Source organism: Protopterus annectens, chromosome 2.part1 (assembly GCF_019279795.1).
Source record: "Protopterus annectens isolate FY-2018-M chromosome 2.part1, PAN1.0, whole genome shotgun sequence".
In the NCBI taxonomy this organism is placed as follows: Eukaryota; Metazoa; Chordata; order Ceratodontiformes; family Protopteridae; genus Protopterus; species Protopterus annectens.
Genome location: NC_056729.1, coordinates 131447901 through 131519989, shown reverse-complemented (window position 1 = coordinate 131519989; position 72089 = coordinate 131447901).

Here is a 72089-nt window from a genome sequence, read left to right as displayed (position 1 = left end):
GAATTTGTAGAATAATAGGTTTACATAGCCTTCATTTTCTAAAGTATAGAAAAAGTCAGAAACTCAAATGTCTGCCTTTACTAATTGACTACCATCATCTACAATTGCCCAGTAAACCACACATTTTTTATTGAGCAAACCGGGGACATTAATAAATCATAGAGTATCTGTTAAGAGTCAGATACAAGATCAAAAATAATGTGGAGATGAAAGGTCCAAAAATCAGGGACAATTTTAACTAGTACTCTAATTTACTTAAACAATGAATAAAATAACAGATGTTGCATTAACATGCATTTTCTGAACAATAATCATATGAAACTCTAATATCTAGCACCTGACTGACTATTAATACTCAGCAACGTACCAGAAAAAGATAAACAAATATGAAAGACTGTGTCAATTTTCTACCATTTATTTATTTATTTAGATAATTAGTTATTTGTAATTAAATAAATGGGCTGATTTCTTGGTTGGGGTGTTGTGTTAACTGTTTGTCACCACCTTTCTCGATTCAATGCCACACTCCTGCCTTCTTTGACACTCATGCCTGTCTGTCACAGATCTTCCATCACAAAATCCATTCACCTCTTTGCTGGATGTCCTTGTTTCCTCTTGCCTTCTACCTGTCTATCTCAAATCTTCTTCATCAGATTTTCTTCTTCTTTTTTGCATATATGCCTGAACCACTGTAATCTGTTCTCTTTGAATTGTTCTGCAATTAGAGCTACTTTGGCTTCTGCTTTTATATCCTCATTTCTTCATCTATCAGACAATGTGCATCCTGCCACCCACCCCAGGCACTGCATTTCCATCACCTCTAGCTTCCTCATTTGCTCTACCTTTACTGCCAGGTTTCTGTACCGTACAGTAGTACTGGTCACACCACTGTTTTGTACTCCTTACTTTTCAGCTTTTTCGGCATTCTTCGGTCATACACTACACCTGACACTCTATGCCAGTTGGCTGCAGCCCCTTTGATTATAGCTTTGACCTCTTCATTCAGACTTCCTTTCTCCTCAACCACCTCAACATACTTGAAGCTGTTACCCTGTAACACTATCTTCTCTTCTATCTCAGTTCCCAGCTTCTTCTGATTTCCCCAGTTTGCTGCCATTACTCCTGTCTTATCTGTACTCAGTTTCATCCCATGTGCTTTCAGTTTTGCATTCCATTCTCCTATCATGTCTGTAATACCACATCATCTGCATACAGCAAATTTGCTGATCTGTCCCTTCTGACTTGTTTGCTAATGTACTCCATCACCTGTATGAACAGAAGTGGGCTCAGAGCTGAACCCTGATGCACTCCCACTGGTAACCTAACTGTGAGACCGAACTCTGTTCATACTTGAGTCATTGGGTCATTGTACATAGCCTACTCTAATGCTGCCAGTATATCTGGGACTTCAAATAACTGCAGGGCTGCCCAAATCATCTTTCTTGGGGCCTAGTTATATACTTTCACTAAGTCTAGGAATACCTATGTGGTCTCTTTCCTCATCTCCAGCTTCTTCTCAAGTATCTGTCTCACTGCAAACATTGGGTCAGTTGTGCTGCATCCTGATCTGAATCAAAACTGCTCATCTCCCATCTCACTTTTTACTACTCTGCATGTCCGTTATTGTGACAGTTCTGGATGTCCTCTTAATTCTTGGCATCTGGGTCAGCATAATGGTTAAGGTCTTCACCTCTCATGCACACTGTACAAGGTTCAATCCTGACCTTCAGCCAATGCCATTTGGGAGTTTTCTTGTTCTCCATATGACTGTATGGGGTTCATCCCACCTGTGAAAAAAATGCTGAGTGTTTCCATCTAAAACTCGCCAATGAATGGAGCTATGGGCAGCAGCACAGACTCTATATAGTGCCTTATAGGGGGAAGAGTTGTATAGACCAGCTGCTTTGCTCATCTACTGTGGTGTGCAGTATCCTCGAGACAGGAAAACACAGATCACCTATTGAGTGCTGTGGCAGTATCCTCAAGAGAAGAAAACATGGATTGCCTATTAAGTGCTGTGGCAGGTCTAGCCACTCAGCGGTGTAAAATATGGCTCTAGGTGATTCGGTCATGTTGATTCAGTCAATTACCTAAAAACACTACAAATCCAATGACTGTGCTTATGTCAGTGTAGTCTCCACATGTATATTGTCATGGTTATATTGTATATACCCTGCTACAACATACAGTATGGGTTTATACATGAATACAGCTATAATTAAGTGTGTATGTGTGTAGGTGTCAGATTGCATCTAAACTCATGCGACTGCACCACTGTTTTTATTGCTAGCTATACTTCTAAACATACACAGAATATACAGTAGAGAGGCCTTTTATGAATACTCTTTCCATACTGTGTACTATATAGTTTCAGTAATTAGCACAGGAGTATGGGGTAGCCAGCCACCCCTGAATCAAGTTAGCATGTACAGCTGCATGTGTTATCTGGGTAGGTACTGTGTACCAGCTGTCATATTGGTAGGAATCTATGTGTTATTTCTGCAGTAGTGTTATACATTTCTGTCTGAATTCTACCTCTTGCCCTGTATTTTTACTTCTCATTTACAATATACTGGCATTACCAATGTCTCTGAATTATGTCATTACTCATTGTTAGAGATCCATTCATTTCTCAGTTTATAGAATTATTTATTTTTATGTAGAAAATAATTACCATATTTTTAAATACTATTTTTAAAGCTCTTCAGGATTCCAGTAATATAGATAATGTTGAATAATATTTTTGTAATACTTTTGAAACAGAATATGTCAGCTGGTACCTGTTAAATCTGCTCTACCCATATAAATAAAAAAATAATTATATTTCAATTCTACCCAGTGCAACATAAGTCATTGATGCTTGCTTGCCTTCCCGAAGGATACTGTTATGCATTTTGTGGAATAAAACAAAATGCCAAGAAATGCATAACAGTATCCTTCCAGAAGTCATTCACCCCTGGTAACTATCATATTGACAAAACACCTTTAAGAGCTGACCTAGTAGTTAGGGAATTGAGGATACACGCAGACACTAATCTAGCCTTAGACCATCATTTGTCTACAGTAGTGAGTAAATTCTGCGTTGTACAACGTATACAGAAAGGCATGACATCAAGGTCCAAGAAAGTCGTTGTTCCACTGTATTTGGCATTTATCAGACCTATCATTAAGTACAATGCCCCTTTGGTATGTACCTAACCAGTTATATCCAACAATTGGACTGTACACAGAGGTTTCTCACTAAAAGAATGTAGGTTGTAAATAGCATGCTCTCTGCAGACCACCTGAAGGCCCTATCCCTGTATTCTGTCTCCTAAGGCTCTTGAGGGGAGATCTATGCCTGGAGTACAAGGCATTGTCAGACTCCACTCTTGTGGACCTCCTGCATATCCACAAAACAAACAGCAGCAGAATTGCCCATTCTAAAGACTTAAACCTTGCCTGTGATATAAATAGGACCTGTTGGAGAGACGGGTGAGTATCCCAGAGACTACTCCTTCTCTGGAGCAAGAGCCCCATCCATGTGAAGCAGAGCTCCTCCCTAACCTAATTCAAGTGTGACAATTGGACTGGGAGCAGGAAATTCATTCCTGGTTTGGTACATATTTCTCTAATGGACACAGGCACCCTGTAAATGTTTCATCTCCCAGGCCCCTGCTTGTAAATGTTTCATCTCCCAAGACCTGACTTACACTTATCAAGGGTACAAGAACTTGTCAGAGATTTGTAATGCATGGCTAGGGTTAAAAAGTCCTTTGTGGTCATTAGCCTAGTAAACACCTATGAACCAATTGTCCCTAACCTGAAAAGAACAGCCTTCTTTGCTATACAGAGTGTATTGCTATACCTGATATACTGCCATCATATCTTCTCACAATAATCTGATGACAAGAATTCATTGTGATTTGCTGTTGAATCACTGTTTGAATAAACAGCTGCTCCTCAATGCTCTACTTTTATACAGTGTGCTACTGAAAGGTTTATCTCTGTTCTACTTCATTAATTCAAGGAAAACAACAATCATATGGAATCAATGCCATTTAAATACATGGTTAAATGTGTAACACATGTCTATATGTAAATATTGATTGATCAATTAATTTATTAATGGTTAAAGAAAAATCCATTTTGACTGGGATATCTTTGCTTTGTACCCTCAAATAGCTTTCCTATGTACTGCCGGAGAGATACTGATGTGTCTTCAAGGATATAATATCTGCTTTTGGGGCTAATCTAGAAATCCAAACATTGCGTGTAACAGAGTACTGCAAAATGGTAATGAAAGTCTAAAAAGGACTGTTACCGTCCTCTATCAGTTTGAGGTCATTTAAAGCTATTTGACTGGCCCTGCTTTGGCACTCAGTTGCAAAAAAGCAAACTAATTTGCAAATTTAATAAAGTCTGAACAACAGGTTGGATTGATGAGTGCCTCCAAAGTGAGACTTCTTTGAAAATTGCTCAGATTCTAAATAAGTGCAGCAGACATTTTTTCCTTGTTCTTTATGAATGAGTAGGCACTCTTTTTAATCCAAAGAGTGCAATAAAGAGCCATTTCTAATCGTAGCTGCTGTGTGTAATACCAGCAGTTGCATTCTGTATTTTAACTCCAGATGGAAATACAGTTTTACATTAATAAAAGTTGCAGTACAGGCATATTTTGTTGTCTTAGTTTTATGATGTGCTATAATTTCTAAGCTCCTGCATTAAATGTGTCATAGCACAATAACTGGGGCAATGAAAACTTAATAGAAATGTAACAATAACGACTCCAAGTTTCCATGAAAAGCAGGAAACAATATGACTAGTACTGGCAGAGAGAGATGGTTTGCTAGTCCATTGTTTACATGCTGTGAATGAATATTATAATTGTCTTCTCCAACCCATGAAATCATTGTGTATAATCATGTGCAACAGCAGGGAGAAACAGTCAAGCTGCGTACCTCCAGTAAAGTGTTAATGGTACGCATTTTAAAATATAATACTCAAACAACATTTATGCACACAACTATTGTTATTACAATGGATTATTTTCAGTAAATAAACCTTTTCTGCTTGGATATTGGCAAAAAAGACTGCGGCTGTTGTTTCTTTGCTTAAAGAAATCCTCACAGCTGATTAAATCTTTAACCCACAGGGAGTAAAACTGCTATGTCTATACATTCTTGAGAACAAGAAAATGCTAATGGTTATTGGTCCCAATACATGTTTATACATCTATTACCTCAGACATCTGCATGTAATAAAATCCACATGCCACTCATCATGGGAATAATTTAAGTGCATATAGGTAGAATAAATGAAAATATGCTTTCTAAAACACTTAAATAAAACAGAGATTTATTTAGGCATCACTGTTGTTTGAAGTTCTCTTTAGACATCCTATGTATAAAAGATTATTTTTTAGATGGAAACTATGAACCTGCACTAATTACTTCTAGTGTACATGGACTTCGATGATGACATTTTTATAAATGATGTGGTTATGCATCTTGGCTTTTTTAAAATGTGTTAACAATTATAAATATTATGACTTCTAGACCTCATGGTCAGTTTTCTGCATATTTTGAAGGATATGAGGAACATTACATCTTAAATATGCGTTTGCATTAATAAGCTTATAGATTTTTAGTCCTAGATACAGTCTTAGTTGTGAAAGCAAATAGCAAAAATTAGCCACATGCTTCTTTGAAAAAAAAAGTGTCTTTAGCTCAACAGTGCAACACAAACCAGGGCAACTGAATGTTACTAGTATAATGCTTCATTTATCTGTCTGAAAGAACAACTGGGTCCATTTTAGATCTATGTGCCTGATATTTTAAACAGGGCATATTTCAGTGTCAGAAACTGAAGTGATAGGTGTGAGAGAAAAGTCTAAAATAAGTTGTGATTAATGGGATACTTGAAGGAAGAAGCATCAAACAAGTCAAGTGTAGTACTTTTTAAAGAAAATGCTAACTGCTTTTTTTAAATAAATAAAACACTAACTTACAGATCAGGGTTGTCCCATTTAAGATTAATGTGAGCTTGAATAGAAAAATGTTGCTATGCAAATACATTTAGTTCTTTTACATGAATTATTTCAGAACTCCTAAATAAAACAAGATCTTTGTGATAATATGTTTGGTGCCTTTCAATTGCATTACTGGTTATTTTATTTTTCTTAAATGTCAAAGATGTTATATGAAGTCAGATAAATGTAAAAGATGTTATACGAAGTCAGATAAAAAGTATATAGCAGGCTATTTTTGTCTATTCATATAGTGCTTTTGTCTTATTTGAAATTATAGTTTGGTTGTTTTGCACTGCCGACTTTGCTTGCTATATAAATGCCAATGGCATGTATAAAAATCTTAATGCTTAAGGGAGAATTCAGATAATGCATAATAGTATAACCATGCAATAAGCCATTACACAGTGTGGGCAGAGATGGTTTTACCCACTGCTGGTATTGATTTGTCATGAGGGTGAATTTCCATTATACAGTAGTATGCAATACATGACTTTTATATGTTAATAATTTATTGCAATATGTTCTTGTATAGTTCAAGAAAATTATATTACATATTTTGCTCAGTTTTACTATTTTATGTTTCTTTTAACAAATTGTTATAGAGCTTGGATGATTTTAACACTGAACATTATAGTAAGGCCTCTGATCATAAGTAACTTGGTATGTGCTCAAAACATAGGGGACAAGATATTCATCTCTGGAATATAGATTCTGGAATACAATCATGACTCTACATGGAATGCACATTGCATGAGACATTGCTCATGTCTGAGTGTAGGTAATATTAGATTTACCCACAATCAGTTATAACTAATTGCCATCATATATTCCTCTGGATTGCTTTTAATTTTCCTTAATATTTTAAAAAGTACAGTCTAATTTTCTGCCACTTGAGGAGGGTGGCACTCAGTTATGATTCTGAAATCAGGCTTTTTTAGTATACATTCACAAAATAAATACTGACATATTGCATGTTTTGATATTGTAAAAATGCATTCTATTTTGTGATAATCTGTGTGTCTAAAATCTACTTGTATTTTATTTTCTGTGGAGCTTTTCTCCCCGGGCCTCCTCTGAAAATGAGCCTCTGGCCCAGTTGGACATTCCTGGTCAACAAAATGTTTTAAATAAATAAATAAATATTTGTTTAATTCCAGTCAAAGAAGGTTTTTTTTTTTCACATTAGTTTTGAGTTAATCCCAAGAGGCAAAAAATAGCGTGATATTTCTGTAGAGGAATAGTATAAAAAATGGATTCCAATCTGCATTGATCTTGAAAGTGACAGGAGAGTCAATGATAGCTAATCAGTCGACAGTAAAGAGATGGTTTTATATTTCCTCACTGCTGCCATTTGATGTTCTGCATTGTTGTAGTGTACAGTTTCATATATCATCTCAAGTACCAGGAGCATTTAATTCATCAAAATGAGCACTGTTTCATTAATGGGCACTGTTTCATTAAACCATATAAATGAACAGTTAGGGCATATTTTATACTTTTGTTGTTCTAAAATTACTGTTTAAGACACAACTACTAAATATGAAAGTGGGTAAATGTGTTAAAGATTTTTTTTTATAAATGAGAAAAGGTCAGAAATAAATGTTGAACAAAAAGATTACCATGTACATTCATTTAATTTTCATTTATTAATGTTGTAGTGCATTTTCTATGGTATGTTTAACCAAGATTAATATATAGTGCTATACGAAGTTGGCTTGCCCACAGAAATGTTAGATTGCTGACTCCTCTTCCCATTGGTAATGCATAATTTATGATAATGAAGAAGCTCTGAGCAACCTTTCAGGTTACTACATTAAAAGAAAATTATCAGCGTCAACATACAATAAAAATGAATTTGTTCACATAATGATATATGCAAACCCAACTTTAAGGGCTAAATGTTAAAAATATAATGTATGCGTTCTGTGTATTCCTTTGCAATTACCAAGGGGTACTATACCCTACTACGTTTAGCAGAGAGATAACTGCCCAAAACTCTTAGGGAATTCCAGTTACAAAGACATCTTTGTTACTTGCACCACAGGTGCACCAGATTTTCCAAATCCTACAAAATCCATACTGGTCTAGGAGTTAAGCGATTTACATGTGGACTGATTTAAAGTAAAATTAAATGGGGGCCAGCAAAATGTCTGAAATCATAAAATTCAAGAGTACAGTACAGAAGATATTACCACTCACTGTGATAAATAAAGAACAACTTAGACTAAAAAGGAAAATAATATTGTGGCATAAAATGTTTGATCAAAAGGCACTCACAGAATTCATTATGTTTTATGATGTTCAATTAGATGGGCATACGGAACTTGTAAGACTAAAGAGGAACAGGAAATGTAATTAGGTAGCTGACTTTCAAAACATCTGGACTGCAGCCATGCAAATATGGCAAGCTCCTGGTCGTTGGCCCATTCCTGGACCTGATAATTTGTAAAACATGTATGACTGGGTTAGTCATTCACTGACATTTACTGCAAATATTTCATAGGTGCACAAGGAATTATTTCCATGGCACCGATGGATGAAGTTTACACAGAAGTTATTCTGGTCACTGCCAAGACTGGTGAGAGAAGCTGTTGCCATTAGTTCCATAAACCATCAGCATACATAGGGAATGGACGTCAGTTGTGTGGATACCAGACGATGAGGACCTGGGTGGATGATATCATTGCTAAGTAGAATTATGACTAATGGTAGTGGCATGCTTATGGGAATGCAATAAATCAAGATTCATAATGATATCAATTATATCTTGCTTAGGTGCCTTGCCCTAATCTTGTGCCAGGAGTAAAGGAATCATGAATTTCTGTCATTAACATTTCTTTCCACATTTCAGGTGTGGCATTATTAGCTTGTATGCATTTCCTGCTATTAAATTAATAAATTATCAAAGGAGCAGTGTATATATATATATATATATATATATATATATATATATATATATATATATGGGTCCCCTTCAAAGGATCAAAATTTCAGAACATAGAACCTTTAAGCATCAAAGACCAGAGGACTGACGGTTTCAAATATCAAACCTTGTGAATGGAGATTGACGTACAGTGCAGAACAAGAACTTTATCATTCTCTTTACTGTAGTATGATCTCGGAGTTGGTATATTTAAGTAGCAATACTTCAAAATTTCAATCTTCTGGTCTTTGAAGATTAGAGGTTCGATATGCTGAACTTTTGATCCTTTGAAATAGACCTATATATATATATATATATATATATATATATATATATATATACATATATATATATATATATATATATATATATATATATATAAGTACAGTTCTGTTGTACAATATGCATGATATTATGTGGTCTGTCGTTCACAAATTTGCAAATTTAAAAATGTCAACTTGTTTTTGTTTTTCACAATGAAGTTAATAAAGTAAATAATCATCTTAACATGAGAATGAATTAAATAAATATTGCCAGACAAATTATTAGCAAACACAGTGGAATATGTGCTTACTGGCATGTAATATTTGCTGAATGTGTTTACAAACACTTTATCCTGATCTTTATGCATTTGTCCCAGTGTATTTTATACATTCTCCTTACATTTGTTATTTTATTTATTTATTATTTATTTATTCCAGTTTGGTGACCATTTCGAGAGCCCATTTTCAGTGGAGGCCCGGGGAGAAAATCTCCTCAATACAAAGTTACATTACATAGAAAATTACAAGGAAAATATTTGCATTGCAATCAACAAGTAGTATAACAATCAACAGGTAGTATAACAATCAGCAGGTAGTATAACAATCAGCAGGTAGTATAACAATCAACAGGTAGTATAACAATCAGCAGGTAGTATAACAACCAACAGGTAGTATAGCAATCAACAGGTAGCATAACAATCAACAGGTAGTATAACAACCAACAGGTAGTATAGCAAGCAACAGGTAGTATATCAAGCAACAGGTAGTATAACAATCAACAGGTAGTATAACAATTAGCAGGTAGTATAACAACCAACAGGTAGTATAACAATCAGCAGGTAGTATAACAATTAATAGGTAGTATAACAATCAGCAGGTAGTATAACAATCAACAGGTAGTATAACAATCAGCAGGTAGTATACCAATCAGCAGGTAGTATAACAATCAACAGGTAGTATAACAATCAGCAGGTAGTATAACAAGCAACAGGTAGTATAACAATCAACAGGTAGTATAACAATCAGCAGGTAGTATAACAATCAACAGGTAGTATAACAATCAGCAGGTAGTATAACAATCAACAGGTAGTATAAGTATAACAATCAGCAGGTAGTATAACAACCAACAGGTAGTATAACAATCAACAGGTAGTATAACAAGCAACAGGTAGTATAACAATCAGCAGGTAGTATAACAACCAACAGGTAGTATAACAACCAACAGGTAGTATAACAATCAACAGGTAGTATAACAATCAGCAGGTAGTATAACAATCAACAAGTAGTATTACAGTCAAAACAGGTGGTATAACAATCAACAGGTAGTATAACAATCAGCAGGTAGTATAACAATCAACAGGTAGTATAACAATCAACAGGTAGTATTACAGTCAAAACAGGTAGTATAACAATCAACAGGTAGTATAACAACCAACAGGTAGTATAACAACCAACAGGTAGTATAACAATCAACAGGTAGTATAACAGTCAAAACAGGTAGTATAACAATCAGCAGGTAGTATAACAATCAACAGGTAGTATAACAACCAACAGGTAGTATAACAATCAGCAGGTAGTATAAAAATCAGCAGGTAGTATAACAATCAACAGGTAGTATAACAATCAACAGGTAGTATAACAACCAACAGGTAGTATAACAATCAGCAGGTAGTATAACAATCAACAGGTAGTATAACAACCAACAGGTAGTATAGCAATCAACAGGTAGTATAACAATCAACAGGTAGTATAACAATCAACAGGTAGTATAACAATCAGCAGGTAGTATAATAATCAACAGGTAGTATAACAATCAACAGGTAGTATTACAGTCAAAACAGGTATCATTCAGTAAAGACAGCAAAGCTATTAAAATTGTTTCAAGAGAAAGACAGGCATACAGCATAATTGTTCAGTTATATTTATAATCTAAGTATATGAGAGAAATTAGGAAGGTATGAAGGTTAGCCAGGAGAGGAGGAGGAGGAGCAGAGCTTGGGAGGTCTGTGTTGAAGAGTGCAGTTACATTTCCTGTGAAGAAACATGTAAGAATGAAGTTGTGTTTTGAAGGTGTATGTATTGTCACAGGTTTTCAGAGTAGAGAGCAGGGCATTCCATTTTTTGGCTAGGGAAAAGGAGAGTAGAATTTTCTTCCATTTTTCATGGCTGAAAAGTTAACATCTTTGATGACACAAAGATCAGAAGCCTACAGTTTCTATGCCCACAGTGGGTATTAAGATTCATGTTTAAATGCTGATCATGTAATACAGAATAAAGGGACAGCTGTTCTTTAGATGAGTTGTTAAACTGAGGTCCCATCTACTAATGGTCTTGTGAAACTTACTGAAGAGTATGGTTAACTTTATTAGGAACACATTATTTCCAAATGTATCCAATGTCTTTTCCACAAATATTTTTTTTATCACTTTAAATTCAGGTAAAATATTAAATAAAACCACATTGAAATGTATTAGTTTCATATTAGCTTATCACCAGCCCTTCCTTTAGTAACCAAATCTTTATCTTTTTAAAAGCCATTCCCTGTTCCATATTTTATTTTATATAATACATCTGCCTACAACTCATTCCATATTAGCTCAAGAAACTTAAAAAATCATATCTCAGTTTTATAATCCAGTGTTTTATCAATGTTTTCCAACTTTCTGCATTTCTAGGTGAAGCCATTCATCAAAACCTTTAATTCTAGTACATTATTTGAACATATACTCCAGAGTGTTCTTTGTGGTATATTCTTTAAATAAACACAGTAATTCTGCAAATGTCAAATACTTAAGGCAGGATTCATAGTCTGAGGCTTCACAGTTTTGTAGCAGTAATCCACAAAATGTGGCACTAAGAGGTTATGCAAAAACCAGACTGTCAGTATGAGTACAGAAATGCGGACAACCTTTTGTAATCATGCCCCCTATTGGAAATGTGTAGCATGATTAATGCATAAATGATAGGTAGGCAGCTACTACACTGTTAATGGGCTTTATACTTATACGTATGACTTTGATTCATAGACGTGGATCTATAATGAACTAGTTTGCATTCAAAGTGTGCAAATCACTCTGATGTTAGCAGGTGTCAGTCAGAATGCAGAGATGCGGTGCTTCTACATACCTGGACATTTTTACTTGAGGGTTTGCATGGGAAAATGTTTCATTTCAGTGTTTGTGCATACTTGGACATATTACTTGAACAGGTCACATGGGTGAATATTTCATTTCAGTGGTTGTGCACACTGAGATATGTTACTGAAGGTTGTCACTTGAGTGAATGTTTCCTTTTGGTGCTTGTGCGTACTTGACATGTTACTGAAGTAGTCACTTCGATGAATGTTTCACTTGGGTGTTTTTGCTTTTACTGGGACATGTTACTGAAGGGGTCAATTGGGTGAATGTTTTATTCTGGTGCTTGTGCATGCTAGAAAAATTTACTGAAGGGGTTGCTGGGGAAATAATTCATTTGTGTGCCAGGGAAATGCTTGTGCATATGTGGTCAGATTTCTGAAGTGATTACTGGGCAAAATAATTTATTGTGTCATTTTAGTGTTTCTGCATACTTAATACAAACTAATGAAGTTGTTGCTGGGAGAAATAATTAATTTGTGTGTCAGAGAAGTGCTTGTGCATACATGGACAAACATGTTCATGGATTGCAACTTCGATATAAAAGGTGAAGCACCAAATTTAACAATGAAGGTATATACTGTGGAGATGTTAGACTATGAATCACAACACTACCTCATTAGCATACTACACTGTTCAACATCTTTATTTGCATCTCATTATTTTTCAGGCCTTACATATTAGCATAAATGGCCTCTGATTCACACCTTTGCTACACTCATTCATAAGCATCACTTGTGCAAGCAGCTATGAATACTGGTCTTATCCCTTAAATAAACTGTAATTCTGCCAATGTCAAATAGTTGCATTCTTGTTTTAGTGGATGATTCTTACAAGATAATCTTCATATAAAATCTAGAGACCTTGCTTTCTGCAATTTTCTTCTTTGATGAACTGACATTCAAATATTTCCTATACCATTTTGGCTTTTCTCAGGTACCCTTGTTAATTTCACTTTCCAATTCCATACCTTTAATGTACCTATCATAATACAATTGTTTATATATTCTTTTTCTTCGGCTAGACATAATACATATTATCACAAAGGATTATATTTTCTTTTGAATACATTTTTGTTGCACTATTTTGCATGCATACTGCTAACAATGAAGACTTTAAGAGGACAACATCCAGGCAGCAATGAGGGCACTTTGTCTTCTTGCTGGCATCCCAGCAATATGAGGACTTTCATTATTTTGTTGACTGGGAAAGCCTGATTGGATGTAAAATATTTTCAGTGAATGCTTCTGGAGAAGGTCTGTGTGATACAGTTACTGATGACTATAATGCCAAGAAATTGGTTACATAATCATATTGGCAATAGTGTGCATATCACAGACATAGCATGTGTGTGTGTGTGTGTGTGTGTGTGCGTGTGTGTGTGTGTGTGCGTGTGTGAGTGTGTGTGTATGTGTGTGCACGCATGCGTGTGTGTGTGTCTGTGTGTGTGTGTGTTTGTGAAAAGGATACCAGTTTAATATTTAAATATTATATATAGCTATCCAGTTATGCTTCTGTCTATACCTGTTCTGTTTTAATTTTTACCTCTATGTCAGTTTTTGAGCTTGATCTTATATCTAAATTTTGATTGTGTTTAACTTAGACTTTAACCTTTTAATAGCTTTTATTTTCAGCCTTACTAGGCTAGTGACCCTAGGGCCTTTACAAGCCTAGCCATGTAATACCCGTGTTTCCTATTTGACCATTATCGATGATTTGATTGTTTGCAGATTAAATCTATAATCAGCACAGTCTGCCCCTGAACATGAAGAACATAGCTGCCACCCCAGGGGTGAATTTATGGTCTCCCATCCAGTTGTCCAGGTTGCTGTTAAATGGGGTCATTAAGGAGCTCTGCTTAACATGAATTGGGAGTTTATTCCAGTGTAGTGGCAGTCCCTGGGAGACATAGCTGTCTTTCCAGCATGTTTTGTTTAAGTCACAAGCTAGGTTGAGATCTCTGGGGAAAGTGACTCTTGTACAATTTGTTTTATGGACTGATTTTATATGCCTAGCAATACATAAACCTTATTATGTTGATACATGGAATAATATTATAAAGTCAAGAACTGATTTAAGGTATGTTAAAGTTTTGATTGTTCTTATTGTAACAATGTGTCTTAACTCAGTTGTTCAGTTGGTGCTTCACATGTTTGATATGCATGATCTTCTATACAGCAAAATTAAAAGTGCAAAGGCAAAAAGAATATTAATAGAATATAGAACAATATAAAGTTGTTCTTATTAAACTGAACCTCCTGCAGAAATTAAATCCAGAAATAGACAATGCTTAGTTAATTATCCCTGAAACATCCATATCTACTTCCATGCATACAGAATTTGTCAGTTCAAGCAGAAGCTCCAAATAACTGAGGAAAATGATCCTTACATTTTTTTAGCCTTTCAGGCACTTTAGAAGCTCTTCCTACATAATTATCTACAATTATTTATTTATTTAATGTTTGTTGACCTAGGCATTTTGGCTAGGGCAGAGCCTATTTTCAGTAGAGTCATGGGGAGAAATGCTCCAGATGCATGTACCCAGAGAAAAACCAGTGGGAAGACAGACAGGACATGGAGACTCTGCGCAGAAGGCACCTAAGCTAAGAATCGAACTGAAGAACCTCAGTGTTAACTGCTGCCACACTGCGGCACCCAGTGAGTCTACATCTCACAGAAGTGAATGTAACTAATACACTTTTTATATAATGTATTCTAACTTCTTAATAAGTTAACATGTTTTCTATGTTTTACTTATACATTTTATTGAGCCTTCTCTTTTTTCCAAAAGCAGAATTTCTTCCCACTTTCCTTTCAGTAAAACTAGCCACCCAGCTTTGTGCACATTGGCTCTAGATAATTGTCACTTTTGAAGACACACGCTTACCCCATGTGAAAAAATGGGGAAAAGAGGTTGTGGGTGTATGGGTGGATTTGCCACTTGTGTTATATCCCTCAGTCTTTTAAATGTTGTCCTGTTCACATCAGCTTTACTTAAATGTATTTCTATTAAACACATGACATCAGGGAATAATTCTCCATCTTGTACTATGATAATTAAGTCATCTATATAACACAACAAACATAGACATAAATACCACCTCACACATTTCACATTCACATTGTTCTTTATAAGATGTTACTGCCTTTGTCACAACATTCACTGATTATCATAATTAGAGGACATCCATTCCTAACTCAGTCTCATCTCTGTAAATTTCCTTGGGTCTAAAAACCTTAACACACTTGTGCCAGTTTATTTATTTGTTCAAAATAACAATAAAAACAAATTATGTTTTTGCATCTATTTTCATAAAGTTGATATCTATCAACTCATCTGATACAAACCTACTAGCCTTTTGTAAAAAAAATGTTTTCATACTATGGTTTACAACCTACTGGTCAAATAATGTCAGCATTCACTAACAAATATGTTTTTGTGTTTCCTTACAATTGTTCACTTTCAAATCCCTATAGATAGCACACTTACTTAAATGATTTCCAGCAGACCACAAATCAATGCATTTATTCTGTCAGAGTATATAATCTTACCCTATCTTTATTAAATAACACTCCTGGTTCAGGACATTCTTCAGTCACATTCTACATATTATCATATCCGTGACTTATTTCAGATTTCTGCTTCCATTTCTTTTATATATCTTACTCCATGTGAATATAAAAAGCACTGTTTCATTTTCAGTACCCACTGTAAAGTTCTGTATCTTCCTATTTTAGTCCTTATACTATCAGCATTTACCCATAAATCCTTAATAGGTTTCTGTTCATGTTCTCCCATTCTCTTATTCAGCCATCATTTCTTTAATCTTTAATTATTCTCTGCTGCATAAGCTTCAGTTTTTCTACTCAGGTTGATTCTCCTTTCTCCGATTGGTCCTGCTTTTGTAATAATATCTCAAAATGTTTTCAGCTTCTAGCTCTCTTTTCTCTTTTCTTACTTTTTTACTTACTTTGTCACTGCCTCAACAAGCAGAACTTCCTATTGTGGTCCTGGAACAGCAGAAAACTCTTGGTTCTATTCAGTCTCTGGGTGATTAGATTCCTGAGACTGCAGTGGAGCATTAGTGGGTGCTGTGCTTCTGAAGAGGGGTTAAACCAAGGCCCCAGCTACTTGAATGTCACTACCTCAAGGGTATAGAAAAGATTGGTAACCATTTGAAATGTCACATTATACAAAATTCCGCATGCAATAAATTTTTCTCTCTCTCTTATTAAAAAACATATAAACACCAGCTTAATATAAGACTAACCTTCTTTTGAGATGACAGCTTGAAAGCTTGCTACAACCCAGAATTCCTCCAATATCTTTTAACACAATTTCTCATTACTCTTCAACAACACTTGATCGCCCAAATCTCACATCTAAAAGAGAAATCGCTGTGTAATAAAAATAAATTCTGCTTCTTTGCACCATGTCTCCTATTCCTTTACTTTTTCTTTAATTCATCGTAAATTTGCCTTTTCAAGTGACTGTCACATACATTGTAGTACTGCCTTCATCATGCTGTATTTTTAACAATAATCACCAAATCATCTGCATAAGAAACTATTATAGGAATGATCACTTTTCCACCTAAAAAATACTTAGCATCTAACAATCTAGTCTCAACCTGTTTTAAAATATCATTCGTATCCTAACCAACCAAAAGTCCACTTATTAGACATCCCATTTCACCCCAATTACATTACTCAAAATATTCACTAAAACTTTCACTTGACTTTTATTGTAAGCCAATATCATCAAATATAAAAACTTCCTTTGTATACCTTATATATTTAATATACTCCATAATTGTTTGTATTATATACTATAAACAACCTTAACTATGTCTGCAACCAGCAATTTCACATCCCCCTGCTTTGTTTTGTTTTTTCAAACACTTTTATTGAATTATCACTTGTGACATAGGCAAATTTACATTCATATGAAAGTAATCAAATTATATTAAAATAACAAACATTATACTTCACATATATTGCTACGTATCATATAACCTAAGCAATATTACATAAATCATTCAGTTCCTCCCTTTTTGTTATATCATCTACTACTTCTGTGACAATACATAATATTTTATACCACTGACTTCCCTTACCCCCATGAATCCCTCCATTTGCATAAATCCTCATTACCTTTTCAAGTCTTATCTGTATTATTGCCATCAAAATGTTATATTTAGTATTGATCACAATTACTGAAAACCAATTTCTTATGTCATTTCTTTCTTCCTTCTTCCAACTTAATCTAATAACTCCTTTACACACTTCCACCCTACAAATACCTTGCCTTAACCAGTCATTCAAAACTTCTAAGAAAATTTGTCTCCACTCTTCCTTCAATTCTTTATACAACTTGTATCCAGTCCCATCCATCCCTGGAACTTTATCAGTATTAACATGCCTAAAAACTTCATCTAACTCCTGCATAGTAACATCTTTTCCTATTTCTTGTATGCATTCTCCATCCAGTCTTTCCCCTGCCCAACACATTTCTTTATCCTTTTCCCTACTACAAAATTACCCTTAAAATATTTCCCTCAATGCTTATAATTTAATTTTGCCTAAAGATCTCACAACCTGTCTCATCCATCAACTATCTAATTAAACTTTATAGATTCCTATCATATTTTGCTAAAATGAAGATGCTTTTTCCTCATCTGTCTCCTAATACTGTTTTCTATATAATTTAAATATGATCCTCTGAGTATTTGTCCTCATATAATGATCTCTTCTTTTCTAAAAAAATAAAACATAATTTTCCCCATTAAACCATCATACTTTCCAAAATTGGAACACATTCCTTGTTATCTACCCTCCTCAATTATTTTTCTACCTCAGAATACAGCTTGCTGCACTTCTACTAACCACCATTTTCCCCATGACACATAAAAGTCTCTCATTGTAAAATGGTCCTTCCATGACTGTTTCTATTTCTAACTTAATTACTGGCCATTTTTATTCCCTTCCCTTCCCTAATAACGTTATTATTTTCACCAAACTCTGCCCATATGATTCACCAAACTCTGCCCATATGATCTGTAAAACCTGTAACTACAACCTAATTTTCAACTTCTTCTAATGCCTTAGAAAAGAAAAAAATAATATATTTCTGTATGTTCATTTCCTCTAAAAGTGTATGTTTATGTTTTCTCCCAGTATATAATTGTCCCAATTTTATTAACTCGTAAATATTAACATCTTCCAAAAACGTATCTTTCATTTATCTAACATCACAGTTCTAGTCTTGCACCATAATTTCCAATCCATTTTTAGTAACATAAGGCAAGAAACTATCAAATAACCTTTCTCTTTCTTTAACAGTTGGATAAGCTTACACACATACTAACTGATAACATTTTCTTCATGTTAATAAATTTAACACTATCTCCCAAGTTCAACAAATATCAAATCCATCAATTTAATATCATTTTCCTTCCACATTACATCAGTTCCTGAACATCTATGTATCCCAAAATTCCACACAATTGTATCAACCTACATATTTTCCATATTTTCCCATTCTGTTCCAAAAACCAAGTATACAATAAAACAATAATATCCTGAGTCTGTTATTTGTATATTTTTATACTATTAACATTAACAGAAAATAAACTAACATTCTTGCTTTCCTTTTTTTTTTTTTGACTTTTTATAGAGACTTTTTTATTTTGTTTTCTACTCTTAACCCTTTCTCTGGTCGTTTTATTTTATTACTCCTTAATTAATCTCTATCTGTGTCCTAGCCCCATTCTTCCTGCTATATTAGATATCTGTTATCAGTAAGAAGACAAAATGCTGCTCCAAAGCCACAAATCAGTATTTAAATAAACAAATGTGAGCGTGTTATCAGTAACTACTTCTTGTAAACCAATTTGTCCATTCTTGAATTCTTCCCTAATCACGTCTTACTCCTTTACAGTCATCCTGTATCCTCTTTCCCACTCATCTCCCCAGTGCCTTCTTCTTCCATCTTCATCTCTCCTTCTGTATTACCATTTTTTCAACATTTTTCAATAACTTCATTTTCCATATAATCAAGTTATAAATGTCCATTTTTTACACTCCCTACATTTAGAGTCTGAAAAGTGCGCCCTTTATCTCTCATTGCTGACAATGTCTTTTAGTAAACTGAATAATTAAATGAGAAATATCTCCACAGAAAACATATGTTTTGGTTGGCCCCCAGTATCTTAAAATACCTCTGCAACCCGAAATGAACACTACACTAGGCAAATCTAAAACATTCTAATTCTCCATTTTCTAAAGTACATCATAATCCTAACCCCAATTCCATGCATTTCTTTCATCGTTTGACATTTGAGCATTCATAACCTCTTTACATATTTCTTTTAAAAATCATAAACATAATTTTCCAAAACAGCATCAGCTCTAAAGTAAATACCTATCGTCTTTGCCCTACAAATACATATTCATTTCAAAAACACTCATTTCTTTTCTTTTTTTCGTATATGTCTAAGGAGTTTTGCAAATGTTCTACAATCTCAAGCGTTATATCATAAAATGTCTCTTTACCCAAACTTTTAAAAAAATACATGCAGTGCTTTAAATCCCATATGGTTTATAATTTCATCCCAAATTATTTTAATTATGTATTTATTTTACATTTGTTTACGAGGAAAGTTCGACTGGACACAGGTCTTTTTTCAGTGGAGGCCCAGGGAGAAAAGCTCCAGAGTAAAATGAAATTTAAAATATAAAGTACAAAATAGAACATGAAATATAGCATCAAAAATATAAGATAAATACAAAATAACAGGAACACTTGTATAACAAAATACAAAGAATTTAACCTGACATACATGGTTGAAAAATGAAGGACATTAAAACAGGATGAATGTACAGTTAAGATGTGAAGCCTTTGTCCCAACATATTTGATTGAGATACTACAGAAGAAAATATACAAAGTTGACATGGTTGTATGATTGCTAAACTGCAGAGGACCTTTACATTTTGTAATATTGCTTACTGCATCATGTGGATGTTTTGAAGGCAATAATAAACAGGATAAAAGTGGGCATATATTTCACATGTATAGTCAGGGGAGGAGTAGGACATGCTAGCCAGGGCATGTGCAAGAGTAGACCCAAGATTCAGTTAAGTGACTCATGATTTTTTTTGAATTTTGGGTGATATAGGCTGGTAATTTATTCCATATTCTGGGAATGACGTTTGAGAAAAGTGAGATTCCAGATGAGTTGTTTGCCTTGGAGGAATTAAGAAGGAGTTTATTGCTGGAATGTAGAGAATGCTTATGAATGTATGGCTGTATAAGATTTTGGAGAGCAGGGATTTTTTTCCGGGTAATGTAGGACTTTTTGAGCAAAGGTTAATTGGTTGAAGAGTAGTAGCTGACGTAGTTCTAGCCAGTTTAGGAGTTTCAGAGATATGCAATGATGAGTTCTATATGGGGAATCAGTGGCGAACCCTGGAATTTTATTATAACAGGATTCAAGTTTAGCTAGGTCAGTTTTTCTAAGGTTGGTTAGAATAGGAGAAGCATATAGAAGTGTTAACAGGAGATGTGTGTGAGCGATTGTGCCTTTTGTATTTAAGTTCAGGGATTGTCTGTTTCTGTAGAGAGTTCCTAGTTTCTTGAGTGCTTTCTTAGTGGTTTGAGAGATATGAATGTCAAATTTCAGGTTGTTGTCAACTTCTATACCTAGAAGCTTGGTGTCAGTTACTGGTGTGATGATGGTTTTGTTTTTGGATGTGATGTTGAATAACAGATGTGGTTTTGTTGGGATTTAGAGTGAGTTGGGTGTTAGTGAGCCACGCTTCAGTGGCTAGAAAGAGTCTTGGGTTGTGGTCTGGAGGTCAGGAAGGGAGGATGCTGCACATACTAAGGTGGAATCATCAGTGTATTATATAATTGTAGAGTGAGCAGTAGAGGTGTGGAGTTTGTTTGTGAAGAGAGAGAGAGAATAAAAGAGGTCCAAGGATGGTGCCTTGGGGAACTCTAGAGTTACTGGAAGAAAGGGGATAGTTCATTTTGCCATTGGACAGCCTGATGGTGCTCTGATAAATTGCTTTTAAACCAGGTGATAGAGAGACTGCTGAGGATTAGGGTGATGAGAGTGTTAATAAGTTTGTTATGATTTACCTTGCCGAAGGCTTTAGAGAGGTCCAGAAAGATGGCAGAGATTAATTTTCCATTATTTCTAAGATGATTCACAGTGTCAGTGAAGGACAGTAGGGCTGTTATAGTACTATGAAAAGGGCAAAAGCCATGTTGAGTGTTAGCCAGCAGTTTGTGTGTGTGTAGGTAATACATTATCTATCAATAATAGTACCTTTTCAAGTTGAAATCTTTACCACAGGATGTGATAATCTTCTCACAACATGCTCATCTATTTGTCTTACATTAGCCTTCATTTTTTAGTCTCTGCATAAGTCTTTCCTTTGCTTGCTGCTAACAAGCCATTTTCCTCACACTGCATGTTACCACTGCTTCCATCTCTCTGCAACATAGAATTTGGAAAAAGTCTATATGTCTCCTGTCACATGATATGGCCTCCCATAGATCGTTTTCATTAATTTAACTAGTTTGTCCATCTCCAGTCTGTCTGACTGGACTTCCATAACATTAATTATCTGTGAATTATCAACACCTTGATCGCTCTCCTCTCCACTCAAAGATGTCACATCATGTACAACATGTCCAGCACAGCTTTCCATATTATCAGCACAATAAATCATTTCCTGCTCAATCAACATTATTTACTTAGCTCCTCCATCTTATTCCCTCCTCCAACAACATCTGTGCCAGAGAAACAAAAAATTATGGGTAGGGGTAGTTTCACAATAAACCAAGCAACGCTGATACTAAACAAGTGTCAAATTATCTTAAGTAATATAAATACAACTTCAATTCTCATCTGAAAAGAGGGTACTTAACTAGTGGACCAACCCTGTCAACAAAGGATAACTAAAATAAATACATTTCAATTACCAAATTCAATTGTTTCATCTTTCCTGTCTTCTTCTACAATTGTATTCTGATATGTTCTTGCGTATCTTTGCAGTTCAACTAATGTGTCCTTCCGATCCACATTTTTTGCATTTAGGAATAAAGACAAATTTACTGTGACTCAATTCATCAACTTTCAAATGGTTTTTAGGATAATCTTTGTTCAAATGACTATATCTCCATAAATAATAACAGTTCTTAGGTGAATCTTGATCAGGTAAAGCATCCTTGCAATTATTTACAAAACATTGGTATAAGTAAAATGTTTGTGTTTTCATTTTGAAATTAGCATAATTAATAAAATATATCCATGGTCTGATCTACAGTCAGCAGAATCAAGTCTTTTTTGGCTAAACATGTATCAAGACTTCAAGTCCAAATTTAATTCTCATTCATATATCATATCACTTGTGCTTCACCACTGTAATGACATTAATGAAGCTAAAGTCACATTATGGTTAAATATTTTCCTGCATCCCAAATGCTGCAGTTATCATGTTTAAAATATCCACATATTCAGAAGAAATGTCATAAAGGATTATGGTCTGAACATAGACAGTTCTTTAGCCTACTTCATAGCATTACACAAAAGTTTGTAAAATATATTTTCAAAATACACTCTTGACCAGAGTGTGTACATTTTTGTCCACATCAATTAATCTTCTCTGAAATTATACTGCATTTAAATGATTTTGCAAAAATCTTCAGAGTTTAACTTAACATTGTACTCTAATCGGAGAGTCTGGCATTTTGCTTCTAGTTTTTCTTTTTCATTTCATCACAATACCTGTGCAGGTCTACCATCATCAGAGCATCAGTAGACTCCAACTTGTAAACATGTCTGCTAAGCATATTCTTTTCCAAGAGGTTGTTATCTAGGTGATCCATAATATGCACTCTGTAAACTCATCATCTGAAAATCTGAGAGTTCACATACAAACAGCGAGTCAATAAGTCATCATGCAATAGGTCCTCCCTTAACATTACACCTTCCAGTTATTTAACTGCATGAGTTTTCTGCCAAGGATCATCTACTGTCACTGCTACTAGTGCAACCACCTGGAAGTAGCCCCTATCATCCAGTATAACCTTTTTGTTAAAACCATATTAAATCAATCATAACACAAGGGCAGTGAAGGTGCAATATGCAGGGAAAAGCGTTCTTCTGCACTGCACTTACACCAGAACCTGTCCTATCTTTTCAATAGTATGGTCTTAGAAACATTTACTTATTTTTAATCACATCTTTCATCAAATCTTTTCCCTTATTTCTAATATAGAAGAGCACATCACACTTTTCTGCTTACATCCTACATATTTCAAGCCTAACAACTCCAGCATTTTCTTTACTCAAAGTTTTTTTTTTAATATTTTCTTTACTTTCCTTTGCTTGTTGACCATCTGGCTGCTCATCAAAGAGGCCCACTGTACAGCCACCATTCAGTCAGCAATGAGGGATTTTCTCTAATCTGCTTGGCAACCTTTTCTGGCATAAGTACCCATTTCTGAACTGGCATGTGAAAAAGTCCCAAAATTTGTTTTAATAAATTCTGAAAATAATACAGTTGTGTACGTTCCACTTACCTGTAACAGGAGATGTTTGTAGAACCCACTGCCTTACTGGCGTATAGGTAATATTGACCTACTACCCTCTATCTGTCAGTCTGTCAAAGATGAGAACTCCTCCCACTGCTTAGCTCTAGGTGTGAAGAACGATTCAGCTGCCAGAAGCAAGATAGTCTTCACAGCCATAGACAGAAGCCCATCCATTTTTTTTTCTTGGGCCCAAAAGGAGGACCAGATGAAAAAGCAAACCTTGCAAACACCTAATGTTCTGAACTACAAACCACTTACACACACAACAACAACAAAAGCTGCAAAACAAAAACAACAGCAGCTGCTAAACTCACTATGTACATCCAACTAAGCGGGGGGGGGGGGGTACTGCCAGTAAGGCAGTATGTCCTAAAATCATCTACTGTTACAGGTAAGTGGAACTTGATGAGCTGTACTAGGTTCAGCAGCCACATTGCCTTACTGGCATATGAGTGGATTTCCAAAGCTTGTCAAGCCTGGAAGGATAAGGGTCCCGGGGCCACTGTAGAATTGTCCTTGTAAAGCCAGCTCTGCATCTAGTTTATAATGTTTCATGACAGTATGGGCAAAGGACCAAATTGCTGCCTCTAGAATATTTCTAGAATCCATTCTTTCCAATATGCCACAGAAGAGTAAAAGGCCATGGTACAATGTGTCTTTTTAGGGTTCCTATCACATTGTTGAACTTTTAAAAGTTCGAACGTCAAATGGTGGACACCATATGATTGAACTTTTAAAGGTTTGAACGTTTCAACAGAGATCCCCGTACAGTGCAGCAATGGAAGTTTTCCATTGTCCGCACTGTAGTGTGACCTCAGAGTGGGTATATTTAAAGAGCAAGGGGTATGGGGGGTGCAGGGGGGGCCCTGCTTAAGCTTTCAGGTAGGTTTTCTGTTTTTTTTTTTTTTTTTTTTTTAATTTCCGAACTTTTAAGAGTTTGAATATATTGTTTCTCAAACTTTTAAAAGTTTGATTATCTGATATAGACCAATCTTTTTACCTTGCCTGGATTCGCTTTTCCTTTTTGGCCTTCCTAAAGGACCTTGTTCTGGCAATGTTGTGTCAGATATGTCAATGCATATCCAAAGTATGAAGTATCCTCTTTCTCTTATTCTTAGGATCTGCAAAGAACACAGGGAGATTATTGAATAGATTGAGTGAATTCTAAAACCACTTTTAGTAAGAAAGACAGATTAGTACACAACACAGCCCTACCCTTAAGAAAAATAAGGTAAGGTTGTTCCACTGTGAGAGCTTGCAGCTCAGAAATTTGCCTTACAGATGTTACAGCAATAAGTGAAACAGTTTTCCATGTTAAGAACTTAAGATCAGCATGAGCTGCTATGTCAAAAGGCAGTAATGTTAATTTTTCAAGAACAGAGTTGAGATCTCACAAAGGAGGAATTTGCTTGCATGTGTGGGGGGGGGGGTCTCAATACGCAATACTCCTTCTCTGAACTGTTTTACTAAAAGAGAAGAAGAAAGACGGAGATCCACAGGCAGACAAACAGGAATGGCCACTAAATGCACATTAATGGATGCATATAATAAGCTGCTCTGAAGTATCTCACACAAATATTTTCAAAACCAGAGGGATATTAACTTCAACAGATCCCATTTCCAGTTAGACATCACTTAGAAAATCTCATCCTTTTATAAACATAAGTTTTTCTTGTAGCAGGTTTTCTAGCTTCCTTTAAACCTGCTGCACATCCTCATAAAACAAGTGCCTAAAGAGTCAAGATTGAATCATCCAGGCTGTCAAATGGCATTTTCCAAATTGGGGTACATCAGTCGCCCCTGAGATTGTCTGAGCAGATCCAAAGTGTGAGGAAGTGTACGCTAATTGCCCTTGGTCAATATCATTAAAAGGGAGAAACAAGATCGGCTAGATCTGTAGAGTGTTACCACAAAGATCTTTGGCATTTTTCTTTCAACTTTTTGTTCAACTTTAAGAAATACCTTCTGAATCAATGGAAAGGATGGAAGCACATACAGGAACATTCCCATCTAAGGGAATGAGTCTGTCCTCCACGCATGGCTGCAAGGATGTCTGGAACAAAATTTCTCTAGTTGTCTGTTCAGAAAGGAGGTGAACAGATATACTTGCATTCCCTACAAATGGACTAGATCCTGAGACCGCACTGTCTTCAGCTTCTACTAGTGTTGGTCTGCCCTTGATCTGCTTAGTGTGTCTGCCACAACAATCTGCTAAGATGGGATGTATGAAACCTGAAGAGTAAGAGTATACTGTGAATCCAGGTCCCAGGCTATCATCGCCAACTGGTACAGAGGGTAAGATCTTGTACTCCCTTGTTTGTTGAGATACCACATCACTGTGTTGTTGGCTGTAATCACATGTAGAGGATGCAAAGTCCAGAGATGATGAAAAACCTTCAAAGTATGAATCATCCTTAATATTGTTGTGCTTCTATGTGTCCTTGGGCTCCAAGCAGCTTGCACTTGCTTCCCCATTGTAACAGCTCCCCACATGATGTCGGACAAATCTTTCTGGATAGATTGTAAGACAATGGAGGAGACAGTGGAGGCCCTGGATTGACACTCATCTGGTCCCTTCATCATTGTAATGCTCATCTCATGAAATGAAGCACTGGTAACTGTGTTTCCAGGGAATGAAGATGTTAGGCCTCACAATTTCAAACACACCACTGAATTGTTCTCATGTGAAAATGAGCCAGTGGTACCATATGAATCATGCACACCATCAGTGCAAGAATATTCAGGAATTCTCAGGCCAACACAACATTCCTATTAGAGAACTCCAGAAACACTGTTTGGTAAGACAGGATCTTATCTTTGTACAAAAAGGTCACTCTTTCATTTGAGTTGATTAGACAGCCTAGAAAAATGAGTATGCCAAGTGCTGAGAACCATCTGGCACTGTGTATCATTCCAGTAAATGTTGCAGGTAAGACCAGGTTTAATTTGAAGACTAATTGTGATATTGTGCTTTCTTTTGCTTTTCTTGCTGAAAGGCTGCTAATAAATGCTAAAATAAATAAAATCTGTCGGACTAAGCTAGTATGAAAGCAAACACTAATAGGCAGAAAAAATAATTATACAGTGATGTGAGGTTACTTTAAATCACCAAGACTTGTGAGAGAATTTTATCAGTTCAATTATATAACAGAAAAACACTTGTTGCAGTTGCAGATATGTGCAAAATAATCCCAATTAAGTGAAACAGTTTGTGTGTGTGTGTGTGTGTGTGTGTGTGTGTGTGTGTGTGTGTGTGTGTGTGTGTGTGTGTGTGTGTGTGTGTGTGTGTTTAGTGGAGCGAGACTAAGGTGGATAGTAAAATGATTCCACTTGGCTAAAAGAGGATAAACAGCAATAGAAGCACTTTAACCATGAAGCTGCTACTGGGATAACACATTTTTAGAGTTTCATTCAATATGGGGAGAAGAACAAAAAGTAACTTAGAAAATAGTTGGACTGGACTGGGGAAGACTTTTTGGGCAGAAGTGTACCCTACAAAGCAGAAAAGCTGAGTAGATTTTATATATTGCCCCTACATCCATGTGTGTGTTTTGGTAAATCATCCTGCTTTCCTCTCTTTTGACAAAAAACATGCTGCTTAGTGCTATTCTAAATTACCCCGGAATGTAATCTTCACTGTTGCCCTTCTGACCTGAGCTATAGGTATAAACGTGTGTCATGCATTTACCCACTTATCCAGTTTTAGAAATGGTTATGTGGGGTAAGCAATGCAGCTCCTAAGGGGCAAGTCTGGATTTATTATTATTATTATTGTTATTATTATTGTTATTGCTGTTGTTGTTATTGCTGTTTCCACCATGTCACAACTCATTTAAATACCTGTGATGCAGGTGTTCTAGTTGTTGTTTATGAATATTCTGAGGTTGTTCAACAATTGTGTTTGTTTTGTGTAAGCAAACTGACAATAACAATGTATGAAAATGGACAAGGGACTCTAATAATTCAGAGCAACTGCATGAGTTGAATGGAAGGTCATGAAGGAAGAATGAATAATATGACATGAAAATGTGTCATAAACTTTAAAAAATATTCATTTTCATATCGGCTCCCAGTTTCCCCACAACTATAAAGCCAATCCTATTGACTCATTTGCCCTGCATTCTCTGGCATCTGAGGATGTTGGATATGCAAAGCAAGAGCCAGAAACTGGGATGAGTAAAACAATTTTACCAGATTTCACATTTCAAATGAGCTTAGTTTGGGGTGGCATGGTCTGTTTGGTGTTGTATGTAATACCTCTTAAGATGGTGATGTCTGTAGAGTACTTAATTTACCAAGACTGACAGTTTCATTTTATTTTAACATGTCTTTAACAAAATGTTAGCTAGTAAAGCTGTTGTTTTGCTTTTAATATACAGTAATAGCATTCATTTCTGAAACCTAATTTGAAATAATCTTACGTCCAGGAGGTCAGTAACTGGTAGGTGGTAGGAGGTTGGGGTAGGGGTAGAGTTGTAAGTGAGAGGTCAGCTCAGAGGTCCCACAAAAATGATCCAAACTGGTTACAAGAGGTGCTAATTGGAGTTTTTAGGCTTGATTAAGAATGAAAGACTAGGTTCACTAAAGTTATTAACAAGTTTCCCAAGAAACAATAGAACAACTAGCTGGTTTCCAGAATTAATTCATTACCACTCCATGTTAGAAACAGCGAGAACCTGGCCTTAGTCAAAATTGTCCTAGCAGTTATTTTACTGGTAGATCCTATGATTGTTCAATGACCAGTAAGGGCATTTTGTGTGTATAAATTATATCACTGGAACATAATTTTAGCAGGTTCATCAGACTAAAGTGTCCTGTTCTAGTTTGTTGTTTAGAATAATATGATATTTTTCTGTTATTGCTTTTTTAATGATGTTAGTTCTTTTTCTGTTTTAACTGTCACAAAGTCGCAGCTGATGGTGGGACAAAATGGTGCTGGTATTAAAAGTGGATTTCTGATAACTTTTGAGTGTCCGTTTATTTTTTCACTTTATTAGTGGTCAGTCATCAAATACACACCATTTGCTTCTATTAATGATACCTGGATACATTAGAAGAATTCTGTTGTTTTGTTCCACAGAATGGAATGGTTTATTGCAATAGTGGATGAGGGATTATAGCACCCAGAAGTAAAAGGTTTGGACTAAGTATTTCTACAAACCTTCAACTCAGGTAGGAAGGAATTATCAATATCATGTTATGAATTAAGATTACAGCTTTTCTTTGAATTCACAATATTGGATAAATCCAAACTGTCCTACAGAATAGCCTCCACTGAAACAGTTCTTGAATAGACATATCAGAACCACATTGGACTCATTGAGACAGGAGTTAGTGAAAGACAATATTTGCATAAGTGCCAGCAAGAAGCATACAAGAAACAGATCACCAGCTAAATGTTGTCATTATATTTCTAAGATATCACTAGCCGAGGTCAAAAATCCATTCCTGGAATTTATGTGGGTAGAACAGGTCTGCTTCATAGCAATTTTAAGAAATTTCCTACATGAGAAATTTTAATCTTTTGAGACCCAGACCAGCAGTGGCTGTAGACTCCAACTACTTTAGATGGAGAGAATCCTGATTCTCTGTATCCAGATAGTGACTGTGATGATATGCTATATGAGATGTAGTTCCCTGACAAAATAATGCCCTGCAGAATATTATTCTGGGTGCCAGTAAGTCAAGAACCTGTACAAGGACTAAGAAACTCATTTAGGAATCCACTGCATCTAATCTAATCACTGGTAAGGACTTCCTGCACCCGATTCATTGTCTCAAGAACAATAAGAAACATCAAAAACAATAAACTTGAACTCAGTTCATACAAAACAAAAAACATGCTCTTCTAGGACAAAACATAAACTAAGAAGACATACTTCAATACTACAAACACAGATCACAACAATGCCACTATGGTAAAAACTAACTCATTTAAATACCTGGGACTCTGGCAAAATCCTTGTCTCAGCTTCTGTCTACATTTAGACAATACAAGAAAGAAAATAAACCTACTACTTTTCTGAGCTAACAAAATGACTCCCTTTCTGCCCATATCTTGCAGAATACAACAGGAAAAGGCCTTTCATTTCCCCAACTAGAACACAGCCTTTTCCTCAACATAAAATGACATTCACATTCAGGCACTCACCAATAAAATATGCAGGTTCATCACACACTCACCAAAAGAAGAAGACTTTTGCAAAACACTAGAAAAAGCAAAATGGCTTCCTGTCAAACAATAGACCTCCTTCTTTGATCACAACAGTTCAAGCTACTAAAAAACAAAGCTCGTTCTCCTCATTAGCTTCCAGACTAATACGAGACTCCACAACCTATAACCTTAGAGACCTTGATCTTTCTGAAAATTTGTTACAGGTCCCTCAAATTAAACTTCAATGCACTAATCACCGGCTTTCTGTACTAGGTCGCAAAATTTGAAAATCCATACCAACTACACTTAAAGATGCATCATCTTAAAATGGTAGCATGCCAGTGTAATATCTCATATCAAATAATCTTATCAATCCATCAACTCACATTTACTGACCCCGTCCTTGTTACCTCTGCTTTGTGCTTTGACCACTCTGTACTTAAAACTGTAGTTACACTATTGCACTGCTGAAGCTTTTTGAACTCTAGGTCTGTATGGTAACACTCTTTGCCACATTGCTTACCATACAGTTATATTAACTTGTATATAACTATTCAATGCATGTTTTGTCATTTGTCTAACTGACTCTATAAAAATTGCCTATATGCGTGCTTATCTCTCTCTCTCTTTATATATATATATATATATATATATATATATATATATATATATATATATCATTCTTGTATATCCTCACCAATCGTTTGACTATACATACTTTACCTCTTGCAGTATATCTCTGTCATTGCCAAACTTTTTTTGCTTTCTTGGGTAGAGACTGAAACTGGTCATTTATGATCAGTGTTGTACCTCTGTCAAGAAATTTATATAAATAAATAAATAAATAAAAATATAGTGGTAGTGGTTATCAGACTATGCATAAATGGGAATGTCTGGGTTCTAACAGAATATGAGGTAAGCTTTTGAAATGTCGGGACCTGCTAGATCGAGTCATAAAATGCAGAGACTGAATTGCCAAATGACCGGACATATATATACTAAGTCTGAGATGCCATTTCTCTGAGATATGGTGATTATGGAGTTGGTATATATATATATATATATATATATATATATATATATATATATATATATAGATATATATACACACACACACATATACATATGTATTTGGGGGGATGTGGGGATGCAGGGAAGGCTTGCTGCCCTGCAAAAAGTAGTTTTAAGTAGAAAACCAATTTTTGAGATTTTCTCTTCTCCGGGTTTTCAGTCTTTTTTATTCAGCTTGTTGGCACTCATTTCAATAGGGAGACACAATATGAGCATACATAGTGCCTGTGGATGCTGAAGGACTATGTTACCAGAGCAAATTATTAAATGGGTCCAATCTGAAAAGTGGGTTAATATGCCCCGGGATTCAGAAAACTTCCGTGCAGGAATAGCTTATTCCTGCACAGAAGGGTCCATTCCCATGCAGCACAGCAGCGCGCCATGCTTTTGTATGAAGGCATGCTGCCATGCTCTAAAACAGACATGCTTCTGTGTGCGAGTGCAGGGGGCATGTCCAAGAGCAGTGCTCTCGCAATTCACAGACCCCCCTGCACTCAGGAATTGCCGTTCGGCAATTCAAAATGAATGAAAATCTCCATGGACACTTTAGTGTCTGTGTAGAAAATAAGAGACAGCCATACCTCTCAACCTTACAGATCTTTGCAGAATGTCCAGATTACTGCTTCATATTTTTGGTGTGTTCCCCTAAAATCTGCGCATATCTGGCAAATAGCTGTGAACTTAAGTCATTAAATAATGACAGATATTTGAGTTTAAGACTCTACATCCTCAGACATATTCCAAATACATGTTATTCCAAAGCCTGTCATTATATCAATGTTCTAAGTTTCAAACAGCAATATTTAAAATATATTCCTTATTTTTTTTCCTGTGTGCAATACCATTTAAGCATAGCTACGTGGGTTTGCCCATCGCACAGCTATGCATAGCAGAGTTTAAACATCAAAAGAAGCTAAATAGAAATATACACAGCATTAACAGTGAAACTGGAATAGTGTAATGGTTAGAGCGTTCTCTTAACATGCAGTCAGTTACTGTTCATGCCCCACAACATTCCATACATTTTCATATGTGAAACACAACTAAAATGTCTTTTTCATAAATAGGTAGTGAATATTATTATGTATATGCTAACCAGGGTAGTGTAGCACCCCTAAAAGTGAGGTGTCAATGAAATTTAAAGTTTAAGCAAGATTTAGCATAGCTAAGTGGATTTGCGCACTGGTGAGTAGGGCTAAGCATCTACCCCTTTAAGAAATAGTTAGCTTAGCTAAGCAGGTTTGCCCGGTGCTTAGCTTAGCTCAGCAGTTTCAAAACTGTCCAGTTACAATAAAGGGCAGGAGATTAGCCCTATTTAAACCATGCAGGCAGGAATACAGCTCATAACCAGTTGTAGCTCCCCACTGTAGGCACTATGGCAGGTGTTGGTGAAGGTGTGCACTTTTGGGTGCACCGCTGGGGTATTCACGAGTCAAGGGTCATGGTTGGAATCCTCATTAAAGACCATGAAGGGTGACTGCTGCAGGACCAGTACTAGGGCTCCCAGTACAAAGCGGAGGCCTAGGACCAACTTGCCAGAGATCTCACAACTGCCACTGGTATCCTGGTGAGCAGGTCCAGCACCACTTTGCCAACTTGAAGCAGAGGAAGAGGGACCTTTTGGACAAGTGAGTCCAAGATGCCTGAGCGGGAAATGCTCCAGCTGTGTGTAAGTATTAGTCAAAATAAGTGTTCTCCAAAGTCCAGCCTGTGTATGCGAAGGATAGGTATTCATAAATGTTGCTCTTATCTCCTGTACAGCTGCAGATGAGAGGGCTGTGAACTTGGAAGCCCACACCTACATATACAGTATGATACAGGGATCCATTGGAATTATTGGCGTCTGTCCATACAGGACATGTGTATAAAGCATGATAGTACCTTTGTGGGGTCTACAGTTGTTTGCAGGCATCCAGTGGGGAACATGGCAAAAGGGTCACTGTACATATTGATTGGGCTACTGAGAGGATGGAACAGGGTGTCATGTCCTTTTACTTGCTGGATAACCCACAGTCAGGAGAAGTAACACATCAAAGTACTTTCTGATGTCAGTGGCACTGTTGTGGTCAACCGGCATGTAGTCCACTGCAATCACACTGTGGGTACTATCTGTGAGGCAATTTGCAGGAGAACTACTAATATAGTGGTTGCTGCCTAGCCAAGTGGGTTTGTGTATGATTCATGGGTGGAGAGTGGTCTCTGAATATTAGAAGGGTTGTCTATATTGTTCACTAATCCATACTATCACATAGTCATTGCACATGGCACTAGACATTTAGGGCTGTGGATTGTCTACACCAACATCTATGGTGTTTGACAACTGTTGGTCTTGTAATGTGGACATTGGGACATATACTAGGCCCTCAATATAATAATTTAGCAGAATCCACCTCCCAAGCAATCCTGTTATTACACAATCGATATGGATAACAGACACGCACATGCCAGTACGGATTTTTGAACCTCTGCCTAGCTATGTATTGCTACTACAGTGTTATGCATTTACCGCCCACACCATGGAGCTTATAGAAGGGATGCTGTCCTAAGGTACTTCTAAGGTGAGGAACATCACCAGCCCTTGTAAATACTGGCATTGGGTTATGTAGTGGGTGAGAGATTTCACAAAATATTTTACCCTACACACACATTTAAATTTGCTAGTAGAGAGGTTCAAACCTCTAACTATGTTTTTAGACCATTATGTTACTCATTTATCACACGCACCACTGACCTTACATGGTTTAAGGTTGCCAACAGGTACTTCTAAGGTGAATGATATCTGCAGGACTACTAAAGGCAGGCACTGAGAAGTGTACTGGGTGTAAATGGGGCCAAAATCTTTAAGGTACGGACATATATATGTACACACACAAATACTTGCAGGAATAAGATTCAAACCCCTAACTATGTAGTTATTGCTACTACAGTGTTCCGCATTTATCACACACACACCACAGAGCTTATATGTTGAAGAATTGTCCACAGGTATCTTTGAAGGTGAGTGACATCAGCAGCAGTGCTAAAGGAGGGGTAAAGGAAGTGTAGTAAGTGTGAATGACCACAAAATCAGGTCTCGGCAAACACACACATATTCACAGTTACCAGGGCCAGGATTAGAATGCCTACCTAACTAGTTTGTTACACTATAGTATTACACAGTTATCACAAGCACCACAGAGCTTATATGTTGGAGAACTGTCCAAAGTTATCTTTGAAGGTGAGTGGCATCAGCAGCCGTGCGGAAGGAGAGGTAAGATACGTTTAGTGGGTGTGAATGGCCTCAACCACATTCATCTAGAAATACACACACACACTCACACACAACTTTACATTTGACAGGACTGACATTACAACTGCTACATGGATACTTATTTGTACTGTAGTTTTACACAGTTATCACAAGCACCACTGAGACTATAGGGCTGAGGGTTAACCAAAGGTATTTCTACTGTGAATGACATCAGCACATCATGTGATATAGGCCAATGGGATGTGTACTGGATGGGAAAGGCTTCATAATGGGATTATCTCTGTCACTGTCTGTCTTTCTCTTCCCCACGTCTCCGTGTGTGCATGTTTGACATATTATATTATGTTGGCCTTAGACATGTGTGAGTATTTCTATCCAATGTGTGTGTGTGAAGTATCAATGGTGTACAATTCGGGGTGTGTGCACAGACAGCTGCGAATAACCGATATCTGTAGTCCACTGTGTTGTAAGACATGGGCTTCATTTCTCTAAGTGTAGGAGCATGCCCAGTATGACCTGCTATATTGAGTGTGTGCATCCATTCCAGGGAGGGTTGGACTCCAGTTCAGGGTTATGGGTGCTACAGTTACACCTAGCAAACTGTTTCTGGAGGATATCTGTAAATAGGTTGCCAATATGGAGACACAATAGGCATAACATATGGGGGATACTGTAACTATTGCTGTCTTTGCTGCTTGTGTAACATGTTTGGTTGTAGCATAGATTTTCTGACATATGTACTGTTTTACACTGTGATGTGTCATGTCATCACCTACTTACAGATATCATTCTTTGGTCACAGTTATTTACCAGGGAAATACAAGATGAATGAAGCAGATACCAATATTCTGAGGCATATAAACTACACATTCTGGCACACACCTGCCATTGTGGGGGGTAGCTACAGACAATAGACTGCTGGTTTTGAGTAAATGGTCCAGCACCTTGTTAGCATGCTGGCTGGGGATCCCCTCCTTGTGCTTTTCTCAACTACATGGAATGGCCATATCTTGCTGGGGCCATACCTCTCAGCTATACAGATACACCCAGGTTATCCAGAGGCAGGACTCATATATCTCATCAGTTTATCTTCACATTGTGGTTTATAAGGGGTTTTGTGGCTATTCATTCATGAGTTTGCAGTCAAGGAGTAGTATGGGCGGACATTAGAGTTTCCGACTTCACACACTCTGTGATATCCTTGCTTCTACACCCCCCTCTGTTATTCTTTCCTCTTCCTAATATATGTAAGCAATATCTCAGAGGTATCCCTGTAGTTGAGCCTTTATCCCAGTAGAATTTATGGCCTGGTCCACAGTCCTTGCAGTAGGACATGTGGAGCCATACTACTGGAATTTGTCAACATGGCCTTGCATTCATTTTCTGTTTACTGCGTTAGATTGTTAGTTGGGACCCCATGACATTCCGTACATTGGCACTATGGGTGAGGCATGGGCCTTTGCCAGAGGACTGTAGGCCATTTGAGAGTGCTGCAGGCATCTGTTACTGCATTTCTACATGGGATTCTGGGGGGGATTTGCACACCTGCAGACTTTAAACATTTGCAATGACTGTACTGGTATTTCAGTTACTCTGTTGGCTTCCATTTCATATTGTATTGTGACCTATCATGCAGAAAGGAAGCATATCATAAGATCTTAATGGCATAAATTTCAGTTTCAGATGTCTTACCCTTCAGAACTAGAATGTGACTGCCAGACCTGTTGTAGTATGTCTGTGTAGGTCTGGTGGGGTGCTGTTGCCATCATTTGGGGGCCTTAGCCCAGCCTTTCTTTATGGTCATCTACACCTGTCCTGCTGGGTGAGGCTGGTGGTGGGTATGTGACCCTCATTGACATCCATGTGTGTGACCTACTGACACCCACAGTTATTTGGGCCATGACATGTACTGCGGTGGGGGTTGTCACCTTCTGTAGTGCTGCTTAGTATGTTGACACCAGTATTTGTTGTGAATTTCCTGCTGTCCTATATAGCTATCTGCTGCTATCTCATTCAGCCACCCAATTCCCTTGCATGCTTGCATCCATATCATACATACAAGTATGAGAACATGCTGCTCCATTCAGTAATTGATATATAGGATGACTTACCTTGTTGCTGGGCCAGTATTGAGGATGGTGCTGGAAGGCTGACTGGGTCAGATGCACATAGTACACTCCCTATACATGGTAAAGCATAGGTAGTGTCATGTTTGGCATCCTTTTTACTGTATGTGCAAGCCAGACAGTGGTACCAGTCCCTGGGTCCCTACAGTGTCAGTGTGTATGCTATGCGTTGCCTCTTTGCCAAGGCCTGGGCATACTGAGCACACCTCCTTCTGCCTACAGGGGCAGGCTCAGGGTGTTCCTCCTCCGAGTCCCTCTGTACCTATGCTGGCCTTGGCAATGGCGGGGGGCTGTGTGGGCCTGCCCTGTGCTGTTCCTGCTGCAGCTGTTTCCACAGGATCATATTGTGCAGCATGGCACATGCTATGAACATTTGTGTATATATAGCTGGAGAGTACTGCAAGGCTCCACCGGATATGCCAAGGCAGTGGAACCGTGACTTGAGCATCCCAAACACATGCTCTACAATTATCCTGGTTTGTGCATGTGCCTCATTATGGTGTTATTGTTCAGGTGTGTGTGCATTTCTGATGGGTGTCATCAGCCACAGCTCCAGTGCATAGCCAGCATCCCCCACTAGATGGACATATGGGATGTCCCCACTGGCAAATGCCTAATACAGCTGTGAGCAATGCCAGATGTGGGAGTCGTGATAGCTTCCAGGGCTGCCAGCACACACATTCATGATAATGCCCTGGGCATTGCACACGACCTGGCAGTTGATGGTGGGGAAGCCCTTGCAGTTTATGTAGACCCTACCCCGCTCACTGGGTGGTGCTTTGATGTGGATGTGCGTGCAGTCTATACCACCAACTACCTCAGGGTTTTCTGCTATACAGTGGAAAAGACACATACTTCTGGTCAATGCCTCATGGGTGGTGGGGAAATAAATGTGCTCATTGGCATGTGGTGCCATGGCATCCAGGAACTGGTGGAGTACCCCGGATGCTGATGCATGTGAGACCCCCATGATATCCCCAGTTGGTCTTTGGAAGGTACTTGTGGCTATTATTCTTAAGCCTAGACATACCTTGGTATCTACTGAGATGGGTTTCCCTCTATTGGTTCTGTGTGTGAGTCATGGCTGGCACAGCTCAACGATTTGCTGTAGAATGCCCCTGTCCATCTTATAGTGCTCCACTATCTCCAACTCATGTAGGCCCTGGTAGGTTACCCAGGGTCTGTACACTCTTCTCCTCCTCCTCACTGTGGGTCGGTTGTCAGCATTCTCCTCCTCACCACCCTCAGTCTCTAGCACATATTGATGGAGTAAAGCAGCAGCAGCAGCCTCTAACATTTTTAGTTAGTTTTGCCAGTTAAAAAATCCCCCGTCTGTGTACACCGGTGGTGTAGAGTTTGTGGGAAACATCAGTCTGTAGGGTGTTTGCATAGTTTATAGTAGTATGCTGGGCTGCTGCATGTCTAAGTGGTTGATTCTGATACATTTTACCTGCCAGCTATACTACCTCTCCTGGATTGCCTTCCTACTGCTGTTTCCCCTACATCTAGTCTGAAAGGTGTTTGCATAGTTTATAATAGTGTGCTGGGCTGCTGCATGTGTATTTGGCTGATTCTGATACATTCCACCTGCCAGATATGCTAGTTCTCCTTGCCTTCCTACTGCTGTTTCCCCTTCCCATTTCCTCCCTATTTAAGCCCTGAGGCACGCCGCACATACCTAGTGCTCAAATGTCAACAGTGCTGCCATTTCCTCTTTTTTTTTTTTTTTTTGTTTAAATCCCAGTGAGTGGCGCGCACACCCATTTAGGCTATGTACACAGTGCTTGGGCACATCTGACACACCCCCTTCCTTTGCTGTGCTTAACTAAGGGCAAACACGGGCCACAGAGCTCCAATGAGCTTACAGCAAGCATGACACACCCTCTTATGAAGTCATCCAGCTCTTAGACTTGTACTGTTGTATTCCTGTACCTACACGGTTAGGTACAAGTTGACACTTTGAAGAAATAAGTGATTCAGTATAACTCCCCTCATTTGCATACCCCAGTGTGTATGTTGGTAGTTACTGCACTTAACAGACTCTTTCTCCTTGACAACCAGTGCTCCCTGGTATTGTTTGCATTCTGCATGCCATTGACTATAATGCAAAATGCAGAATTAACTTAAAATTTACTTTTCTCATTTTTTTTTTCAGCACAATCCCGTTTGCGAGCCGGGCACCTAAGCTTAAATGGCCGAAATCGGCCAAAAAAAAAAAAAGTTTAATTTAAAAAAAAAATAAACTGTTTTTAATGCCACTGGCCTTATATTTGGCCACTGGCATGTGTATTAAACATAATACATGCTTTTACATGAGCTGTCATGCCTCCATTTTGTCAGATGCAGAAATGTATTCTGTTACTAGCCGAATACATTTCTGCACTGCAACTGTTCTAGCACGGAGACCTGGCAGCTTGGTGAATCACAAAATCACCTCATTTGCATGGTTTTCACCAGCAAATGAGGTGATTTAAATATTTGCCAGTTTTTGGTGCTGGAACAGTGTAGGGTCGATTGTGCACGTGAAAACGACACTTTCCTGGATCGCTCGGAAGTCATTTTCCATGCAGGAGCTCCTACACTGTTCCTGCATGGATAATCAGCCTTCACGAATCCCGGGGATGGTGTCTTGACTACATGGACCTCTATAAAAGTAATCCCAAGCAGCCCCAAGCTTACTATGTATTTAGCAAGAAGGTGGCTTCAAGTTATGCTCTTAATTTACAGGTCAGTGTCTTCCAACTTAAAACATAGCTTTTACCCTAGTAAATGCTTCTGTTATGTCTAAGCAGTATCATTTTTAGCACTAAAAGTTCAGGGATATATTGATAGTTAGGAAGACCTTCACAAATAAGGAGAAATACTTCACCTCCCATACCTCTCAGATGTACAGATTTTGGCAGAATATCCAGATTTTTGCCTCATATTTTAAGTCCATTTCTCATAAAATTGTGCTTTTCTGGCAAATTAGTAGCAAATCATTAAAGACTGAAGTTAGAAAATAATGTCAGACATTTGAGTTCCAGACTTCATACTCTTTAGAAAATTCTTGCTGATGCAGAACCTGTTATTCTATCACCTTTCTAAATTTGTAAGAGCAATATTTAAAAATTGTCCCTATTTTGGGCCTTTGTGCCAGTTTTATTTATTGCTTTGTCCAGAGTACTTATACAAACAGGTTGAGAGGTATGCCTCCCACCTTTCTATAGCACTGTACCTTAAAACATGTTCTATTGCAGGAGAAGAAATACAGTGCTGAAGCACATTTCAGACATAGCTTTTGTATATGAACAGAAGAAAGAGCCAGCACCTTGGAGGATTCAAACAAAACCAAACTTTATTCCAACTGAAACTAGACCGGTTTCAGCAACAAGGCTTTTGTCAGTAGTACATAAAGCCATAATGGTGGATTCCAGTCTTATATACTGTCATAGAAGAGTAATATGACATCACTTCCTGTGTATGTAATAAAGAATTCTAAACAAAACACCATGTGTTCCGAAATGTTCAAGTTAAGATTAAAAATAAATAGACAGATTGAAAACTGACAAAATAATAATTGTGCATATATGTATCAAAAACATGAATCACTAGACATTTAATACAAAAATAATGAAGTTGAATCATTAAACATTTTATACCAAAAACTGGTCAGATATAGTGCTTCTGAATACAGCTGTATCAGTGATCCAATGGTATATTTCAAAAAGTTAAATATTGATACATATACTGTAAACTCAAAAATTAAATTAAATTATAATTTGTCATTTAATCCCGGTGGAAAAAGACCACCAAGTTTTATAATCCATCTTTTTTCTTTAGCATTTAAAATTTCATGCCAGCCCGTTTTGAATGTTCTGTTTCCCTTGATATGGTCAATAATAACAAAAGAGAATTTGGCTGTCTGATGCCTGATGGAGTGTCTGTATAATGCATTGGTCAATCTCTTATTTCTAATATCACCTAGATGTTCCGAAATCCTAATACGAAACTGTCTGGATGTTTGGCCAATGTAAAATGCCTGACATGTACATGTTGCAAGATATATTATCCAGTCAGAGCTACAGTTGCCAAAGAACTTAATATCATATATTTGTCCGGTATTTTTGCTAATGAAACTGGTTGTTTTGAAAATGTAACTACAGAAACTGCAATGTCCACATGGGTAGATGCCTGTGAGTTTATCACCAGTAAGTGACCTCTGTGTAAATTGTTCCTGCGTGTCATTGGTCTTTTTGTAATGAGAAAATAATGAACCAAGTGTTTTGCCCTTTCTGTAGGAGAAGTAACAACGTTCTCCCAAATAATCAGACAAAAGGGGATGAGAGTAAAGTATGTTCCAATGGTTATTGATGATGTTAACTAGATGTCCACTATTTCTGCCATAGGTAGTCACAAATCTACATAGATCAGTGTCCTGATTTTTAGAACGGATGTTGTATTCAAGAAGAGATTCCCTGGATCTGGTATGGCTAAATTTAATAGCTGAATCAATAATCTGCGGGGCATAGCCCCTAGATAGAAACCTGTTGGTTAGATCTATTCTTTCATTATTAAAGTCATCAAAAGAGGAGCATATTCTTTTAATACGCACAAACTGAGATTTAGGTATGTTCCTAATAATATGTTTAGGATGATGACTTCTCGAATGCAATAGAGTATTGTACTGTGGGAATTTCCTGTAAATAGACGTTTTCAGTGTATTATCAGACTGCCTTGTCAGGTGAACATCCAAAAAGTTGATTTCATTAAGATTACACTCCACAGTAAATTCAATACCCCAGATGTTACTATTCAAATGTGCAATAAATTCCTGGAGGTATTCCTGACCACCTTTCCATACTAACCAACAGTCATCCAGGTATCTCCTCCATATGTCCATCTCTGGTAAATATATATTGTGCATGGGATCATAAATAATTAGTTCCTCAATGTATCCCATGAACAGGTCAGCATAAATGGGCACAAATGATGCACCCATAGCCGTACCTTGTAGCTGCCAATAGCAATCCTGCTGGAAATAGAAGACATTCTTCGTAAGAATATGTTCAACCATGCATAACAATAGTGTATTCATCCCAGGAGGGTATACATTTGATTTGTTTAACCAAAACTCTAAGGCCATAAGGCCCGCCCAATGTGGGATGCTGGTATACAAGGAGGACACATCAAGAGTGCACAATAACCAGGATGGCTCCAGTTCCGTTTCTGAAACAATCTGCAAAAATTCAGTCGTATCCTGGATTCTGGCCCGAACATATGTTAATAGAGGTTTCAATATGTTTGTAAGAAAAACTGATATAGGTTCAGTGAGTGACCCAATACCGGATACAATTGGTCTACCAGGAGGCTGGTGAATGGACTTATGAATTTTGGGAAGTAAATATAGCTGTTGTTTAGCAGGATCCTTGACCATTAGATGTGTTTTTGTTTTTTCAGAGATGATACCGGATTCAACTGCTTGTTCCAAAAATTCATTAATCTCTGATTGAAAACTAGGTGTAGGATCAATATCCATCTTCATATAATGATGACGATTATTGAGTTGTCTAAATCCTTCATTGACATAAGAATCATGATCCATAACCACAACCGCGCCCCCTTTGTCCGCAGGGATGATCACTATGTCTGTATTGTTCCTGAGTTGTGTTAGGGCCAATTGTTCCTTCTTGGATAGGTTGTGCTTCATAAGATCACCTGAGCCATACTGGAAATGTATATCTTTGATCACTGCTTGCTGGAATACAGCTACATGTTTATCCATCGGAGGATTAAATTTAGATTTGTGAAACCTGAAATCAGATGATCTTTGAGTGTCATCACTGTGGTCCTGTTGTTTAAAAAATAACTTTAAATTGATCTTCCTACAGAACTCAATGGTGTCACTAACCATGGAACTTTCATCAATAAGAAAACCAGGAACAAAACCAAGGCCTTTATTAAGTAAAGAATATTGTTCAACAGTTAAAACATGTTTTGAAATGTTCAAAACATTAGTACAATGGTGATTTACTTCACTATTGAGAGAAAGAATTCTTCTAAATTTGTGACCCCTGTGTTTTCTACCTGCCCGGTGTTTGTGTCCCCTAAAGGGGCATCCATTCTCCTTCCCCTCTTAGCATTGGGAGAATCACCAAAGCTGGGTGTTTCAGTATCTGTGGTCGACGATTCCTCCCCTGATGTTATATAATTAGACCCTGTTTTTTTCTTCAAGATGGATCTGGGTCTCTTTTTGCGTGTAAAGGGGACATTCTTAGTACCATGGGCAAACCTAACACTCTTATGTGATTCAAATTGTCTGCCTTTGTCATAATCATCCTTGTCACGAGTGAATTTATGCAGCTTCCTGCTTTTCAAATTGCTTTCTAAAGCGGACAATTCTTTAGACAATTTGCTCAAACTACCCTGAAAATTTTTGTCATGTTCAAACTGTTTGAGATCATTGCAAGTTTGTTTCACCTCATTGATGTTGCCCTGTATCGTTCTCTCATAATAGGATGCCAAGATACGAACCCTAGCCATAGCGGCCTCTTGTTGTGCTTGTTGCCAATCCTTAAGCAGGGTCTCATCGGGTATACCAACCAATGGTTGTATTTTACATCTCAAACCTCTAGGAGAGATGTTTTGTGCTTGGTAAGCTTTAAATAATTTATGATGCCAAATGTTCGTTCTCAATATTTTAATTTGTTTGCCCAATTTAAAGAATAAGTTATCGCAACCGTCAACTGGATCAATAGTATATGATTTATCCATCTCTCTAGTTTCAATGCCAATACCAAACATTTTTATGTCATCCTTATCGGAGCAAAGACCAGATAGCAAATTTTTAAGATCCATGACAATGAGTTGCTAGTGAATGAACAAAGATAGTACTAGGGCCAACAAAAAGCTACTCAATGGGTAGAGAGAGCAAATTGTGACTATCTAACCAAAACAAGGTAAAGACTGACTGTCCAGAGTACTTATACAAACAGGTTGAGAGGTATGCCTCCCACCTTTCTATAGCACTGTACCTTAAAACATGTTCTATTGCAGGAGAAGAAATACAGTGCTGAAGCACATTTCAGACATAGCTTTTGTATGTGAAAGAGCTATACTGTCTTATGCCAGCAGCTCTCCTACTGGAGTAGGCAGAGCACTAATGTTCTGCTGACTAGGACCAAAAGGACCAAGGCCTCTAATTCTTTTCCAGAAAGGACCATGCCCTCATTTTGTTGTCTTGTAATTCCCTACCTCATACCAGCAATCCTTTCCCATAAACAATATTTTGTTGTGTCACTTTGTTGTGTCACAGCTCTCTTCTTTTCACATGGGACAGTGGTATATGCACTTGACATAAGAAGACCTGGGTTTGACCCAATGTCATCTGTAAATGGAAGATTTACTGTAGAACTGAATAAGGGGCTACAAATTCCAGGGCTTATGATTCATTGATATACGAGTACCTTAGCAAATAGTAACATAAGCACCCACAGAGGCAGAAGGTACTGAATGAGGTACAGAACAGTGACCTGATCCCCAACCTCCATATGGTGCTATCAAATAAATGTCCAATACAAGAGTGGGTTAGGTAAGGAATGAATTCTGGTTATTTAAAAGAGATTGAGGAAACAAGTAAAATATAAAAATGAGAATTCAAGATAACTCTATTAACAGAATGAGGCAACTTCCTTTACTCTTGTTGGTGCCCTTTTAAGATTCCCCATCTAAAAGAAATGTCACTGGGTAATACATAATAAGTTAATAGATCAGTTTTCAACAATTGACCAGTGGTGTTATATCTCATAAGGGCAGATCCACCTAGGTAACAAATAGATCTAGCAGTTATATTTTGATTAAATCAGTTGGAATGGGAGTAAATTATGGAGGAGAATCTCTTAACTGAAACGTGGAAAGTAGTAATATCCACATTAATTCTCAAATAGTAAGTTAAAATCCGATGATTGAGAGTAAAGACACCAACCTAAGAGAGATGCCTTGAAATTTATAAGCATTATTTTGTTTTTCAAAAATTGAAATAAAAGGGAACTAATATTTTGGTTTGGGCAACTATGTTGCCAAGCTTCACAGTCAAAAGCACTGAAACAACCAGGTGTATGCACTAACAAGTGGGCCAGTATTATTCTAGTCCTGTGCCAGTCATAAGACAATTATTAAATAGTTTAGTTTCATGAATAAATGCTAAATAAAAGTCAGTCAACCACACACAACCCAAAATAGAGGAAGCCTAATGAATATTTTAGTCCAAGTAAACAAAAAAACTGAGAAACAAAAATCTAATTGAGCCTGGGCAACATTAGCCTACATAACTAATGGTTTATAAGTAATGGTGCAGTGCATGTCATGTACCACAGGAAGCTAGCAATGATATGATCTGGTATTTGAAGAAGATGATGACATATACCCAGGGATTCATTCAGATCCTAAGCGATCCACACTAAAAAGGCCCTGTTACCACAATGTGTTATTTTGTGGTTCAGAGACATGTTAGCTGCAGTGAGGAAATATCTCATTATTTGCTAATTTGCATGTCTCTGTATCGTGCTAGCTATCACATAGTGCAGATAAACACTTCCTGTAGTAATAGTTAACAGTGCAGGCATACACATCGTGAAAGCAGAAGCACCCTCCCTAGTCTGTCTCCTACACACAAGTATACAGTGAAGCACACCCACAAATAGGCACGCAAACTCATACACACATAGACATGTACATGGTGGCGCATGCACACACACACACACACACACACACACACACACACACGCACGCACGCACACACACACACACACACACACACACACACACACACACACGCATACCACATAGCCCATAGCTGTTCCTATCTTGAGAACATCCACAATGTCTCTTTCATCCCCTGCCCAGAAAATTAACATATCATTATTATCAGTCCATATTTGCCAGGCATTCTTGTTTCCCATTTCATATCCTTTAGTCAGTGGATGCTAGGGCAAAAGCTATTTATTAGGTTGAAAGGTATATGTAATATTTCCTGTCTCTGTTATTGTATATTATAACAAGTTTCAGGCATTGCATAACACCTGAGATCCTCTACATATAATATAAAAATACCATCTACCCTATCTTTTCAGTTGGTGCAGTAGCTAATGCAGGTGTTTATTGTGTCAAGGGTGCACACTTCATATCCCCTTTCACCATATTTTTTTATTCCTTTTGTAGATATAAAAAACAATCCCTGCAGTTTGGTGGGCTGCCGAGGACTAATATCCTCTTGCAGTCTATGTAGTACTTTTAAGGCACACTATTTCTTCCTAGTGTCTAGGGGTTCCCCCACCCCAGTCCATGTTTTGTTTACATGTCACTCGGCAGACAAAAATTATTTATTCCTGGGGGCTAATGTTCCACCAACTCTGATCCCAGTAGTAATCAAAGTGCCATTATGGCACAAATTATTCCTTATGGCACGAATTATTCCTGGTGTTTGGTGCCCCCCATCCCCATACTGTTATAATGCCATTATGGTGTGAGTTATCCATGGTGGCTAGTGCTCCCCCCACCCCTGATAAAGTACTATTAAAGTGTCATTATGGCACAAGGAATCCTGGTGTCACTATGTGATGTGTTATCCCTTGTGGCTAATGTTTTCTCCCACCCAATGTTACAGACATTGTTCATTAATCTAGGGGTGTGTGGATGTATGACAGCCACCCCAAACTATCAACCTACACACACATGCACACACAGGTAAAAACTGAAACAGAACAGATATAGACAGAAGCATAACTGGATAGCTATATATAAGATTTAAATATTAAACTGGTATCCTTTTCATGAACATACATACACACACACACACACACACACACACACACACACACACACACACACACACACACACACACACACACACACAGTCCCCTACGCTCCCAATCACACTCACACACCCATCCATTCATAGAGTTACACACCTGCTGCTAACTCCAAGGCAGACATGCACTCACTCATACACTCCCACATGCAGCCACTCACAGGCACTCAAATGCACATCTCCCAACTCTATCTTATCACTAAACTCCCTAGCACTTACCTCTACTGTGATGGATAAACACAGCCCTTTAGCAGTGCTCTACTCTGATGTGCAAGGAGCAGCCATGCTAATCTACATGGCTCTGCATGTAGATGTCATCTCGGAGACAGTTCCAGAGGAATCACATGGCTGATTAGCATATACCTGAGTCAGCTCAATGCATTGCTGAATGTCCTATAGGTTCATAGGTGGTTAGTAAGCCATTGGACCTAAAGAAATTTGAAGTCTACCCAAGCTCAGCCAAAATTGGCCAAAATATTGCTGATGCATCAATATCCCATGGAATTTTATAATTAATATAGACATCTACACATCAAACGTTCATAGGCTTCCGCTTTCCATTAGGGACATGGGTGCCAAACAGGGGTAAATTTACTATTTTGTATTCAGTAGTCCAAGTTACATTTGAATAGGGTTATGGAAGAGCTTTGCTTCACATGGATGGGAAGCTTTTTCCAGAGAAGGGGCAATCTTTGAGACATATGCATGTCCCTCTAACATGTCCTATTTATGTCACAGACAAGGTTTAGTTCCTTAGAGTGGGTATTTCTGATGATATTTGTTTTGCAAATGTGCAACAATCCATTGGTGTAGAATCAGAGGAGCCTAGTCTTCATGCAAAAGCATAGAGTTACAGCTGCCTTTGAATTCAGATATGCTACTGATATGTACACCTTGCAGTAACCAGTAGAAATGTTGACCATGATCTCTTTCTGGATAGGGCAAAGTGACATGAATATATTCCATTTATTTTACTTATTGCTTAATAAATAGGCTTACAAAATGATTTATACAGAACTTTTCTAGCCATAACCTGACCCAAGGTAAGACAATATAGAATAGCAATTGACATTGTAAAATTATAATCAGAGTCATTAAACTCATCCAAAATTAACAATTCACTGTAATATTTAAAACATTAATGATTTATTGCATGACAATTACTCAAGGATGGCAACAGAAAGTTGTGTCTACTCACTGCTAGTCATTATCATATTTTTGTTACATACAAGCGTTTTCCTGACATGTGCACTTCATTATAACACAGCAGAGGCTAATTGTGGGATATCATGGCTGATAAAATATCTTTGCATTAGCCAGATATGTAAGTGGGTTTAGTTTAAAATATTAATGACATGAGCTAGTGAGACAAAAGGACTGCACTTAAAAATGCAAATAAAAAGAAAAAAACAGTACACAAGTGCTTTTGGAAGAGTCTTCATCTCCTGTACCTCCCAATGTGGAGGTGAGAGAGCTATGTCTCCAACGGCCTTACTGCTTATGTAAACTTAATCCATGGTCACCAACACTACAACCTCAGACTTTAAACATATATATATATATATATATATATATATATATATATATATATAAATGTACACACACACACACACACACACACACACACACACACACACACACACGCACACACACACACACAAAGTTAAACTTTTATTTATTTGTTTGTTTATTTTAATTTCATATAGGCGAATTGAACCTCAGGGCCCATTTTTAGCCACAACCTGTAGCACCATATATATAGACAGCAGTGACTACAGAGAATGGGTTAATGTATTGCTGTACCACAGCATAACAATAGCTTGCAGCCAGACATCTCTAGATAAAATCTTGTTCTACTTAGATTTAAGTGGGCTGCCAAGTCTGACTGACGAAGGTAATAGCCGATTGCAGATGGCAGCTCAATTAACCCATTCAGCACAGGTCATAGGATTGCAGATAAAATTACTTAAGTCTATCTGATAGTGTTTTTCAGAGAAGCTTAATTGTAAATTAATCAAATGAGAGAGAAGGAGCAATGAATTTTCATTAAAGTAAAGTTTACTTAAAATGACTAAAAAGGTGACTTCACTTTACAGGCAGCAATAGTGTGCATTTTTTTCAGTATTTCCTAGTCAAAGCAGTGAAGCCATGCAAACTGCAGCTGCAGCAAATTATTTTTGCATTAAAGTCAGGTTTAATAAATTAAGCTAAAAAGACAGTTTCAGTTTCCACATAAGCAGTACTTCATATTTTGAACATTTTTTTCCATTTTAAGTCAAAGCAGCTGAATATGTAATTGCTGCTACTCGGGGTCATGTTTAAAGGTAAAAGTCAGTATCTGCACAGTGAAGGTTTGTTGGAAAAGCTTCTAACATAACAAAACAATTTTGTTTTAGATTTGGAAGGATTAGAGCAATCGAAGCATGGTGTGGCACATAGCTTGTACTGCTTTTGTGTAACTATTCGCTCTGAAGAGCTAATGTTTTCTGTCTTTATATAGATTAGTCAATGATTATTTATTAATATATGTTTTGGATACCAATTTCTGTTTAGCAAAATTGGATAATCCCCTATTTTCATTCATATTTCTGGATTTCAGAATGTGCCAAGCATTATCATTAGCATTGTCTTGACTCCTCTGTAGCATTTACCCTTTTTTTGTTGTATATTTTATGTTTAAGTTTGTGGAGGTTAGTAAAGGATATTGCAAACATTACCTCATGCTTTAATTCATAGCTACTTCTCTAAATTTAATTCATAGAAATGTCATATCAGGTTTGGATAGCAATGATCCCAGTGATTTAGGCATACAAAACACCAAGATGATTTACAGACATTGATTCATGGAACCAGCAATATTACAGTGGCTGCCAAAGGTCGTGAGTGACTTCCTTTGTCAAACTGTGAAGTACAACTGCATCATGGTCCTCAGCCTAAAAGACACATGTCCTCATGGAATGTGACATACAAGCTGTGATCAAGGCTGATATTTATTTAAGGATAAATGTTCTGCATCATAGTGACAACGTTTTGCAGTAAAATGTTAGTTCTTAGTGAATAAGCATCCTGTCCTTGTGCCTTATTTGTATGAATTGTGAAGAACTGCCCTTATGTCTAAATAGCACACCAATATTACAGTAATACACTGCAGCACCATTATAAAGTGAGTGAGTTGCAGGATATAGTACTTTAGCCAGCCTCACACAATTAATGCAGTCTTCTATCCCTGGCAGCATTATATTTTAGTGCAGGAAAACTAATCAACTAATCCTTCACACTGTTATAGTAAAGCCTGCAATGAACTCCATATGCTAGAGTCAGAACTGTAATTATTCATAGTGCTAGTGTATTGTAGATATGAAGATGTTGTTTTTGTGGCATAATTCCAACTTTTTCAACAAAAGCAGATGTGATACATACAGTTAGCAAGCCTGAAAAGTGCAAGTGCTTTCTTTCAGATGTGAAAAAAAGAAAACATCATAATTTTAGCCAAGAACCTAATAAAAGTCTATGATCCTGCAGTGTTGTAGTCTATTTCTTTAACAAAGACATAAAAACATGCCCCACTTCAAATGCATTGATCTTCATCCAGTACATTGTATTATTTGTTTTGTTTTTTTTTTTTTAAGCTGCCTTTTTTAATGTCTCATGTTGGAGCCCAGAACATTATTTTCACAAATGCTGAGAATTTCAGAAAAATTCTGTTTTTTTTTTTTGTATAGAAGTATAAACTATAATTTTGAAGAAGTAGACATCTTACTAACTCTCAAACATATTCTGTAATATCAAAAGGACTCAGGGATATACCAGGAACTTTAACTGTGTAATCATTAAATGTTTCGGCCATCAGCTCATTCAAAGAACATTGACAGCATCTGGAGGTTGCATTTCAATGTGTTCATGCCATTGTTTTTCATGCAGTCAGGTTTCAGCATGTGTCTCGTCGTTATTCGTATTGATCAGTTACATAACATTTAACTGCCATTCCCATTACAAATAGTTACAGACAGAGCTACAGACATGCAGTATTTATTTGCTGCTTCAGATGTTACAATAACAGGGTCACAAAGACATGAGCACACACGTGTGTATGTTTCAGACAAGGTCACAAAGACATTAGCACACACACATGTGTATGTTTCAGACAGGGTCACAAAGACATGAGCACACACGTGTGTATGTTTCAGACCGGGTCACAAAGACATGAGCACACACGTGTGTATGTTTCAGACCGGGTCACAAAGACATGAGTACACACACATGTGTGTATGTTTCAGACACGGTCACAAAGACATGAGCACACACACATGTATGTTTCAGACAGGGTCACAAAGACATGAACACACACATGTGTGTGTATGTTTCAGACAGGGTCACAAAGACATGAGCACACACATACGTGTGTATGTTTCAGACAGGGTCACAAAGACATGAGCACACACACGTGTGTATGTTTCAGGTAGGGTCTCAAAGACATGAGCACGCACATGTGTGTATGTTTCAGACAGGGTCGCAAAGATATGAGCACACGCACATGTGTGTATGTTTCAGACAGGGTCACAAAGACATGAGCACACACAAATGTGTGTATGTTTCAGACAGGGTCACAAAGACATGAGCACACACATATGTGTGTATGTTTCATCACACATTTCTTCCCTTTTTACTTTTTAAATTAGAAGATAAAAACAAATGTTTACAGCAAGGTACTGACCCCACATTCCACATTTTATCACCTGTATCCATATATATGCAAACTGCATGCGGTAAGTAGTATTTCCTTTAAATGAAGATTTCTGAATTCTCAATACTGTCATGATAAAGCATTTAGCATTAATTTGTTTTTCATATTGATAAAGTATACATTTACTGTTTAGTAGTATGTCACTCTGACATCAATGATAAGTTTTGAATATCTATTCTAATGATGCTTGCAATTTCCTTTGATTTATGTACAGAATCTCCTCTTCATATATTCAGCCATAAAGGTGAGGAAGGAGTCTCTTCAGGAACACACTGGTCTGTTAAGCACATTAGTGATCTTTTGTAAAAGAAAAAAAAAGAGTCTTGTTACCCAGTATTCAAATGTCTTAAACTTTCACCCTATTTCTATCCAACCTCATGTGGTTATTTTAAAAAGCTGTATACAGCCAGCATATCTGCTAGCCACATTTAACAATACAGTATCATTTCATCATTCCAGCATGGATTTGTGAAATACAAAAGCATGCACACGTATTTACACTTCAAATACTATATACACCAACACAACAAAAAGCATATGACAGGTAAATTGTTTATGGATTTTTTACCAAAACGTTTGAATTAGTTAGCCATAAACTTCTTAACCATAAACTAGTTTTTAATACCCCTGCATACTCCAGCTTTGGTGGCTCTGCCTTAGACTGGTTCCTCCATTACATCATTAGCAGAATGTTTTAAGTAAAATAGAAAAGCACCCTTCCATCTTAATATAAAAACATTAGAGGCATCCCACAAGCCACAGTCTTACCAGTTGTTTGCTACCTAAAATCGTCCAATCTCATTTTCTGTGAATCTGCTCCTATCTGTAAAGTTGTACATATCTTCCATTCATACTTCATAGCGTATGTCCCTTTGTGCTTCACAAGCAACACTGAATGTGGCAAATGAAAAAATTATGTTTTTGTACCCCCAATAAACAGCCTGCCACCCTTCTAGCTCCTTATCACAAAATATCCAACTCACCGAGTGTTTCTCCTCCTTCAGATATTTAGGTGTGACTATAGATCTAAGCTTAATTATGTCACTGCACATCAGTGATGTGAAAGCTAACATTAACTCCATGTCTTCAGTCCAATGCTATAGGTAAGCAAATCCTATGACTACAGCTAGGATACGCATTTCCAGTACTTATCTATGCCACCACAAATAGCTCATCCATCTTCAAATCATTCCTAACATAGTCTATACGTTCATCCCCCGTCCTCCAAAAACAGATGAGTGTTGTCTTACTCTCCAGCTGGCTAGCTAGCTACCTATAAACAAGCATGCACATGTACAACTTATTTGCTTTATCCACATAACATTTTACAGTAATACTACCTTCCCCACTAAACCACAGACTTGTTATAAATAGACTCCATATCTACCTCAGTCGATGCCAAAAATGCTTCTTTACTTATTCACTCAACTTTTAAATTCCCTGCCTTCCACAGACCTTGCGTTCTCAATCTTTGAACCCAAGTTATGGGACTCACTTCTAATTGAAATCCATAACACATATGACTGCAGTAATTTAGAAAAAAAAGTGTGTGAATTTATGCCAAAGAGAGACTCCACTACCTTTTTAAACATGTGTCTATAACCTACACTAATCAAATTTCTCAGCATTCAGCTTTGTTTCTTCAAAGTACATCTTCACTGTCAGTTCTAATAAACATACATTCATGCCAAAAAACTTTCTACATTCACTTTTGTCACTTTTATGTTAGTACTAGACTAACTGCCATTGTGAGCAATTTTAAGCCTAGCCAATTTCCCTTCCAAAGGTGAGAATCAAACCCTGTACCTTCTCTGTGTGAGGTAAATACCTTAACTATTATCCAAACCCTCATACCTTATTCTATTTTTTTACTTATATACTCTGCACCTAGGCCATGAGGACAATGAAAATGTAAATGCAATACTTTTGAAACTCTTTTCTTTAACCTCTTCTAAATGTAAATTTCTCTCCAGGATTCTATTGCAACTCCTGGGCTGTGACTGAAATAGGTCTATCAATGATTAGTTTATAATCCCAGTGAAGTAACAAACAAGCAAGCAAAACAACCAACCAACCCAACAAACAAAGAAAAGGTTGGTTTGAACAGAAAGTGTTTCCTTGTTTAGCTAGAATGATCACTATACTGGGCATCACAGTGGTGCAGCGGTTAACATTGTCACCTCATAACGAGAGGTTCTCCAGTTTGATTCCTGGCTAGGGTGCATTCTGTGTGGAGTCTCTGCATGTCCTCCCTGCATTTCTGTGGGTTTCCTCCCACATTCCAAAGACATGTGTCTGGAGAGTTTATCCCTGGGCTCTGCTGAAAATAGGCTCTGTCCTAGTCAGAGTTTCCCAGTCAACAGATGTTAAATAAATAAAAATAAAATAGTCTTTCATATTCTAGTCTACATCCTGTAACATAATCCTGCTTATTTGGGAATGGTGAGTTTGTTGACACAAAGGACACTTACTTTACCATTTCAGTAAGAGGTACTTAACGAGATCAACAGATTGTATCTGTTGAACTGCAAACATTTAAGCATAAAAGAGTTCCTATTCAACTCATTTATTCATGATTTAGATCTTAGTCCACAGTATAGAAACAGGAAGAAGGAGCCACCTAGATGTGTCTTTCATAATTTCCTCTTTGAGTTATGCAGATGGTCCATTTCAATAACTGTATTGCTGGAAAAAGTAAATAAGGTGAAAGATGAATGAATTTAATGAACCCATTTGTTTTCCCTAATAGTTCACTTTAGTTATTCTGCAACTGTATTCCTAGTTCCTTTAAATCAGAAATCATACTATCATCACGCATCAGCCTTGATGGAAGAAAAAAATTAAAGAAACGCCATGTTGGTCAACTAAAAGAAAACAAACAGAGACACTAAAACACAGACATGATGAAACCTTTTATTGGAGCAACATAGGTTTTGCAATTACTCAAGCTTTCAAGCTGGAATGAACCATTTCTCAGGACTTATTAAGTTATTGATGAAACATCAGCCTGAAATGTATATCAATAGCTCTCTGCCCCATCTCAAATATTTAATTCAGCTTACCTCTTCTTAGTGATAAATTATTACTTTTAGGCATTTAACTGTTTTTTTGTATGTCAAAGTGTTTACAAAGTAATGAAGATGTTATTGCAACACAATATGCTGTTTTCATAGTTTGTGCAAGCTTGTTTAAATGGTTATGGCTTTAGTATGGGTTGTATAAAGCATTGTACAAATATTTCAGTTTGAGCTCATGCATGTGTGTGTGTGTGTGTGTGTGTGTGTGTGTGTGTGTGTGTGTGTGTGTGTGTGTGTGTGTGTGTGTGTGTGTGTGTGTGTGTGTGTGTGAGAGGGAGAGATAGATAGAAAGAGAGAGAGAGAGAGACAGACAGAGACGGAGGGTGAATGACTATTCAAGCAGTGCAAAAAACACTGCTCTTATGCTGTAGTTACTCGGCTGTTACTGTAATCTTCACCAAAACTGATCTTAGATGGTGCTGCTATAGAAATCCAGATTTCTGAGTTCTATACAAAATGGACTTTAATCTGACAGGGCCTAAACTGTGGTAGGATATGCTCATTAGGATGCACATTCAGGAGTCCATTGTACTTGCTGACTTACATTGTATTCTCTACTTTGGGTCTCATTAGGCCAGTTAGGCCATATGTGTTAAGAAAAAAAATCTGGTTTTAGTAACTGATGCTTACTTGGCATATAAAGTAAAATCACGTTTTAGTGTTAGGTCTTCATTTCATTATCTTAGAAAAAATCCTCCATGATATTGGAGTCTCCATTAACACTAGAATATGCATTTTGTTGTCTCAACTTGTATAATCCACATTATAATTATAATTAGTAACTGGACAACTGATAAAAAAATACAGATTTTGGCAACATACCAGCACCACAAAAACCTCACGTTTTTTTTTAATAATTTATCAGTTGGTAGCAGATGCTGACAACTAGCCTCTCCCCATTTCCTTTACCATAAGTGTGCTTTTATCCCCTATATTATATACTGTTGAATTCATTCATGGTTGACATCTATGACAGCACTTCAAGAAGACCTTTATATTGAACGTCTATGCTTTTCATGAAATAATACTGAACTGACAAACATGTATCCTAAAAGATGTGTCATTGTATTCTTATATTTCTCTTTCTTATTTTAATTTGGAGCTATCTTGGACTATATGGACTCATTTGTAATGCTTAACAGTTAATAGTATACACTCCTCTACCTCCTTTCCACAAGACTACATATGCTGAGCTTTCTATTTCCTCATCATATGACTTTTCATGTATGCCATGCCCCATTTTTGTTGCTCCTCTCTGAACTTCCTCTATACTGATGAGCTGTCCAAAAATACATGCTATACTGCAGAATAGGTCATATCAATAGGGAGAGGGGTGCAGTCTTATCAGTCATTTGTTTCGGGATATGCTACTTTTTACACATAAACATATTTTCTTAGCAGTGGTGGTACTGGGGAGGTGGTGCGGGCATGCAGAGTCGCATGCACCTACTGTGAAAATGTGTACCAACCTGAGTGCCCCAGTAAACAATTCATCCCCAGCTGAGCTTGTTTTCCACAAGCAAGTTTCATGCACACACATACACACACACACACACACACACACACACACACACACACACACACACACACACACACACACACACACACACACACACACACACACATTTCATGTTAGCTATAGTGTGACTGTGAGTAAGTCACTCGGGCAGTACTCCTGGGTCACTCTGAAAAGCGAAATGATCTCTATTGGTTTTACCCTGTTAACAAATAGATAAAGATATTATTTAAAAGTTGTCCCTTTTGGCCCTTCCAATTATTTTTGGTTTAGTCCACATTTACTGAGCAAAGGATATGAAAATTATTTTTGCCTGTTCCTGGCAACATTTTTGGATTTCTGTCAAGTTGTCCTGGACTAAAGTCACTAAATTTCAGACGTGAGACTCGGACTTTGTGTACTTCTGAAAATGCTTGCTAATGTGACTTTTAAAGTATATAAGAAGATTTAAATCTGTTCCTGCTTGTTGGGCCTTTGTCCTTGATTCATGAGCTAAGACTTGAGAGGCATGGGTTGGGTGCTGCCGCTTGGATACAATATATGATCTCTCAGTACTGAGCTGAAATACAGTCTTTGTCATTATTTATGTATTTCTTCATTTATTTTATTGCAAGCAAATATCTGAATCTACACAGTTGTACAAGGATTTGTAACTGATAGTTACATCTTTGTATGTCTGCATGTATGTGCACCCCGCATCCCAAAGCAGTTATGGAGTAAAAGGAAGGACTCTACTGTAGTAAACAGGAGCTTCATCATACAAGCCATGCTCTTCAGGTATGGTATTTAGTTTTCTTACTTTGTTGGCTGTTCTTGGTGTGCCTATTTGACTGTAAAGAAAATTCACAGCATGAAGTCTAGAAGTTTATCATTAAATCATGTATTAACAATGCATGCATTTTTTGTAGACACAAAGGCGTAAAATCCATTGTGTTATGTTACAAGAATTTGGTACTTGGTGTAGATGAGTTATGACTATGAGCTGCTTCCTTTATTGCAGTCTTTGCTTGTCTAGTGTGAGTATGGCCTAGTAATTTCACCAGACAGCGGTCCTGGGCTGCCCCTGAAAAAAGACACTTGTGTTCAATAGGCTTTCTCAAACTGTTTGCACATTCATTACACATTTGTCTTTTGAATTGTTGCACCCTTCAGATAGTCGCTAATTAGTGCTTCTCTATATGCTATTTGACTACGAATCCTTTTGTGTCTATTGTGGTTTAATGATTTGCCAAATGCATTTTCAATACATATGAGTTTTGCATGAAGAGAAGTTTACTGTTGCTCATGCATTCTTTTTTCAATGTGAGGAGTGTTTTGTTCATCAAATGTAAAAGTTTTAAGAAAAGTTTTAAATTAAATCCAAATCTCCGTTATCACTGTAAAAGGAAAGACAAAAATAATATGCACACTGACAGGTTTCAACAATGTTATATGGTAACTGGGCAGAGACTGCCAAGTATTGGGATATTTGCATGGCTTGGGGGGGGGTCTGGTCCATTATTTTGCCTTGGGTCCCATTTAACCATAATCCTGCAAAACCTGTTCTTATAACTTTTTAAGTGAATTAGTGTAGTTTGTCTCTTATCTGTCTCCTATTTTGTAGAAAATCACTTATTTTGCCTCATACTTAAGACCTGTCCCTCATTAATGTAGCTTGTATCATTGCAGCAACAGGTAGTTCTCTCACCTTTGGTGCAGAAATCTGTGGGTTCTATTCTTAGCCCAGGTAGATAGATAGTTAATGTTGCAGTGTAAGGGGGTGGAGGTGCTGCCCTCCTGTGTGTGTCACCCTTTGTACGAGATATTAAACAGATGTCCCATCTACTTGAGTTGATGGTAGTTCAGGTGGATTTAAAAGGTCCCACAACACCTATCAGAAAGAGTAGCGATCCTGTTGGATGTAAAAGGTAAAGGTCCCATAGCACCTATCAGAAAGAGTGAGATCCTTTAATTGTTATATATATATATATATATATATATATATATATATATATATATATATATATATGTGTGTATGTGTGTGTGTGTGTGTGTGTGTGTGTGTGTGTGTGTGTGTGTGTGTGTGTGTGTATGTGTGTGTGTGTGTGTGTGTATAAAATGCATTAATACATTAATTCTTTTTAACAATTGCTAATCTCAATAATGCATAAATAAATGCATACATACATACATACATAAATAATAACCATAAAAAAGCAATTTATAATTCATAATGTCATAACATTTGCATATATCCAACTCTTTTTCTATAACCATAATCTAATTTTTCTATTATCTCTTCCATTATCTTAGCTTTAACACAGAACAACAACAGCCTTACTCAGTTTGATTGATACGGTCAAGCAACACAGAAAAAAATGGTCTACTCGCCTCATCTATCTTTCTTGGCCTTCGATACCATTTCACATCAAAAAGTTATTGAAGAACTAGCTTCCCTAAACCTCTCCCAGTCCACCATTACCTGGTTCATCAACTACTTATCTGACCATCAACAGCCAGTTATGTGGCAAAATGTACATTCTTCACTATTACCTGTTTCCATAATCATCCCTCAAGGGTCTATACATGGTCCTCTTCTCTTCACTATTTTCGCAAATAAACTCTGTGCAGCCAGCCAACATGTGTCCATAGTCCAATACGCCAGCGATTCCTCCCTCATATGTTCTGACCCCCCCCCCCTTTTAAAACTGCTGCAAAGACAAAAATACACTCCTTCCTGGACATTGAAAAATATCTGTCTTACTCCCAACCCATTCTGAACACCAACAAAATAAAACTTATACTCTTCTCCAGTAGCAAAAAAACTATTGATCCTCCCTCTTTCTCCATCTACTCCTCAAATTATACTATCATAGATCTGGTAAACCATACCAAGTTTCTTAGGGTCACTATTGACAAAGATCTCAAATTTGACAAACATATGTCACTAATCATTAAAAAGGTCCAGTTCAAGTAAGGTTTACTATATAGAATTAAGCTTTCCTAACTGATTCCACCAGACATGCCTTTTCTAGAACATATCTACTATCAACACTCTTATATGCCTCGCCTGTATTCACAAACTTAAGAAAATGTGACTTAAATAAAATCGAATCCTGTTATAATAAACTAGCCAGATTTGCTTCTAACCACCCATCAAGATTTCAATACTGCACAGCTCTATGCCAGCTAAACTGTATGGAACTATCTAACCTACTAACCTTCAACCATCTTGCACTAGCCCATTCTACCTTGTACCACCCAGATAACTGTCCAGCTATTTGTAGCCTAGTTCAGCCTTACTCCAGCAGTAGAATTCTAACGTCCTCCAATAAACTACTTTTGAAATTTGCCAAATCGAATAATACTCACAGGATTCCTTATAATTCAACACAACAGCTAAAGATTGGAACATTATGCCACAAAACATACTCAGCACTAGCAACTCTGCCAAATTCCAATTACTGCTTATGAACACTTAAACAACATCTGGCTTTGTTCCTGCTGTAAGCCAGGCTAATCAGGCTACTCACAAGGTTTTTCATCTATTATATACCCCACTTCCTCCTCAAATCCTCAGTGTACCTACCACGTCCTGTTCTTTGAGCTTCTTTCCCTCATCTCTGCTATTTACTACCTTCCTACAACTTATCAATCTCTATGAGGTATATTATAGATTCTGTTTAAAATTTAAAAAAAATTGATTTAATGCTTTTATTGTAGTCCTTTATGTAAGCTACATTTACTATCTACTGTTTAAATATTAACTAAAATTAACCGCACTCAAAAAATGAACGAAGACAAGAAATTTTAACTAAGAAATGAACTTTGTGACAATAACAGCATTCAAAGAAGAGTAAATCACACCAACAACTCTTGTAGTACTTTACCACTTTCGTCTTATTTATTATCAAGACTTCTTCAGAAAGACATGTTTCATAACTGTGAGCAACCATTTTCACTTCCTTTAAATACATTAGTTCTAGCAGGCCATTTAAATTAACAACAGTTCCTTTCCAATAGTAAAGTGTGAACAGGCAGGGTGCTGTGTGCATTTTCATTAACATTACAATCGCAGTTACATAAGGTAAATTGGTCAGACAGTAATAGCCTTGTGGTGCCGTGTGCATACTAATAGGGATCGTGTGCAAAAAGGGATCATGTGCAAAAAAAAAAAAAAAAATTGGGGGAACCGGGAAGGATGAGAGTCATGCTGTGATAATTCTAATATTAACACCCAGATTGGTTCGTCCCTAACGGGACAACCCAGAAATTAAGTATAATTACTTTGCATAACTTATGAGTCCATGCCTCCAAAGGTAATTAAAGAAGGGCACGGACAAAAGTGGAGGGGTCAGGTAGAGAGTCTTACTATGCTTGGGTATCAGTGTGTGTAGAGAAATGTGTGGGTATGCCACCTGAGGGAGGGAGTGGGAGGAATGTGGTGTGGATTGAGAGGGGGCTGTTTGGGGGCCGTCCACAACACTGAGTGTGGAGCCGGGGTTTGATGGGTAGGAGATTATAAATAACAGAGTCCCAGATGACTGGGTCAGTGCGGCCGGTACTGCCCGTGGGCTGGTTCAGATGGTACCACCCCTTAAATGGCTGTATGAAACGTGAGACTGGGGGGGATGTTGGTGGGGTCGGCGGGGGCTAGCCTGGTGACTAGGAGCATGTGTGTAGGGGGTAGGGGGGAGGCAAAAGTCAGAGAGAGAGAGAAAGACATTATATTCACTTCCACAGTTGTAAATCCATAAACACATTAAATCCACTTGCGCAATTCTTCAAACCCTATCACATTTCAATCTCTGTACCTTCTAAGCACACATTTCATGTCCAGGCTTACGATGAGTAAGGGAGAGAGGGAACACATTAAATCTGCTTGCACAACTGTTAAACTTTCAACCCCTATCACATTTCAATCTCTGTACCATTTAAGTGCACATTTAATGTTCAGTGTTTCGTTGAGACCTGGATAGACATCAACTCTCAGTTCTATCTGCCATTTTAATTCCCGGACTTGCAGGAATGTGTCCATGTCCCCTACAAACTCTGTTATTTTTTCCAGTGCTGTGAATTTGAATCCTGTGAAGTTTGGGCAAATAGCACTGTGTTTAGCTAAGGCATTCAAACTGTCCTGTTTGCGTATTGCTGCAGTGTGTTCTTTAATACAGTTACTCAGCTTTCTGTTCATTTTGCCGATATAGAAATTCCCGCAATGTTCACAGAAAGCACAGTAGACTACATTTTTTGTGTTGCAGTCATAGTGGTCATGTAGATGGACAGTTCTGTTGCAGTGCAGGAAGGTGACATTGTTGTCTTTTCGTATGTGTACACAGGCGACACACTTGTCGCAGTCAGACATTCCAGGTTCTGTCCATACTGTCCCAAGTAACTTTGTCAGACCTTTTTCTCCTTCCAAGAAGTCCCAATTGTTGGTGAAGACCCCTCTGATTCTGTACATATCCGTGGACATTGGAAGGGGAAAACTTGCCACCCAGTCCTTTTTGTTCGGTCTGTTCTGTGCCCTTGCTATGAATCCCTTTTCCAGGATTGGTGGGTACCTGGAGTGTCTGTGCTGTATGATCTCTTGGAACAGATTGTCCACTAAATACTCTGAGTATTTCCTTTCTAAGAACAAGTTTCTGAGATAAAAACCTTCCTTGATGAAAACTTCATCCCTAAAAATGAGTCTGGATAACCGGATGAATTGTCCTTTTACAATATTTTTTTTCATGAAATGGGGATGCTGGCTGCTGAACTCTAGAGAGTTATTCCAGAAAGTGGGCTTGCGGTAGATGTTGGAGTCAAACTGTCCACTTTCTGGGTCTATAGTGAGGTGGATATCCAAGAACTGAGTGGTGGTTCCGATATGTCCTACCGTGAGGGTCAAGAAGTCCAGACTCTGGAAAAGGGTTTCCAGAAATTTGCTCAGAGAAAGTCTGTCCCCCTTCCAGACAAAAAAGACATCATCAATATAATGCCTGTACATTATGGTGTTGTTGAACCTGGGCAGTGATTCAACCTTATCCATTTCCCAGGCACTGAGGACTAAGTTCACATATGCCGGGGCCATTTTGGACCCCATGGCTACCCCTTTCTGTTGGTGGTAAATCTTCCCATTGAATTGAAAGAAGTTATTTCTTAATAGTGCCTCTGTTAACCTGCATACAGTATTAATCTTAGTCCCGCTTAGGTTGGAGTGCCTGTTCAGGTACTGTCTGGTGAGGGTCAGTCCTTTGGCATGGAGGATGTTTGTGTAGAGTGCTTTTACATCTAGGGTGACCAGTAAATATTCCCCTCCATCCAGCCTTAGTTTGGAGATGTCATTTAGAAAAGCCCAGGAGTCCTTGGTGTAGTATTTGCTGTTCTGTACAATGGGGTTGAGGATGTGGTCCACATATTGCAAAATCTTTTCTGTTTTTGTCCTTCTGTTCAATACCACGTGGCAGAAAGGTGGATTTTCAGGGTTTTTGTGAACCTTGGGGATGCCAAAAAATTTTCCAAGGCTGGGTGTCATGACCTGCATGAAGTCTTTTTCATCTTGGGAGATCTTATCCTTGAGGTACAGTTCCAACAGTAGGTTGTCAATTTGTTTAAAGTTTTGTTGTACCTGGTTGATGTTGACCTTTTTGTAGAACTGGTTATCTGTGAGGGATGCTTCAAGTGTTTGTATATATCTCTCCTGCTCCATCACTACTATCCTGGATCCCTTGTCAGCCTTCATGATTCGTAGGGACTTGTCCTGACTCAGTTCCTTCCAAGACTGTCTTTCTTCCCTGTTCAGGTTGTGCCACTTTGCCGAGGGCTTATCAGAAAGGAGTTTCCTGATATCCCTTTTGCAGGTACTCATAAAGAGGCTCAATGTGTTGGAGAGTGCAGGAGTGTACAGTCTCTTCATGGTAAGGGGTCTGTCGTTATCCTCTGAGCTTTCCTCATCTTCTTCCTCTTCATGTTGTTATATATCTAATTTTAGTTGTAACTTTCTCAGGTAGCAGTTGAGGTCCAGGATAATATCCGCCATGTTGGCTCTCTGCGCTGGGATGAAAGAAAAGCCTTTCTTCAGTACCTCATGAAGGCTTTCCAAGAAAACTTGTGTGGTGAGGTTAAAGATGTCACCTACCCCCGCTGGATACATCAAGTTGGTGCTATCGGGTGCTGGTATCAGTGAATGGGGAGGGTGATCCATCCCAGTAATACTACTACTCTATCACATTCCCTCTCCTCCCTCCCCTGCGATTGTTCTCTACACACGCACACTGATACCCAAGGGGACAGAACGGACCGAATAAAAAGGACTAGGTGGCAAGTTTCCCCCTTCCAATGTCCACGGATATGTACGAAATCAGAGGGGACTTCATCAACAATTGGGACATCTTGGAAGGAGAAAAAGGTCTGACAAAGTTACTTGGGACATCCCCAAACTTCTGTTTCAAATGAACCTCTTCTTTTGGTGGTGCGTTCGAGAGGAATAAAAGCCCATCCCCACAGAACGAAGTATGGACAGAACCTGGAATGTCTGACTGCGGCAAGTGTGTCGCCTGGGTACACATATTAAAAGACAACAATGTCACCTTCCTGCACTGCAACAGAACTGTCCGTCTACATGACCTATATGTCTGCAACACAAAAAATGTAGTCTACTGTGCTTTCTGCGAACACTGCAGGAATTTCTATATCGGCAAAACGAACAGAAAGCCGAGTAACTGTATTAAAGAACACACTGCAGCAATACGCAAACAGGACAGTTTGAATGCCTTAGCTAAACACGGTGCTATTTGCCCAGACTTCACAGGATTCAAATTCACAGCGTTGGAAAAAGTAATAGAGTTTGTAGGGGACATGGACACATTCCTGCAAGTCCGGGAATTAAAATGGCAGATAGAACTGAGAGCTGAAGTCTCTCCAAGTCTCAACGAAACACTGAACATTAAATGTGCACTTAAATGGTACAGAGATTGAAATGTGATAGGGGTTGAAAGTTTAACAACTGTGCAAGCAGATTTAATGTGTTCCCTCTCTTCCTTAATCATCGTAAGCCTGGACATCAAATGTGTGCTTAGAAGGTACAGAGATTGAAATGTGATAGGGTTTGAAGAATTGCGCAAGTGGATTTAATGTGTTTATGGATTTACAACTGTGGAAGTGAATATAATGTCTTTCCTCTCTCTCTGACTTTTGCCTCCCTCCTACCCCCTACACACATGCTCCCAGTCACCAGGCTAGCCCCCGCTGACCCCACCAACATCCTCCCCGGTCTCACTTTTCACGCTGTCATTCAAGGGGTGGTACCATCCGAACCGGCCCATGGGCAGTACCATCCGCACTGACCTAGTCATCTGGGACTCTCTGTTATTTATATTCTCCTACCCATCAAACCCCAGCTCCACACTCCGTGCCCCCAAACAGCCCCCCCCTCAAGTCCACACCACATTCCTCCCACTCCCCCCCTCAGGTGGCATACCCACACATTTCTCTACACACTCACTGATACCCAAGCATAGTAAGACTCTCTACCTGACTCCTCCACCTTCGTCCGTGTTCTTCTTTAATTACCTTTGGAGGCATGGACTCATAAGTTACTCAAAGTAACTATACGTAATTTCTGGGTTGCCCTGTTAAGGACAAACTAATCTGGGTGTCAATAATAGAATTATCACAGCATGACTCTCAACCTTCCCGGTTCCCCCATTTTTTTTTTTATTGCACACGATCCCTTTTTGCACATGATCCCTATTAGTATGCACACAGCACCACAAGGCTATTACTGTCTGACCAATTTACCTTATGTAACTGCTATTGTAATGTTAATGAAAATACACACAGCACCCTGCCTGTTCACACTTTACTATTAGAAAGGAACTGTTGTTAATTTAAATGACCTGCCAGAACTAATGTATTTAAAGGAAGTGAAAATGGTTGCTCACAGTTATGAAACATGTCTTTCTGAAGAAGTCTTGATAATAAATAAGACAAAAGCGCTAAAGTACTACAAGAGTTGTTGGTGTGATTTACTATTCTTTGAATGCTGTTATTGTCACGAAGTTCATTTCTTAGTTACTGTTTAAATATTGTTCTAATGTATTATTTAATCTTGTAACTTCTGTTAAATATGTCGTGGGGCTTTTCTCCCTGGGCCTCCACTGAAAATGGGCCAATCAGGCCAGTCAGACATTCCCAATAAACAAGTGGAAATAAAAATAATAAAAAATGAATAAATTCTAAATTATATTACACACAACTTCTTCAAGTCTTGCAATCCAGATATTCCAAGCACATTTTTATCCATTTCTTTCTAGATATTTTGTACCCTTGTTCCCAAGGAATAATTTATCATCTTCACTACTAAATCTTCCACCCCTTTAATTTCACCAATTTCAAATTCACCATTTTTTTCCTATAATTCTCTAACTCTCTTACAATAAAAAAAACACGTTCTGTTGTTTCTAATTCATTTCAAAATAAACATTATAATCTTTGAGACATCACTTTATATACTATACTCCCTTTCACTGGCAATTTATTTATACTTAATCTCCATAAGAAATTCTGACACTCTGATAAATTAACAGATCTCTTTTTTTTTCTTGCTTTAATGGCAGCAATCACTTTCTCTTTTAAAGCACTAAATTGATTAACACTATTAATTCTCTTAATGTCTTCATGCCATCCCCTTTTAGAAATATTTAAATTTCTGACATCTAAACCCCACAACCATCCTCTTCCTTCTAATCTTTTTCTTTTCTTTCCTATCATCCACCACTCTTTATATTTTATTCCAAAATTTTTGTATCAAAACATTTATCTTTATTCTTGAAAGTAATCAAGTTCTCATAGAAATTTAAAGATACAGCATACACTAGAAGATTTATAAAGCCCAGACCTTCTTCTTTCAAATACAACACCCCTCTCTTTACTGGATTCAATTTAGAACACCAAAACAAAACAAAAAAAAAAATACAGCTTGCAAAAGTTATTTTTCCTTTTTCTATGGCAACATATACATTTTGAACAATTATCCAATTTTCCTTAAGATCACTGAATTAATTAAGCATACTTTCTTTTTGTATGATAACCAAGGTACTAGTCAATACTCAAGATTGCATTTAGTGATGACTGCCCATGTCCAGGAGGGTTGTGGGTGCTGTCCCCAGTATGAATTTATGGTGCCCCATCCACTAATCCAGGTTCCTCTTTAATAGTGTCATAGAAGTGCTCTGTCTCACATGAAGTGGTAGCCTGTACTAAAGACATGGCAGTCACTGGGAGATAAATCTGTCCCTCCAGCATGTCCTATTTACGTTACAGGCCATATTTAAGTCCCTGGAATGGGTAACCCTATACCCAGTTGATTTATGGATATGCAGTAAATTCATTAGGTTTGGGTCTTGGGTTGCTCTGTAGCCCAGGCATTAGTCTCCCCTAAGAAGTCTATATGATACAGAGTATAGTGACAAGGATTTTATTCAGTGCATGTAAGGCACATGCTGGAAGCCCTTGATATTCCTTGTTAGAAACCTCTGAGGTCTCTCTAATTGCTGTAGATGCTTAGTATGGTACATACCAAATGAGGCAATATACTCAATTATGGGTCGGATAAGTGCCGAGTTTAGTAGAATTATAACTTATTTTGCTCTCGAGATGATGCCTTTACTAATCAAGTGAGCTATGTGGAAAGCTTTCTTTACAATGGTAGATACATGGTGGTTGAAGTTAAAGTCACAGTCAACCTGTGATACCAGGTCCCTTACCACTTTAGGGCTACTTAGTATATTGTTATTGATTTGATAGTGTAAAGGGACATTGTTTGTACTGAAGGGAATGATAATGCATCATTTCTTTGCATTCAGTTTGAGACCGTGACTAATACATCAGTCACTGGTCAGTGTGAGACCATCCTGGAGTGTACTGACATCATCTGGGGATTCAATGATTGCACCTAATTTGCAGTCATCTGCAAACTTGGTCAGCCACAACCACTTAGTTTTGATCTGAACTTCTGAGAATTATATACCAAACAATAGGAGGCTGAACACTGACCCCTGTGGCACCCCACTGGTAACAGATCTGCTGATTGATATGGAGTCACCCACTTTGATAGTGTGTGTCTGGTTTGTGAGACAGTTGGCAACCCATCTTACAACAAAAGGGTTTACATTCAGTTTGCTAACTTTATCAGTAATGCCTGAATGTGGGATTGTGTCAAAAGCCTTTGCCAAGTTGAAACATGCTGTGTGCATATATTTGCCATCATCAGTGGCCTTGCTCACACTTTCAAAGAAATCCACCAGATTTAACAGGCAAGATCTGCCCTTCACGAAGCTGAATTGGGTAGGTTCCAGGGTTTGCAGATCACTTATGTCTTTATTTATGAGGTCCATAATGATACATTCCATGGCCTTACAGATGATGCTGGTCAGGCTTATGGGACTGTAATGCCCAGGATCTGTTGCTAGGCCACCTAGCAATTTCTCCAATTTTTCCTATGAACTAACTCTACTGTTCTTGAACTACTTTATTTTTCCCAATCTTAATACCCAACAACTTAAATTATTTCTTATTAAACTTAATCTCTTCTATTATACATTCTTTACCAAAACCACAAGACTTATCTGCATTCATTTGCAAACCCAAACTTTTTAATATTTAACCAGCATCTATTAACATCTCACTCATCCATCTTCTGTCATTAACTGTCATCATGATATCATCCACATGGGTATTACAATTTGGAATATATACTCCACCTTTCACTTTATATCTACCTATTGTTCACACATTCTTAAACTTTTGTTTTGACATAAATAAAAGTCCACTCATAGGGAATTCTAGCCTCACCTCCCCTCTTCATTACAATGATTGATGTCAAATATACATTTACCATAACTTCCATAGCAGCATTCTTATAAACTGTTTTATCACATTCAGTAAACTTGTCTTTAGTCCACATTCTTTTAACAAACTCCACAAACATTCCTGCTCTAAACTATCACTTTACTATTTTCTGTACCAAATATATTTCATTGTCCTCTTTTATAATATCATCCACATTTCTCACTAGAACCAATAACTCCTGACTATCTTTATCTTTAACTCCAAACACACCATCTCCTAGCACCTCACATAAAACATTTAACCTAACCTGTATTATTTTCATAAATATTTTATAATCAACATTAAGCACAATAGACCTCCAATTCTTCACATCTTCCTTCAACATTTTCTTTTTCTGTAAAATGTAATAACTCCTTCACATTATTATCCTGTCCTTTCAACCATTCATTAAATATCTTCAATAAAATAATTTTCCCACACTACAGCTCTAAATATTTATACTCTTCATAATCAGTTCCATCCATCCCAGAAACCAATTATGTATTCCCTTTACTTAACACCCACTCTAACTCCTGCATCCTAATATCTTTACAAATAACTTTCTCAGGAAAACATTTAACCTCACACTTAATTTTATACCTCCTCCTTCCTATAAATCATTCCTACATATTATTCTACTTCATCCAATATTTCATCCTCTCCAAAAATATATGTACCATCATTATTTTTAACTTATATTATTATACTAAAATTATTTCTAACCAGCTTTGCTAAAAAGGTGATACTTCCTCTGTTTCCCTTTCAACTAATATTTAAGCTTATACAATAACTCTTTGATATTATTCTTATTCCTTTCAAATATCTCTTTTTCATTTTTATCAAAATGTTTACTATTTTTGTCTAAATTACACATCTTATTTTACACCATACATTTCCTTACATTTCTTTCTTTCTTTTCTTCAACTCCGTTTCTATAAACACTTTTTTATACTTCACTTTAAATGATATCCATCAGTCAGTCCATGACAAATAAAATTCTCTCATAAATCCATGGTCAGTCCATAAAATATCTATTTCTTTCATAAACACCTCGCAAACAACTATTCATTATCAGGTTCTTAATCCCTTTTCCTTCTTGTACTACTTCTGTACTTACCCACATTCCAACCAAATTGCTCTATGATCAAAAAATTCAATTTTCAAAATCAACAATGCACACTGTCTCTGGTATTATAAAATGATCAATATCAGTCCTTATATTTCTGATTCTATATGACCACATACTTGTTCCTTGTGCACTTAATGTACTACCATAGCTGAGATGGCTTAGTGGTAACTTGTTGTGGCTATGCTGTGCAGGGTCCTGGGTTCAAGACTTGCAAGTGCTGGTTATTTTTAAACTACACATTCCTATCAAGCAAAGTTCCTCATTGGCCCTCTTTAAGAAAAATCTTGAAGACTGCATGGGAAATAGAAAATTTATGCTGGGGATCACTTTTGCAGCACTGCTTGACAGGAAAATGTTTTTTTTTTGGGTGGCAAAAGCCAGGGAACCTTTTTGGCTAGGCTTATATAGGCCCCAGGGCTGATAGCCTAGTATCTACCTATGAACCATTCATAACATCCTTTAATTTCTTTACATCAGTTCCATCCTTAAACAACAATGACAATTCCCCATTACTATTATGCATATAGTAATTACTCTGTAAGGCTTTAAACTTCCAAATAGCTCTTCCCTTTCTTTTAGCTTAGTAAAGAAATATATCCCTAGCAGCCTATATACCTCCATCCCACACCTTAAATCTTCTAAGTGTAACCTTTCCTAGCAAAACTACTGCAAAATCCACAACCATTACATCTTCAGTAAATAGAAAAAACATACCTGAACACCTGTCTTTTCCTAAATTCCATAACACCCTTCTCCACCATAGCACTTCAGCTTATAATCCATCATCTTTAGAAGTAAACCTGAAATCTTGTAAACATGACTTCAATGCATCACATTGTTTGCACAACTATAATATAGGTATTTTCCTTATTCCACCAATCAAACTATTAACACTAACATATATACTTTTCACATAATTCTTTGCCTTTCATTTTGAGCTCGGTTGAATATTTTTAAAATTCCTTTTCTTTATGCTCAACCTGGTCCCCATAAAACTTTTTTCTCACATCCTGCATGTTTTTTTTACTGCCTCTAAATTTTTGCTCTCAAATTTGTCCTGCACACTCTCACCTTCTTCATTTAACACACTTTCTTCACTATCATCTAATTCATTCATTTCTTTCTTTTCCCCATCATCTACATTTTTCCTTATCTGCATTTTTCTCAATAACTTCATTTACTTTTTTACTTCCATTTTCATTTCTCTCATTCGCCCCATCATATGTAATCCTTGCAGCATCTTTATGAATTCCTGGTATCCTTACACTTTAAAAATCAAACCTGAAATGACCATCCTTCTTACACAGCCTGAATTCTTTTTAATGTCTACTTATCATATGCCCTTGATCTCCTCGTTGATTACATTTTATCTTTTTTACAATCACTAATCACATGTGAAAATTCCCCACAAAAATAACATACCTTAGGCTGCCAGTATAACTCACTGTACCTCTGTACCTGAAACATGTATAATACTAGGCACATGTTTTGCAATACCATTTTCAACCTTTAAATAATGTCCATTTCCCATCCTTATTTCATACCCCTCTTTTATCATTTTTTTTTATATATATACTTAATACAGGATGACACATTTTCAAAAAGCATCTTTTCAAGTCATTACTCTCAATTTTATCTATTCTAAATTGAACAAAATTAGTCTATTTCCTTGTCCTGAAATAAATAATTATTCCATGGAAAACAGTCTGTTTTCAGTTTACAAGTATAGGAACTTGTACATCAAACTTTCAGTTTCAAAATTAATGCCACAAGACATTTGTTTACGCAAATGTATTAATGGTCTATTGTCCTTTGGCAAAAACAAGGGCACAACTACTTTGTCCCAGATAAAGTATCTGTCCACCTCTTCTTCAAATTTTGCCCAAATACAAACAATATATCTTTTTTTACAAGATTTACAGTATCTTTTTCCATCTTACTGTCCTTTCACACAGCCTCAGCAAACGTTTTCTTTACAACTTGAACATCAGTTATTTTGTATTCTTCTTCTCCAAACACTCTCTGTATTTGCAAACATGATATCTCTTTTTTTCATCTGTTTCTCCATCATTTATTATTTACAACAAAACAGCCTTAGACAAGCTACCTTCCTCAACAGCTCTTACTCCTTCTTGAAGTGTCTGTTTCTGACAGTCCTGATAGTCAGCTATATACTGACTATTTGTAATATCCATAACATCCTTTTATGGAACTTTTACAAATGCCACCAACAGTTTCTCTTACAATATCCTCCTCTACCAGTAAATACTCAAACTTCTTCTCTGTCACCCTACTTCTGCTACTCTTGGACACCACTGTGTCATACCTAGCAGCTGGATGTACACCAGCAACAACACACCCTCACACTGTAAGTAGGGTTCTTCATTATATACAATTGTATACAAATATATGCAATTACACAAATCTATATACTCCAGTATTTACAGATTTACATAAATTTACATTAGATCGACATTCTTTCACAATTTTCAACTTTTAGTTTCACATTTATAAGGATCCACACTCTTTTTTCTGCAACAGCCACTTATTTTTTTTCATATTATATTTGGTATCATCCAATTTCCATTAAACATAAGCTCATTCAAGCTTTCATTCCAAATTGTTCATGCAATACAAAACACTTTATATATTTTTTAACATATTCTTTACTACATTTCTCATAAAACCCATATTCAATTACAACCATATTTATCTGTTTTTTTATCATATTTTTGTCTGTTCTGTTTTCCCATAATTTTTTACTCTTTTACATGCCAGAAAAAAACATGTTCTGCAGTTTTTAATTCACCACAAAAAGACATATCCTTTCATTTACATTTTATAAGGAATATTTCCTTTTACTGGCAATCTATTAATTTGTAACCTCCATAAAAAATCTTGGACTTCCACATTCTTCATATACCATTTATTTCTTTGTTTTATAGCTTTTTTTTTGTCAAATCTTCCCATGGGTTTGCACAACAATTTTCCATCATTACATTTTTGTACCACATTTTGAAATTCTCTTCTACTACCTCTGTAGTTTCCATATTTTTATTTTTTATTGATACATTTTTATTTCTTCATTTCTCCATTCCCTCTCCCTTTATTCAGTTTTATTAGATTCCATTCTCTAACATAGTTTATCTTAAATAATCTTGTTTCCAAACCGCTCTTTTTTCCATTTATCCATCTTAACACCCTACACAAATTCAACAATGCTCCATATATTATAAGATTAAACAGACCCAAGACCCCAGCCTATTTATCCATATATAATACTTCTTTTTTTACTGGGTTTAATCTAGATCCTGAAATAAATCTGAACATCAGTCCAATTAATTAGTTTTCCAAATCTTTTGGCATCTTGTATATACTAGCCACAA